The sequence below is a fragment of the Ursus americanus genome, chromosome 22 (assembly GCF_024610735.1).
Source record: "Ursus americanus isolate L20-20 chromosome 22, mUrsAme1.1.p, whole genome shotgun sequence".
NCBI lineage: Eukaryota > Metazoa > Chordata > Mammalia > Carnivora > Ursidae > Ursus > Ursus americanus.
In genome coordinates this window covers 6,352,655-6,422,907 of record NC_142148.1, presented here as the reverse complement: position 1 = coordinate 6,422,907, position 70,253 = coordinate 6,352,655, and the positions used below count along the sequence as shown (strand labels likewise).

The 70,253-nt window shown below is 45.3% G+C and overlaps 3 protein-coding genes and 1 long non-coding RNA gene across 9 annotated transcripts; 2 read left to right on the top strand and 2 right to left on the bottom strand.

The window, feature by feature from the left end:
• Nucleotides 1–19,813: 19,813 nt before the first annotated feature.
• Nucleotides 19,814–32,000, bottom strand: LOC148108015 (uncharacterized). The gene is made up of 3 exons (XR_015720885.1): nt 31,954–32,000; nt 31,211–31,352; nt 19,814–20,451 (listed from the first exon to the last, which is right to left on the bottom strand). It is a non-coding gene; the product is annotated as an uncharacterized LOC148108015 (long non-coding RNA).
• Nucleotides 26,931–36,330, top strand: MIMS2 (mitochondrial inner membrane scaffold 2). Its single transcript, XM_045808440.2, has 3 exons — nt 26,931–27,177; nt 33,363–33,538; nt 33,946–36,330. Exons 1-3 carry the CDS (start codon nt 26,992–26,994, stop codon nt 34,160–34,162), a joined length of 579 nt encoding a protein of 192 aa, XP_045664396.2. The 5' UTR covers nt 26,931–26,991; the 3' UTR covers nt 34,163–36,330.
• Nucleotides 36,331–38,362: 2,032 nt separating this feature from the next.
• On the bottom strand, nt 38,363–57,415 carry AURKA (aurora kinase A). Of its 3 annotated transcripts, none has more exons than XM_087853477.1 (9): nt 57,282–57,415; nt 53,331–53,377; nt 49,946–50,225; nt 48,402–48,456; nt 47,101–47,292; nt 46,095–46,233; nt 41,877–42,025; nt 39,100–39,274; nt 38,363–38,968 (listed from the first exon to the last, which is right to left on the bottom strand). In XM_087853477.1, the coding sequence occupies exons 2-9, from the start codon at nt 53,370–53,372 to the stop codon at nt 38,783–38,785; spliced, it is 1,218 nt and encodes a 405-aa protein (XP_087709603.1). In that variant the 5' UTR covers nt 53,373–53,377; nt 57,282–57,415; the 3' UTR covers nt 38,363–38,782. The 3 variants fall into 3 exon arrangements, with proteins under 3 accessions (XP_087709603.1, XP_045664395.2, XP_045664394.2); XM_045808439.2 differs by lacking the exon at nt 57,282–57,415 and adding an exon at nt 57,071–57,238; XM_045808438.2 differs by lacking the exon at nt 57,282–57,415 and adding an exon at nt 57,047–57,237.
• CSTF1 (cleavage stimulation factor subunit 1) lies at nt 57,295–67,260 on the top strand. Of its 4 annotated transcripts, none has more exons than XM_045808437.2 (6): nt 57,295–57,419; nt 60,147–60,347; nt 61,935–62,212; nt 62,357–62,554; nt 63,391–63,781; nt 66,446–67,260. In XM_045808437.2, the coding sequence occupies exons 2-6, from the start codon at nt 60,179–60,181 to the stop codon at nt 66,703–66,705; spliced, it is 1,296 nt and encodes a 431-aa protein (XP_045664393.1). In that variant the 5' UTR covers nt 57,295–57,419; nt 60,147–60,178; the 3' UTR covers nt 66,706–67,260. The 4 variants fall into 4 exon arrangements, with proteins under 4 accessions (XP_045664393.1, XP_045664391.1, XP_045664390.1 ...); XM_045808435.2 differs by having other exon boundaries at nt 57,319–57,459; XM_045808434.2 differs by lacking the exon at nt 57,295–57,419 and adding an exon at nt 57,550–57,634.
• Nucleotides 67,261–70,253: the final 2,993 nt, after the last annotated feature.

Here is a 70,253-nt window from a genome sequence, read left to right as displayed (position 1 = left end):
TTGCTTTTAACTTATCCTAAGGCAAAAGTCCTCACCATGCCCACTAGCTCCAGCAAGACTTACCCCTGCTAACCCCCCCTGGCTTACTCCTCTCCATTCTCCCCCTTATCTAAAACATTCTTATCTCATCAGCCTTCTTTCAGTACCTGGAACATGCCTATCTCTTCCCACCTCTGGGCCTTTGCAATTTCTGTTCTCTCTGCCAGGAAAGCTCTTCTCTTGTCTCTTGCCTTGGGTGGCTGCTTCTGCAGATCTAGCTGAAACACCATGTCTTCTTTCATTAAAAGGCTCCCAAGAAGCGTCCTCTAAGGGGCTCCTGGGTGGCACAGCGGTTAAGCGTCTGCCTTCGGCTCAGGGCGTGATCCTGGCATTATGGGATCGAGCCCCACATCAGGCTCCTCCGCTATGAGCCTGCTTCTTCCTCTCCTGCTCCCCCTGCTTGTGTTCCCTCTCTCGCTGGCTGTCTCTATCTCTGTCAAATAAATAAATAAAATCTTTAAAAAAAAAAAAAAAAAGCGTCCTCTAAATGCTCAATCCAAAGTAGGTCCCTCCATGTCATACCTTATCCTTGCACACATTTTCTTCCAACTTAGCATGAGAACTTATTCACCCTCCACCTTCAACACTAGAATGTATGCACCACTGGTGGCCGGGATCACATCTGCCTTGTGGTTTAATCCCCGCTTCCACAGCATCTAGCAGAGTGCCAGCCCCAAGAAGGCACTCGATAAGCATAAAGGGAAGAAAGACTACTTCTTACCTGAGCAGAGTACTTCTCTGCCATCCCTTTCCCCCCGTCATTAAGACCAGCAAGGCGCGGAGACTTCAGGATTGTGCTTTCTGAATCCCAGACACTCTCTACCCAAGTCTTGGTGATCAGTTATCAAGGTAGGACTATCTATTAGCCCCATTTTACAGATGAAAAAAGTGAAACAGAGAAATTGAGAGGCAAACAGCTTCTTAACAAGCAGAGCCAAGATTTGAATCCACCTCTGTCTGGCTCAAAAATCCACATTCCTCCCGCCAGTGTCCATAGCCTCCAGTCCTCAAGAGAAGGCTTCTAAACAAATCTTAACATTCTGCATACACACAGCATCCAGCCCATGCCCAACCGAGGAGGAGGAGGAGACAGTCAGAGAAATCTGGCTAAAAGGAATTTGCAGCAGGTAACAAAGCAATAGGTGGAGAATGCGTCCCCACTGGAGAAAGGGGCTCCCTGAAGACTGTGGGCTCCATGCAGGCAGGGGCCTGATCCCGTTCACTGCTGTGGCCTCAGAGCTAAGAACAGTGCCCAGAAGATGATGGACATTCCATAAATATTGTTGAAAGAATTCAAATGTTAATATAAAAATATCTGCAGTTCACAGGTATGTACACGGCAAGGGTCTCAACTTGGGTAGAATCCCAAACATATGGGTTTGCTGACCAAACTGGTTTGAGTTTATACTGGGGTTTCTCAATCTAGGCACCACTGATTTGGGACTGGATCATTCTTCGTGGTGGGGCCTGCCCTGTGCACTGTGGATGTTGCCAACATCCCTGGCCTCAACTCTTTAGATGCCAATATACCCCTGCAGGTTGTACCAACCACAAATGTGTCCAGGCAGTTTCCAAACGTCCACTTGGAGCACAAAACCACGTTCCTAACCCCGTGAGAACCACTGAGTTATGTGCAGCAGAGTTTCATCCTTATCGAGATGTGATCTAGTACAAAGCTGAGAAGCATGAAAAGTCTCAGAGATTTTTGCTGGAACAAAGACATAATCTGCCAGGACACTCTGCTTGTTTTCCTTTCCTGTATAAAATTGACAAACTCTGCTTCAGGAGAAATAGGGGGTAGGAGCCAGGAAGATGCTGCAGGGCACCTGGAGGCCCTGCTGGGGCCGGTGGGAGCCTCTTGGGGCCTGGGAACCTCGGCCACACACATTCCTAAAGCACTTGCCAAATTCAAGTTCCCACTGAACTTGAACCATTCGGATTTAATCTGAAATGGGGCTTCACTGTCTTCTCTCACCTTGAGGATAAAAACCATTTTCAGCCTCGACTGGAGTATTTAACACTCAAAATGAGAGATTCTAGAACACAAGGAGTCAGCCATACCACGAACCACAAAAAAGACAATGGGGAAGACACTTCCTCCATTAGAAACGCTGCTGAATTAAAATAAAAATAAAGACCAAGGTTTCTCTTACTTGAGGAGTGTGATATTCTCTAGTAACAAGTAGTACAGACAACATGCCTACATCAAAGAATTGTCGAAGTGCCACTGTGAAACCTCTTATATTTAGAATGTCATTCCCCCAACACAGTTTCTGACCTGAACTGTTAAACACACTTGTCTGGCAGAGCTGGTGGCGTCTTCCTAATGAACTGTAAGGAAGAGCAAAGGATCTGGTGAGGACACGGAGTCCAAAACAGCAACCCTCACCTGCCCTTTCTCCCCTCTTTCAAAGGTAAAGAGGAACAAACATGTTTTCATCCTAAATGTCAGGCCTTCTCCATCGGGGCTGCTGACTCCACTCCCCAGCAGGACATCGAAGAAAAACCAGTCACAAGAGAAAGTTCAAGCTGGAATTCGTGGGGCCCTTTGCTTAAAGGGCTTACAGACTAGGGACGCTGCAGGGGTCTGAGCGCTCTAGAGGCTAACTTTTAAAGGAGGTTTCTAATGCGTGGAGCATTTTCTTCTGATGAAATCATCAGGAAAATCTCAATCTCAGTAAAAAAGCATATACCAGAGTCAACTTTTTCAGAGAAATGGAAGGTCCAGACAACTACCCCAGCCAACACTCAGTGGAGCAGCTACCACAAAACCTCACCACATTCTGGAGAACAATCTGTGGTCCCCTGCCCCCGGCGGCGGGGGGGGGGGGGGGTGGTTAGGTTTTCTCTTTTGACATTTGGTTGCTCTGGGGACTTCCAACTGACTGTGCTTGCACCTGGAGCAGCTACTTAGTCTGCCCCCCCTTCCCCCCTGTACCCTGCTCAGTGGTCCCGGAGCTGATTCTGGGGACCGGCTGGCCCAAGTGCCCCTTGGCTTGGCCAGTGGGAGGCAACAGCTGGAGATCAGAGGGCAGGGCAGGAGGAAGAGAGCAGTCAGGACACTTCTTCCCTGAGATTAGTCAGCTCGGGAACTAACACAGGGAACTGTGGCTATATATTCACAGTGTTCTGAGTCTGTTTACATTTCTAACAGCCTGGCTGGGATTTGAGGTTGAGAAATGTGATCCCTGACATATATGTGCATTAAGTTCAAACCATCCCTGAAGAACATTCACATTTTTTTTTTTTAACCTGGAAGTGGAATCTAGTTTGTTGGTTGCCTTAGAGACAAAATGCACTGCTTTGTGCCATTTAAATGTTAAGAGGGCTTGGAAGTTTTTCTGCAAAAAGCCTATCCGCCCCCCCCCCCCAGTTCCCTGGGCCTCACAGTTTCACAGGTCAGGAAGTTCTCTTTCATTAGTAAGTTCTTTACAAAATGAAGGGGATGGATTTCATTTATATCAATTCCTTGTTGTGCTTTCTACCCAATTCCAAATTAAGTCCAGCCCAAGGTTTAATGGATCAGATGCACAAGGTCACTGTGACTTAATATTTCATATCGAGCCTGACCACGGTTGAGTTCCAGCTTTGTGCTACGCATGCTCCATTCACTGTCTCCAGTCCTCCCCAAACTCCCAAGGGAAGTAGCATTATTCTCAATGAAGAAACTGAGGCTTAGAAAGAAGTGAAGTCACTTAGGAGAGCTAGAACTTGAACCTAAGTCTTTATGGTCCAAAGCCTGAACTCTTTCCATTACAGCGTGCAGCCTCTTACATTTTACCTGACGTTTCAATTTGGTTTCAGTTTGGCAATGTCCCCATTTTGAGGTTGCTATCATTTTCCTATCCCTAATTGCTCAGAGTTGCAATGGACTATAAGCAAGCTTCCTGTCCCCGTCTTGGGGTCTGCACGAAAAATGCCATTCATCATTTGGTTAGCAAAGGAACCTCAGGTACCATGTGCGATGGTGGGAACAAAGTGGCCTGGGTCCTTCAGTTAAGACAATGCCAGGCAATTCTCCTCTAGCTAGGCACAACACATCTCTGTGTCTTAGAGTTTAGCTGTGCTGAGAGGAAGGCCATTCTCTTCAGAAAGAAGCTAAGAGGTCAAGGTAACTGAAGTTATTGCAGGAGTGCCCACTCCAACACCCGCTCCTTTGGGGAACTCATGAACAGGGACCTTGACAATTCAGAAAAATGAAGTGCACTGACAAACACAAGGATCAAAGAAGAAAAGGCAAGAAAGAGTACTTCTTCCTTTAAATGGATATAATTTATATACCATAAAATCCACCCTTTATAAAGTGTAAAATTCAAGTAGGTTTTAGAATATTCACCAAGTTGTGCAAGAACATCAGCACTATCTAATTTCAGAACATTCTCATCGTGCCGAAAGGAAACCCCATGCCCATTAGCAGTCACTCCTCACTGTCACCATCCCCCAGCTCCTGGCAACCAGTAATCTACTTTCTATCTCTGCAGAGTTGCACATTCTGGACATTTCTTAAAAATGGAATCGTACAATATTTGGCCTTTAGTGTCTGGCTACTTTCACCTACCAGAGTGTTTTCAAGATCCATCTAAGTTGTAACATGTGTTAGCAGTTAATTCCTTTTTCTGGTTGAATAATTGTATTTATAGCACATTTTTTTATCCAGTTATTAACTGATGAACATTTGGGACATTTCCATTTCTTTCTATTATGAATAATGCTATTAGGAGCATTCACGTACAAGTTATTGTGTGGACATATTTTTTTCAATTCTCTTGGGTATATAGCTAGGTGTGCAATCACTGGATCATATGAGAACGCTATGTTTAACTTTTTGAGGAATTGCCAAACCGTTTTCCACAGGGACTGTACCATTTTACACTCCCTCCCCAGATGCATGGAGGCTCCAATTTCTCTACATCCTTGCCAACTCTAGTTACTGCTCATCTTTCTCATTGCAGCTATCCTAGTAGATGTGACATGGTAACTGTCATTTTGATTTGCATTCCCCCAAAGACTAATGGTGTTAAGCATCTTTTTAGGTGCTTACTGGAGATTAGTACATCTTTTCTGGAGATCCATCTACTCAAATCTTTTCCTGTTTTCAAAATTAGGTTGTCTTCTTATTGTTAAGAGTACTTTACAGGGGTGACTGGGTGGCTCAGTCGGTTATGCATCTGACTTCAGCTGAGGTCATGATCCCAGTGTTCTGCGATCGCAGGATCAAGCCCCACACCCAGCTCCCTGCTCAGTGGGAAGTCTGCTCCTTCCTTTGCCCCTCACACCGCTCCTGCTCTCTCATGCACGTTCTCTCTCTCTCAAATAAATAAATACAATCTCTTTTTTAAAAGGGTACATATTCTGGATACAATCCTTTATCAGATATATGATTTGTAAATATTTTCTCCCATTTTGTGGGAGAAAATTTATTTTCTTTCTTATTTTCTTGATGGTGTTCTTTGCAACACAGATGTTTTTAATTTTGATAAAGTCAACTGAAGAACTATATAGAATATGCCTGAAAATTTTCTTCCTGATAGAGAATGAAGTTGGGTGGTCTCAGAGGCATTAAGTCGCCAGCACTCCTAAGCCACCTGGCACCCCCTGCTGGAGCTCTGGAGAATCACCCGAAGCTGCACAGCAGAGAGGAGCAGTGCTCGCCTTCCGTTCAGTGAACTGTCCGCCACCGCGGTGCTGAAATCGGCTGGTCCGAGATGTGCAGCCTCTGCCGAAAAGCATGTCCAGAGGAAGACCTCAGAGGCGTCTTGAAAGTGAGGAAAGGACTTACCAAGTGGACAAAAGAGAAAGAGCATTCCAGATGTAAACAGCATTTGCAAAAAGATAGAAGCAGAAGACAGAATGGTGCATTTAATTAGCTGAATCCAGAAGAAAGGTAGTGGTGGCTGGTATTAAAGTATTAGCAGGAGCACTAATGGGAAGAATGGAACACTTTAAGGATGGCTGGAGATACAGTCCACAAGACTTGAGAAAGGACTGGGTGTTAGGGATGAGGAGAAGGGAGGAATCAAAGCAACTCCGAAGTTTGACTTGAGGAACCAGGTAGTTGAAGGTGGCATTTGCAGAGATGGAGAAAAGTAGAGGAAGACTAGTTTAAAACTGTAACGTAAAACAGATCTGCACTAAAAATCAAGGATGAGAAGTGGGGTAGCAAAACATTGTGGTTAAATTTTAGAGACTTATGTTTTCTTGCTTGCTAACTAGCGTTGCTTTAGACCATTTTTGAATCTCCTCCCCCTGTAATGTGTAAAAATGCTTTCATTTGTTATGAATAGGCTAATTCTTTTTTTAAGATTTTGTTTATACTTAGCATGAGCAGGAGGAGAGGCAGAGGGAGAAAGAAAAGCAGACTCTCCCACTGAGCAGGGGGCCCAATGTGGAGCTCGATACCAGGACCCTGGGATCATGACCCAAGCCGAAGACAGATGCTTAATCAACTGAGCCAAACAGGCGCCCTTGAATAAATTCATTCTTATGGGGGGGGTGAATAGTGGTTAAGGTCATTGCCTCTAAGGCCAGATGACTTGGGTTCAAACCCAAATTCCAGCTCCTATGAATGCCGAGATCAGTTCCTCCTTGGGAAGAGAGAGATAATTATACTAACTTAGAGAGTTGTAACGAATCTTAATTGAGTAGATATTTTGCACATCTAGGGAACTGTTAATGAGTATGACGTTTCTTTTCAGGGTGATGACAATGCTTTGAAAGTAGATAGCAGTGATGGTTGAACAACCTTCTGAATATACTAAAACCACTGATTTGTACGCTCTAAAAGGGTGAATTTTATGGTATATGACTTGCGTGTCAAAAAAATATACTGAACAGCACTTAGAACTATGCCTAAGTGCTAAGGAAGTGTTCATCAAATAAAATAAATTGAGAAAACCGTTAAATTATTATTTTAGACTTAAAAATCTTTATTCTTCAATTCCTCCAGCCTCCCATCACAGGGGACTTTTTAGAACCCACTTCATTCCTACAGAGCCTTCATTCCTTCCTCCTATTCCTGTAATTTCTCCTAACCCCCCTCCCAGATGGCTCACTTCCAAGTCCAAATTTCCCTTTCTGTTACATAAAGAAATACCACCCCCCCCAAGACCCTTCGTCCCAATTCAGCACCACACTCATTTTTGTGTATCCAAGTCAAGAACCAAAATGCCTTCCATTTAACAAGATTCCATCCTAATTAAAAAGAAATTGTTGTTTGTTTTCCTTTTTCTTTACACAAGTTATTGTGATAGAAATGATGTACTATGTTTTTAAATTGAAAGAATTCAGAGGATAAAGTGGAAAGGAAAAACTGGATTTATCAGCCAGTGATTGAGGAAGCACAGACGGGTCTGCAACTGTTATCTTTTTCCTTCTCATCCACCTTTTTTTTTAAACAAATTTCAACATATTTTGGCCTCAGACCTTTGTATTTACTGTTCCCTCTGTGCAGAATGCTTTTCCAGCAGGTAGCCACATGGCTCACTCTCATACTCCACCCAGGTCACCAGTTCGTGGCATCTCAGGGCTCCCTGGCTGCCTCCCATGCTAGGTCACACTCTCTTCCCTGATACCCACACTCCCTTGTGCTTTCTTTCCCCTCCACAGCTTGTATTACAATCTTCCATCCTACATATGGTCATATTTACTTTTTTTTCTGTTGGTTTCTTGGGTTTTTTTTTTTAAATATTTTATTTATTCATTTGAGAGACAGAGGGCAGAGAAAGCACAAGCAGGGGGACAGGCAGAGGCAGAAGGAGAAGCAGACTCCCCGATGAGCAGGGAGCCGGACGCAGGGCTCGATCCCAGGACCTGGCAGACGCTTAACCATCTAGGCTACCAAGGCACCCTTGTTTTTTTTTTTTTTTAAAGATTTTATTGATTTATTTGAGATAGCACACAGGCAGTGGGAGGGGCAGACTCTCCTCTCCCTCTCACAAGAGAGAGAAGCAGGCACTCCGCTGAGCAGGGAGCCCAACTCGGAACTCAATCCCAGGATCCTGAGATCATGGCTTGAGGCAAAAGCAGACCCTTAAGGGACTGAGCCACCCAGGTGCCCAGCATTTACTTGTCTAGAGTCCCTCTTTCCATTAAGATGTCCGTGCCCTCAGAGCAGTATTTTGTCTTTCTTATTCACTGTGGTGTCCCGAGCACTGAGCACGGTGCCTGGCACATAGAAGACACCCAGTAAGTATTCAGTGGTTGGAAGAATGAATGAACAAATACATGGATGACACAAGAAGCCAACATTCCACATGTATTCCAGACAAGGGGTAATCTTTTGCACAGATAGTATCACTGTACAATGGGTGGTACTCGGGTTCATCTGTATCATTTCCCCGGGTACCATGGAGACCTCTAAGAAGCCACTGTTCTGAAATAAAATTACAGGGGAAGATCAACCAATTCAAAAGTATTCATGCTTCTGTATAATTCAATGAGAACAGAAAAAGCGGGGAGATATCAGTCCTATGGTCAACACCCTTTTATTCTTTTAAGTTTTAAAAACTTATATCTCTTGGGGCGCCTGGGTGACTCAGCCATTAAGCGTCTGCCTTCGGCTCAAGTCGTGATCCCAGGGTCCTGGGATCGAGCACAGCATCGGGCTCCCTGCTCAGCGGGAAGCCTGCTTCTCCCTCTCACACTCCCCTTGGTTGTGTCCCCTCTCTCACTGTCTCTGTCAAATAAATAAATAAAATCTTAAAAAAAAAACAAAAAACAAAAACCTCACATCTCCTCTGTGCTTGCCTTGCCACTCTCTCCATCAGGTTGAGCGCTGCCCAGAGGAAGAGGCTGAGGTGGTAGGGGGCTGAAAGACACGGCTGAGTGTCTGGGAGGGGGTGGTTGTAAGTGTTTCCCTGAGTTCTGTGGGAGGTGCTAGCAAATAACTGAACCCAAGGCAGGAGGGTCATGGAAACCCCAATTTATAGCCAGCTGGTCCGAAACACCGGTGACAACCTCTTACTTGTGCCAGGCATCTGAAGAGGGTCAGTCTTGTGGGACTGAGCCCTTAACCTGTGGGGTCCGACACTCACTCCAGGTTGACAGTGCCAGAGCTTAAATGAATTGTAGGACATCCAGCTGGTGTCCAGAGAACTGGTCCATGTGAGAAAAAATCTACACATCTGATCACAGAAGTGTTCTGTGTGAGTGGCAGAGAAGAAACACAAGCTTCTTGGTTTTTGTTTTTTTCTCTTTCACAACCAACCCCAGGATGGCTAAAGCAAAAGCTCTGGGCGTGGGGCCCAACAGTATGTGTTCTAACAACCCCAAGAGGCAACACTGGTGCAAGTTCAAGTTTGAGATCATTGCTCGCTTCCCCTGGGAAGTCCCTGCAGTGTCCCAACTCTCCTCCACACCTTCCCCCTTGGCAGAATCATTCCACCTGAGCCCACTGCACCACTTTCCAAGTAACAAACCCCGAAGCCCAGCTCTGTAGCTCTAAACAGTATGTTTATACCATTGTTTCCAGATTTAGACAACATATATTCCCTCCCCACCAGGAGGAGTTAGCTGGTAACTTCCCCTCTCCATCTCAACTTTTGGTATTTATATAGCTTGAGTTTTTAGTCCCTCTGTGACTCTTTAGAAAAAATTCAGATGATATGCTCAACACTCTATTTGTTGTTCCTTCAACTTTCCACAGGCTCTCCTGACACCCTGCCTTCGTATGATGCTCATTAGCTCCCATTCCCCTCTCTCTACTCCTTGTCCCTCCCATCCATTTCACAATGTCTTGTCAAAACACCCCTGCTTTTATGTTTCTCAACAGTTCTGACTTTCAGTTCCTTGTGTCCTCTGAACACAAAAGCTAAGTCTTTCATGCTTGGCCTGGGAATCAACTCTAAATGTTGAAAACCAAGAAGTAGTACTTTTAGTATTATGGGATTGAGTGTGTAAAGAACGTGGCACAGTGTTTAGCATGTAGTAAGCCCTCCATCAATAGTTATTATTGTTATGACACGGCAAATGCTGTTCATGTGGCAGCCAGCCTTCAAAGTGGTCTCCAGTGATCCTTACCTCCCAGTATTCACATTTTTGTGTAATCCCAAAATGTACCACAATGAATAGGGTTGACTTATTTGACCAACAGGATATTGCAGACATTACACTGTGTGATTACCAAAGCCAGGTTATAAAGAGCATTGCAATTTCTACCTTGTTCTTTTGGGATTATTTGGTCTGGGGGAAGCCAGCTGCCATGTTGTAAGGACACTCAAGGTGCTCTATGGAGAGGCTCAGGTGGGAAGTAACTGCCAACAGTCAGTACCAACTGGCCCGCCATATTGGGGAGCTACTTTTGGAAGTGGATCCTCCAGCCCCAATCAAACCTTCAGATGACAGTGGCTGTGGCCCACGTGTTGACAGCAACCTCATGAAAAGTCCTGAGTCAGAACTACCCAGTTAAGTCGGTTCTGAATTCCTGACCCACAGAAACTATCCATCATATAAACATTTATTATGGTTTTAAGCCACTAAGTATTGGAGTAACGTGTCATGCAGCAAGAGAAAATTATTGCAGTTTACCACAGAGTCAGCCATTCCACTGAAGAGCCATATTTCACAGGACATGGCTAGTTCCAAATGGCAGTATTCCAAGTCACATAAAGAGATGGGTTTCTCTCAACCAGACGTAGTCCTTTTAGCCTGAGTAAAGACATGGTTTTAATAACGCAAAATTTTCTCCTGATCGTTGTGGCAAAACCAAAGCCACCTCTCTGTACATTCTAGGCTATAGGTCAGCATCTCACAGAGACCTTCAAGCTTAGACATTTTAACCAAGGGGAAGGCTTTCCAGAGCTCACCTTTGTACCACACTGCCTGCTCCCTCCTCACCTCTTAATGCACTGCAAAAAATCAACTAAGTGGCTTCTTAAAACTGTAGGTTCCAGGTCTCCATCTGCAGGGATTCTGAATCAGTGACTTTAGTATGGACTCAGGAATCTGCTTTTTAAAGAAGCCATCCCCCAGGAGATCTCAAATGTTGGTGAGGATGCAGAGAAAAGAGAGCCCTCTATACCACTGGTGAGATGTAAACTAGTACAGCCATTATGGAAAAAACCATAGCAGTTCCCCCCCAAATTAAAAACTGGGCTACCATATGATCCAGGTATCCCACTCCTGGGTATATATGCAAAGGAATTGAAATCAATATCCCAAAGGGATACCTGTTCACTACAGCACTATTCACAACAGCCAAGATGTGGAAACAACCTAGTGTCCATAAATGGATGAATTGATAAAGAAGATGTGGCATTACACAATGGAATACCATTGAACCATGAGAAAGAAGGAAACCTGCCATTTGTGACATGAATGGACCTCGAAGGCATTATGCTAAGTGAGATAAGTCAGACAGAGAAAGACAAATACTGTATGACCTCATTTATATATGGAATCTAAAAAAACTGAACTTGCAAACACAGAAGTAGAATGGTGGTCACTAGGGGCCAGGGAGTAGGGGAATTGGGGAGATGTTGTTTAAAGGGACAAATTTACAACTAGCAGACACATAAGTTCTGGAGATCTAATGCACAACACAGGGATTACAGTCAACAATACTGCATTATAAACTTTAAAATTGTTGACAGACTAAATCTTTTTTTTTTTTTTTAAAGATTTTATTTATTTATTCGACAGAGGGAGACAGCCAGCGAGAGAGGGAACACAAGCAGGGGGAGTGGGAGAGGAAGAAGCAGGCTCATAGCGGAAGAGCCTGATGTGGGACTCGATCCCGTAACACCGGGATCACGCCCTGAGCCGAAGGCAGACGATTAACCGCTGTGCCACCCAGGCGCCCCTGACAGACTAAATCTTAACCATTCTCAACACATACGTGTACACAGACACAATGATAAATCTGGAACATGATAAAGGTGTTACCTAATGCTACTATAGTGACCATATTGCAATATTTCAGCCTATCAAACCAATGTACTGTACACCTTAAACTGACCCAATGTTATGTCAATTATATCACAGATATTTTTTTAAAAAGCCGTCTTCCTGCCCCCGCCCAGGTGATCCTGATGTTGGTTGTCCGCGTTCACACTCAGAGAAAAGATGCTCTACACGCAGTGTCTCCTCTCCCCCCACCGATTAGCTGAAGTGATCGCAGCTTGTGAAATGGGAGGAACACTGAAAGTATTCGAGCATAAACGAGCCAGGCCCTCTCCAAGTCTGAAGCAGAGGACGGCAAGCTGAGCTCCATTATGTAAAACAGGTACAATCACAATCCTTTCTCAGCCTCATAAAAGATGCACCAGTGAATAAGTCGGAGACGAATTCCCCTGAAAGACTCAGGGGCTACTCCTACCTCCCAGAGGCTTTTTCTTCTCTTCCTCAGTTTTGCAAATCTGAGCAAATGACATCTGGTTCATTATATCAGGTGGTTAGGACCAAGACTGTTTTTAATGGCTCTTTAAAGTCTCACGGACAATGCAGGAAAAACAACTTGGAAACCTTGAAAATCTTAAGGGTGAAACAAGAGTCTGGTTGCTTCCCGCTGCCTTGCTTGGCTCTGCTCAGGGACGCTGATTCAAAATACTCATTTCCTCCGCCTCGTCAATACCCTTGATTATTCACCACTGAAGTTATTAAAGCAGATTGATGGGCAGGCGCTGAAGCTCTGCTGGTGCCCAGGCTCACTGCAGTGGGTAACAAGATTAGGACTCTGTGCCTTCCTGAAGCTGAAAGATTTTATTTTCAAACAGAACCAAGAGATAATCTTGAACAAAGAAACCCACAGACAGAAAAGTTGAAACTCCTTATCCCAAGAGGAAACCCCACAGAGATGAGTGTCCTTTAGAAGTTGGCACAGTAATTGTTCTCCACACTAACATTCAATTAGTATTTATAAAATCACTAAGATTTACACGTGCAAGGTTACTGCAAACAGCAAGCCAAGGTTTGTTCCTATTCCATGGGCTTCATGGCAGTGTTTGCCAATGGGCAATTCCTGGGGCCCCACCTGGAATTCAGAAATATCTGGTTCAACCTCTAGAGGTGTGGGTTGATTTGTTTTCTTGCTTGTTGTTAATTTATTGCCAACATTTAAAAATCAGATTTTAAGGGCACCTGGGTGGCTCAGTCGGTGAAGCATCCGATTCTTGATTTCGGCTCAGGTCATGATTTTGGGGTCCTGAGATGAAGCCTCACATCAGACTCCACGCTCAGCATGGAATCTGCTTGAGATTTTCTCTCTCCCTCTCCCCCTGCACCTCCCCCCGTGCACACTCACGTGCTCTCTCTCAATCTTTTAAAAATTTTAAAATAAAAGGGGCACCTGGGTGGCTCAGTTGTTAAGCGTCTGCCTTCGTCTCAGGGCGTGATCCCGGCATTCTGGGATCGAGCCCCGCATCAGGCTCCTCTGCTGGGAGCCTGCTTCTTCCTCTCCCACTCCCCCTGCTTGTGTTCCCTCTCTCACTGGCTGTCTCTCTCTGTCAAATAAAATCTTTTTTTAAAAAAATTTTTTAAATAAAAAACATCAGGAGATTTTATATTCTTTAGATGCAGATAGCAGGTTTGGGTCAATTAGCATTTTCTGTGTAGCAGCCATTTGTTGCCTCATAATTCTGGGGTTCAGCAATCTGGATTGGGTTCAGCCAGACGGCTGTGAGGGTCTGGGCTTGTTCCTGTGTTTACAGTCCACTGGAGCTCAGATGGGGGCTGGCTGGTCTAGGATAGCCTCGGCTGGGATGACTCACTCTGTTCTACTTGGTCTCCTCCTCCAACAGGCTAGCCCAAGTTTGTTCATAAGGTGATCACGGGTTTTAGAAGCAACAATAGAGTGTGCAAGGCCCCTTGAGGCCTGGGCTAAAAACTCATATACCATCACTTCTGCTGCATTCCACTGGCCAAAGCAAGTCACAGGCCAGCCAGATTCAACGGGTGGAAATCTCACTTCACCTCCGAATGGGGGGGAGGGGAAGAATCTGTGGCCACCTTTGCAATTTACTACACAGCTTATCTTTTTTTTTTAAGATTTATTTATTTGAGAGAGAGACAGAGAGAGCACAAGCAGGGGGAGCAGCAGAGGTAGTGGGAGAAGCAGGCTCCCCGCTGAGCAGAGAGCCCAATGTGGGGCTTAATCCCAGGACCCCGGGGATCATGACTTGAAACAAAGGCAGATGCTTCACCAACTTAGCCACCCAGGCGTCCCAAGCACACAGCTTAAGAATTCAGTAGGCATACGTGGGCATACGATGCGCTAAAGCACAGAGCTGACCCCTTAGATGGGTATGGCAGTGCCCTTCTGCACAAGCCTTGCTCCTGATGACTCATTTACACATGGTCTGGCTCTGTGGATGTGGCAGGGTTTGCCATTCCTGATCTAGAATGACCTCCCATCCCACAGATCCCAAAGACCCATCCCCAGCCATGAACACAGCTGCTGTGATCACTTTCCACTTCTCAGAAAACATCTACCCTGTTTCCTCTCCCCCCTACCACCACCCCTGCACCAATAGAGATCCCATTTTTTGCTGGGAGAATCAATGAGGGGAGGGGGAATTGAAAAGTGGGAAAGAGGGTGATTACTCAACAGTTGAAAGACTTAGGGGGAAAACGCCTTGCAGTCAGACCACTTCAGTTCCCCTCCAGGCTCTACCACTCCACTCAGTCTGTCCCAGCCTCGGGTTCCCTGCTGGAAAACTATACCTGCTGTGTTCACACACTTCTCCTTGAAGATATTGTTAGTCGATCTATTCATGTTGCATAAGTGTGGACCCATGCTGTTGTAACAACAAATTCAGACACAAATCAAAAGTACAACGACAACCCAAAAAAGCACTGAGTGAGTGGTAAGGCTATTCCCATGTTCGGCTCTGAGTTTAAGGCAGGCTCCCTACAAAAGGTAATTCGCGACTCAGCTGCGGTAGCGATTCTCTGAATGGTCCTGGGAATCAACAGCAAAGGGGGCTGACTTGGGTAGCTGCACTTGGAAACCGTAACTCGCCCCAAACCTGTGTCCCTGCAGGCGCCTCACCCCTTGGCGCTCGGAGCCTCGGGAGGGCCTGCAGCGCCACCTGCTGGGAGAGGACGCCTAGAACAGGGTTATCGGTGCGCCCGGCCGCACTATTTAGGGTAAATCCGCGACGGTTCCGCCTCACCGAGAACCACCTGCACGCACCACCCGGCTGCAAGCCAGCGGGTCCCCTGACACCAGCTCTGGAGGCCGAGCTCTGCAACCCCAACCACCTCCGGGACTGAGACCACCTTCGTGCGCGAGTGCGCAGTCCTCAGCCCCCGACCATGCCCTAGATGCTGCGGGGAAGGGCTTCAATGAGCTGGCGTCCTGCGGGAAGAAAGGAAGCCCCCCACCCCATGTCAGGGAGGTCCATGAAGCCCCAGACATCCCTCCCCTAATCTCCCTAAGCCTCAACTGCCTTGCAGTTGCAAAATGGAAATAATGACAACCCCAGGGGTTGTTGTTGGGTGCAAATGTGACCATCCATAAGTACCCAGAGCCTGGGAACAGAGTGTGCAGGAAGTAGCAGTTATTAATGTCAGGCCTGAACCTCCTTTGCATAATAGTAATACAATAACAAGAAAGATAAGCAGTGGTCCTCTTGTCCAGCAGGAGTAAAATAGCAGCTACCGTGGGTTTATTACAAACCAAGCTCTATTCCAAGAGGTTTAACTGCGTTGAAACTCAAGCATTTCCATGAAGTCGGTAACATTTATTATCTTATTTTAAGATTTTATTAATTTAAGGGAGAGAGAGCATGAACAGAGGGGAGGGGCAGAGGGAGAGGGAGAAGCAGACTCCCCACTGAGGAGGGAGCCCGATGCAGGACTCGATTCCAGAACTCTGGGATCATGACCTGAGCTGAGAGTAAATGCTTAAACAACTGAGCCACCCAGGTGCCCCAACATTTATTATTTTAAGTCAGAGTTTAAGTAACTTGGCCAAGGTCAGCTAGCAAGCAACTAGCAGGGCTAAAATTCAAGTGCCAGTAGCCTGTGTCTGGAATAAAAAATTTTCTTCCTGCATAACTATTGGCAGGTCAAATTCCTCCCCACCTCCCACCTTTTTCTTTTAATCTATTCAAAAGGGGGAACTAGGGACACCTGGGTAGCTCTGTTGGTTAAGCGTCTGCCTTTGGCTCAGGTGATGATCCCAGAGTCCTGGGACTGAGCCCCACATCGGGCTCCCTGCTCGTGGGGAGCCTGCTACTCCTCTCCCTCTGCCTGCTACTTCCCCTGCTTGTGCTCTGTCAAATAAAATCTTTAAGGGGGGGGGAGAACTAAGCAAATCAAATGGCTTTGCCCCCCCCCCATATCCCTCCAGGATGCTTTTGCTGCCTGCTGAGTTCCTCATGGCTGGTGGCCCTAGGTATTCTTCCCCCATCTTACAGAGAGAAAATGATGACGATGTATTAGGCTAATGACTTCAAATCACTTGCTTGTCACTCCCAGAAGCCAGTCAGTGGTGGTGCCAGCTTAGAGCCCAGTGTTCTAGGCCACAATGACCCGGGTCAAAACTGAAGTAACAGTGCCGAAGCTTGGGGCCAACAGAGGAAGGCTGATGAGCAACACCTCCAAATTGCTGGGAGACAAAAGAGAAATTTGTGCGTGCATTCCCTGATCATAGTACCAACCTCACTATTTTTTTAAAGATTATTTATTTATTTGAGAGAAAGAGAGAGAGCATGAGAGAGCACCAGCAGGGGGAGGAGCAGAGAGAGAAGCAGACTCCCTGCGGAGGAGGGAGCCCAACGGGGGACTCCATCCCAGGACTCCCGGGTCATGACCTAAGCCTAACACGCCTAACCGACTGAGTCACCCAGGCGCCCCCCAATATCACTTTAAAACGTTCCTGCAGGTCCAAGTCTGACAACTGACCCAGCGTGGTTGCCCAGCCAAATGCAACTCGGTTGCCACTGATGTCTCGCAGACCCCGGAACAGAACCCTTACAAAGGGAGAATCTCGACTTACCCCACAGGCCGGCCCGTCCCCAGTCTTCCCCACTCAGCCGGGGGCCAGCCGCCCCTCCGGAGCTCTGGGGGAAGTCCTGCAGCCATCTGTGCTGGTTCCAACGCCGGGCTCCCCGTGACACCCGAAACTGGCCCGCACACAGAGCGCAGAGAGACCGGAGCCAGGGAGGCCTTCCCCTGGGCAGGTGGCAGTTTTAGGCAGCAAGGGAACCTAAGGAGGGGTAGCTCTCTGCCCCCACCACCAGAAGCTTAAAGTTCACACAGCGGCCTCAGCGTCCAGGTAGGCTCTGTACCACCAGGATCCCTCGAGGCCTTGACCTCGAAAATGGCTCCGTCCTCACATCAGTGGGCGGTGATAAACTCCACGGGCGGGGGTGGAGCCACCTGGCGGGTCCGCCGGGCGTCACGTGCCCTCGCAGCCAATCCCGGAGTCCTGTCTCCTTGCCCCACCCCACCCCCGGACTTCCCACGTGTCTCTCACGTCCTCCCACGTGGCGCGCGTGTCCACCGAGCCCAAGACACGTTCTCTTTCCCCCCCCCCCTCCCTCACCCGGAAGTCTGCAAAACCTCCCTGCCCGGCTCCCTGCTTCTCATCTTGCCTCCTCCAACACAGCAAGCACAAGGACCTGTTTATCACGCTCATCGGATTGTCTCACTCCTGGAATGAAAGCCTCCAACTTTTAACCACTGCGTCTAGAATAAAATTGACTGCTTTGGCCCCCGGAAACTTTTCCTGGCCCGGCCATGCCCCTCACTCCTTGTGCCCTGGCCACTCAGGCCTCCTCTGAATTGCCTGCCCCCCACGAGCCAAGCTGACCTCTTCGGAAATGCACCCCTGCCGCCCCTCTGCTTGGGAGCCTCTTCCCACTGAAAGCTCTCTGTTTCTTTGCATGCTTCAGGTGGCCAATGCTTCTTTCTTGAGGAGGCCTTTCTGATCACCTAATGCCCACCACAATTCAGGATGCTCTCCTCACTTGGCTATTTGTTCACTGTCCATTAGCCCCACCCATTGAAACTCTATAAGAGAGAGGACCACGTGAAGCCATCCGCCCATGTAACTGACACAATACTGAGCAGATCATAGATGCTTAACAAATATTTGAGGGAAGAGAGGAGCAGAAGGAGGTAGGGGCAAAGGAAGGGAATGAGAAGACACATATAACCCTATGGGAGAACAACCATTAACTATTAATATAATTTATGATAATAATGATAGCTAACACCAAAATAGGACTGCTGTAGGCCAGACTGTATTCTAAGCACTGTACACATGTTAGTACATTTACTCCTCACAATTACCCCATCATGTACCTGCTATTACTATCCCCATCTTGTAGATGCAGAAACAGGCATAGCTTAAATCATTTCCCAGTGTCATACAGTAAGAGCTTGAACCTGGGCTTCACACCAGACTTCTTTTTTTTTTTTTTAATGATTTTTTATTATATTATGTTAGTCACCATACAGTACATCCCCGGTTTCCGATGTAAGGCTCGATGATTCATTAGTTGCGTATAACACCCAGTGCACCATGCAATACGTGCCCTCCTTACTACCCATCACCGGTCTATCCCATTCCCCCACCCCCCTCCCCTCTGAAGTCCTCAGTTTGTTTCTCATAGTCCATAGTCTCTCATGTTTCATCCCCCCTTCTGATTACCCCCCTTTCTTTATCCCTTTCTTCCCCTACTGATCATCTTAGTTCTTATGTTCCATAGATGAGAGAAATCATATGATAGTTGTCTTTCTCTGCTTGACTTATTTCACTTAGCATTATCTCCTCCAGTGCCGTCCATGTTGTAGCAAATGTTGAGAACTCGTTCTTTCTGATAGCTGAGTAATATTCCATTGTATATATGGACCACAACTTCTTAATCCAGTCATCTGTTGAAGGGCATCTCGGCTCCTTCCATGATTTAGCTATTGTGGACATTGCTGCTATGAACATTGGGGTGCATATGGCCCTTCTCTTCACTACGTCTGTATCTTTGGGGTAAACACCCAGTAGTGCAATGGCTGGATCATAGGGTAGCTCAATTTTTAACTTTTTAAGGGACCTCCACACTGTTTTCCAGAGTGGCTGTACCAACTTGCATTCCCACCAACAATGTAGGAGGGATCCCCTTTCTCCACATCCTCTCCAACAATTGTTGTTTCTTGCCTTGTCTATTTTTGCCATTCTAACTGGCGTAAGGTGGTATCTCAGTGTGGTTTTGATTTGAATTTCCTTGATGGCTAAAGATTTTGAACATTTTTTCATGTGTCTGTTAGCCATTTGTATGTCTTCATTGGAAAAGTGTCTGTTCATATCTTCTGCCCATTTTTTGATTTGTTTATTTGTTTCTCGTGTATTGAGTTTGAGAAGTTCTTTGTAGATCTTGGATACCAGTCCTTGATCTGTAGTGTCATTTGCAAATATATTCTCCCATTCCGTGGGCTGCCTCTTAGTTTTTCTGACTGTTTCCTTGGCTGTGCAGAAACTTTTAATCTTGATGAAGTCCCATAAATTCATTTTATCTTTTGTTTCTCTTGCCTTTGGGGATGTATCATGAAAAAGGTTGCTTTGGCCGATGTCGTAGAGGTTGCTGCCTATGTTCTCCTCTAGAATTTTGATGGATTCCTGTCTCACATCGAGGTCTTTCATCCATTTGGAGTTTATTTTTGTGTATGGTGTGAGATAGTGGTCAAGTTTCATTCTTTTGCATGTAGCTGTCCAATTTTCCCAGCACCATTTATTGAAGAGACTGTCTTTTTCCCACCGGGTGTTTTTTCCTGCTTTATCAAATATTAGTTGCCCAAAGAGCTGAGGGTCCATTTCTGGGCTCTCTATTCTGTTCCATTGGTCTATGTGTCTGTTTTTGTGCCAGTACCATGCTGTCTTTGTGATCACAGCTTTGTAGTACAGCTCGAAATCCGGCATTGTGATGCCCCCAGCTTTGTTTTTCCTTTTCAGCAGTTCCTTGGAGATTCGGGGTCTTTTCTGGTTCCATACAAATTTAAGGACTATTTGTTCCAGTTCTTTGAAAAACGTTCTCGGTATTTTGATCGGGATAGCATTGAAAGTGTAGATTGCTCTGGGTAGCATGGACATTTTAACTATGTTCATTCTTCCGATCCATGAGCATGGAATATCTTTCCATCTTTTTATGTCTTCCTCAATGTCTTTTAAGAGTGATTTATAGTTTCTAGAATATAGGTCCTTTACGTCTCTGGTTAAGTTAATTCCAAGGTAACGTATGGTTTTTGGTGCTATTGTAAATGGGATGGATTCCCTAATTTCTCTTTCTTCGGCCTCGTTATTTGTCACACCAGACTTCTTACTCTCAGCCTCCACTAGGAAGACCCTAAATGTCCATCACATGGGGAAAGGGGTAAACCACTCTGCCAGGGCCACCACAGGGAATACAGTGCAGCCATTTCACGAAAGATGAGGCTTCTATTTACCCACACGGACAGATGTCCTTGATAGGACAGTGGCTGAAAAAGTAAAAGAAGGACACATTATAATCCCATTTTTGGAAAAAAAGAAGAAGAAGAAGAAGAAGTCAAATAAAAGAACAACTAGATACTATTATTCACATGTAGGAACCCACCTGGAAGGACTTAAAAGCGCTAACACTGGCTGAGGCAAGGAGGGCCTTCCCTGATTCTCTTGCTGCCAGCTCAGGGCACAAGGAACCCTTCTGTGACATCTACCCAACCAGCCTATCTGAAGCCACCCCCCCATCACTCCCCAATCCCTTACCTCATTTCCACATGGCATTTACTGCTGCCAGACCTCATAGAGTATACTTACTTGTTTAATGTCTGTCAATATAAGGGTAAAAACAAATTGAAAAAAATTCATTTTCCATGGGGCAAAAAGAGAAGAGACACCCCCCTCTTCTTAGAGTATTTCCTTTAGAAAACTTGAAAATCTTTTCTGCCCCTGTGAGATGCATGCAGACCTTTTTAAAGGTGAAATAAGCTCTTGCTAGTTTTACAACCCAGAAATGGGTTTCTTAAGCGTCTGAGAGCCATATCTTTGAAATGTAAACATGAAGAAAGAACTGAACTCCCAGTCTAGGTGAGTGTCTCACTTAAGTGGCTAGCTCCCTGTTATAATTACATGCTTGTCCTAGACACATGAGAAGTTTATCATTCCTTCAGATAAAGACAATTAGCAATCACAAATGGCCGTCCCAATTACCAGTGGATTTAAGATGAAATACGTGTGACAAATGGTGCTGTCAAGTTCCCTTACTTGAGAACTAGTTATCGTTTATCTTGAGGACATGGATGTAATGCACTGCATCTGTCAGCTGCAAAAAAGGGCGAGATATCTTTCTGTCTTTGAAATCTGTTTGGTGAATCACCTGTGATATGCATCAAATTCTGGCTTAATGTTTATTCAACAACAAAACTGCTTTCTTTCTCTTTTACTTTTGTGGAAAGGTTTTCTGGATTGGCAGGCGATTTTGTTTTGAATTCTATTTCCCCAACGTCTCTTCCCTAGTAGAGCATAAGCTCTGTGGGGTTTTTTTGTCTTCCACAGCACCTGGAATGGTCCTCAGCACTGAGTAGGTGTTCGAAACGTGTTTATTGAATGAACAAACAAATTAACCTGCCATCTTGTTTGAGTTTTATTTCTTGCAATGAGCAAGTATTATTTGTTATAATAAAAAAAATCAACTGAGCTTTTAAAATCACCACAATTGCCAATAGAACAGGTAGGTGCTGGTTTGCTTTATACATATTGATTTTATGTCCTGTGAGTCCTCACGCTTCACAGATGTGAGTTGTAGTCTTTAAATTGTGACTAGGAACTACTTCAGACATGCTCATTAGCAACCATTTCAGACATCATACAAAAAAAAAAAAAAAAAAAAAAAACAGAAAACCTCACACATCATAGTCCCAGTTAATCCAGATCCTTCCTATGCACTGAGAATGATCTGTTTTTATCTCCAAGACAGTCGAGAGGAGAGTCTTCAGTGCATCTCAACAACTCCATCCTCCAACTCCGAAAGCTACCACTTTTCTCAAGGGGGCGATTTATAAGCAGCGTCTCTTCCTGAGCAGCTCCACTGAACTGGACATTCAAGTCCCATGCCTTGTGCCCTCCACCCCAAGGCCTTTATTTACATCTAGCTCACACCATTCGCCCTCTTCTCCAAATGAGTGAATGAATGAATGAATGAATAGAAACAATAACGGTCCCCATGTGTACTGTGACTAACTTTCTGTACTATAACTAACTGTATGCTCCAGGCCCTGTGCCAAGTACCCTATGTGCATGATTTCCCTTAATCTTCACAGCAACCCTGTGAGATGGGTACAGGGCCCCACCTGTATTATTGTTCCCATTTCACAGATGAAGAACTGAGGTTCACAGATGCTGAGTGACTTGCTTAGTCTCACAGTTAATACACAGTAAAGCGGGGGGACACCCCAGGTCATCTGACCCCAAAGACCCTGCCCTTGGCTCCAAACCACAAAATGTCATTAGTTCCAAAGCACTGGATCAATCTTCTACCTTATTTGTGGAAAAAGGAAGAGAAAACCCAACCAGACAGGAACCTGGGGCAGGAGGATCAGAATCCCCTTAACAACTCGCATTATCTGAGCTCCTGCCACAGGCCAGGCCTTAGGGTAAGCACTTGAATGATGGGATCCCATTCAATCTTCACACCAGCACCAAGGTGCTTACTATTACTGTCCACGTTTCAGAGATAAGGACTGCAAGGCATTGAGATGTGAAGTGACTTGCCAAGGTGCCACAGTTACTAAGTGGCTGACTCAGAATCAAATCCAGGTCTGTCTGCCCCCACAGCCCATGTTCTTAGCCATGATTCTTCTTCAAAGAGATGGAGAAAAGCAGAGAAGGTGACCCAAAGTCAGTCCAAGTGCAAACAGGGAGGGAGTTCCCACGGGGTGAGCCAGAAGGAGAAAGTGAGAGGCCATAGCTACGACTGGTGACATTTCTCCACACCTGCGTAAGGGCGGGGGACCCATGTCCTAGAAATGGAAGAGCTTGAGGGCTTTTTCTGTGTTAGTCATTCTTAATGACTAGAGCCCTGACCTGTACTTCTTCTCTAGTCCCCTTTGTGCCTAGCACAGCACCAAACACCATGTGGGCCCTGACTGCCCAGTTGCTGAACAAATGAGTGAATGTCCACCTCCCTTTACAAGAGACTATATAGCTCAAGTTTTCGTGGTTTTCAACTCAAAAGTGGTCTACAAGGGGTATCTGGGTGGCTCAGTCAGTTAAGCATCTGACTCTTGATCTCAGCTGGGTTTTGATCTCAGGGTCATGAGTTCAAGCCCACACCGGGCATGGAGCCTACTTAAAAAAAAAAAAGTGGTCTGCAGAGTCATATTTTCCCCTCTGCCCTCCTCCTTCTTTCATTATACCAAGCAAGGCCACTTGTGTCGAGAAGGAGGGAAGGGGGCTGGGGAGTGAAGCCGCTGGGGCACTAATACCACATCTGTTGTGCTCACATAGCGTTAATTTTTATCTTTTCAGGAAGCCATGGAGGCCCACGTTGTTATTCCCACATTACAGAAGAAGAAACCTGAGGTTCAAGAAGGTTGTATACCTTCCTCTGGGCCACATGGCTAACGGTCATGAATTCCAGAACTCACCTCTGACCTGTTTGCCTCTGAAGACCCTGCCTCACAGAGGGAGAGGAATCAGTAGGCACTGCGTGATGGCAGCAAATCCCACACATGTCGTCGGCACCAGTAAGTACATGTTGACTAAGCCAGTAAATAAATGAATGAAATTGTTTCAAGGAGAGGGTAACTAACAGGATCTATTGCTACAAGACATTACAAATAATTGAGTATTGGAAAAAGGGCTGGGAGACTTGGCCATTAAGTCCACGTTATTAAAAAAAAAAAAACAAAAACAAAAAAGGAATTCACCTATGTGTATCCACTATAATCTATATTAGTCGGCTTAGGCTCCCATGACAAAATACTACAGACTGGGGGACTGGGGACTTAAACCCCAGAAGTTTATGTCTCACAGTTCTGGAGGCTGGAAGTCCCAGATCAGGGTGCTGGCAGGGATGGGGTCTGGTGAAAGCCCCCTTCCCGGCTTGCTGACCCACTTCTCTCTGTGGCCTCACGTAGCAGGCAGAGAGTGAGTTCGGGGTCTCTTTCACTTCTTATAGGGGCACTAATCCCATCATGAAAGCCCATGCTATAACCTAACCTAACTCTATTTACCTCCCAAAGTCCTCATCTCCAAATACTATCATAGTAAAGGTTAGCACTTCAACACAGGAATTTGGGGGTGTGGTCTGGAGGGGGGCACAAATATTCAGGCCATAACATCCATTACTAGGAGACTGGATTACATAAATCATGGTGCATCAACACTATAGAATGCTCTGTGGCCTTTAAATAATATTCCACTATTGTGATTTCAACAGGAAAGACATCAGTGACATATGAAGTGGAAAAGTCACATTATAATACAATTATACAGCATGACCCCATTCTTCTCAATACCAGGGACAATCGGTACTTTGGCAAGACCTGGATCCTGGGGCCAACCCCTGACCAGAGTCCAGGTGGAGCACTGAGATTTAACAGCCTCACCCAAACTACGACAGGAAGAGAGGGGCACTCTTCAGTGCAAAGAGGGAGCTGAGTAGACAAAAAAAGGAAGAACTATCAGCCACGTTTTCATTTCTTGAGTCGTTATTCCATGCCAGGGCCAGCTCTTTAAGCCCTGAAATGTGTTATCACATTTAACCTTCCCAGTGCCCTTTGAGATGGGTGCTGTTACTCCCACTTCCTCCAAGGGAAGAAGCAGAGACTTTGTTGGAGTCACTTAGCAAAGGTTCAGGGAAAGCCAGATTCTAAGCCAGGCCTGGACTCACCAAAGCCATGAGGCTAACCACCAAATCCTAAAACAGCAAAGTCTTCCTTTCACTGTATCACTCACCGCCAGCATAGCAGCTGGCACATAGAGTTGTCAGAATAATAAATGCTGATTGGAAATGAAAAGAGAGGATGCAAGAAGTGATGGATGGGCGGGAGTGGTTGGGTTTGCCTGGGGAGAAGGGACAGAGACAGAAGGGAGGACTCCAAACAGGCCAAAAACATATGGAACAGTCACTGCATCATCTAACAAAGAAAGAGAATGGGAATAAAAGTGCTCTTGTCCACAGGAAGACTTAGGTATGGTCAGAGAATATGCCTTGGGAGAAAACACAACAATCACTCCCAAACACTGCCCACTGTCCATTTTAACACAGTCGTCCTGCCTGGGCTCAGGAATCTAGCCCCCATATTCCTATAAAAACAAGCCATGTGAGTAATCGCAGGCCCCCTGACCCCAGAGCAGATTAATAATGTGTTCCCTTGAAAACTGGGAAAAAGGGTTCCTCTGATGGAAGGGAGGAAATGTCTTCCTTCAGCACCTCACCCTCTTCCTCCTCAACACTTCACGCGCGCGCACACACACACACACACTCGAGTGTGCCGCTTCCCACTTGCACACAAGCATTCCTGTGTTATACACTCTCTGCCCCCCCACACACACAGCCCTGTGGCACCATCTGTGAGCTATCACCCCACCTCCCAGCAGCCACCTACTCTAGCTCTCTGCCATCAGAACCTCAACTGCATTAGGAAGACAATGTGCTGCTCCTAAACCAACTCTACTCCCCTTTGCCAGAGCCTCAAATTCCAGACTCCCTTGCAGCTAAGAGTGATCATGTGACACATTTCTAGCCAATGAGACTAGAAAGGGCTTCTCCTGGTGGGCGGCGGGGGGGGGGGGGGTCCAGAAAGGGTTTTTATTTGCTGCCCTACTGAATTTGGGCACATTGATCCCATCTCTTTCCAGAACCTTCCTGGCAGAAAGGCTAAAGTTTCCCAGATTCCTCTGCAGCTGGGCTTCTGAATATGAATTTGTTTCTGCCAATTGGATGCACTTGCACAATATTTTGAAGGCACAAACAGGGCAGAAGCATCTTCCTGCGGTTTGGGCTTTTTGCTGCTGGTAAGCAAGTTTGCAGAGATTGGGGGTTTTCTGCAGCAGAATTCAGGCATTCAGTCGCCAGGCCATGGGTGTGGACAGGCAGGTGTGGCAGAGACAGCAGCCTGACTGCCTTTCCAAGGCAGTGGCAGCTTTTCCTGAACCCTGGATCACAGCTGTGGCAGTGCATTCTAGAGCTCATTCATTCCACTGGCCAGCTCCTGATGCCTGCCTTCCCAGTTGTGGCTGGCCAGTGTTGCTGTGTCCAGGCAGTCTTTCCTGGGGGCCGAGCCTAGTGCCCGCTCCTCTAGCTTTTCCAGTGATTTTCCAAGCACTAATTCCCTGTGCTAAATTATTTTCTGCCTAAAATAGCAAAGATCTGGAAACATTTAGAATCCTCTAGTTTCAACCAAAAAATGCTGAAGATGTCGGGCATGAAAAGTGTATGAAGAGGCCTCAGGAAAGGCACAGTTTCTTTGAACCTCAATGTCTTCTGTAGAATGGAGACCAGAGATGATTATTATCATCAGTTAATAGTTACTGAGTACTGTGGCAGATTGTATCTCTCAAAGACGGTCCCAACAGTATTTCCCATCCCATAAACCTTCCACAGGTGACCTCGCCACTTTCCATCACGTCGGAGGAGTCTCACCCCCTCACTCTCGAATCTGGGCTGCCCTCTGACAGAATACAACAGAACTGACACCGCCTAAATTCCAAGGATAGGAAAAAGGCACAAAATCTCCAGCCCCGCGAACTCCGCGGAGCGATCGGGGTTCGGCTCCGCCCATTCTGCGGGAGGCTCGAGCTCCGAACTAGCGGGGGACGGGGCGGGGCCTGGAGGGATCGCGCGGCTCCGGCCCCGCCCACTCCGCGTGCCGTTCCAAAGGGGCGGGGCAGGTGGGCAGGGCCGGGAGGGGTGGGGAACTTGCGGCTCCGGCCCCGCCCACGCAGCTCCGGGCTCGGGCTCCGGCGGGCCCCGCCCACCGGCGCTCGCTCCCCCTCTGGTCTGCTGCGCCCGCGGCAGCGCTTCCCCGCGCGCCATGGCCGGACTGCTGGCGCTGCTGGGCCCGGCGGGCAGGGTGGGCGCCCGGGTCCGGCCTCGCGCCTCCTGGCTCCTAGGCGCCGCCGCCTCCTGCGCGCCGCGCCCCCTGTTGCTGCCGCCGCTCCGGCCCGGACCCGACGCCCCGCTGCTGCGTGCGGTCCGTGGGGACAGCCGCGGCCACCAGGTAAGCCTCCCCTCCCCCCCCCCGGCCCCCGGGTGCCTGGATCCCGGTGCACCTCCGCCGAAGGAAAGCTTTACTCGCCCAGCTGTCCGAGACCGAGCCCCCCCCACCCCGCCCAGCGTCCCCAAGGCCCCAATCCCTACAAGCCAAGGAAGCGATCCTCCCAGTTGACAGCCGGAGAAACTGAGGCTCAAGGAGGTCCGGTGATCTGCCCAAGGTCACACGATCTCCGGCAGAGCCCCAGGTTCCCAAAGCGTCGCCCGGCACAGTGGCGGTAGCCGAGAAAATTCTATGTAGCTGGGGCCTGGACTTGATATCAGCGTCCTCACATGGCTGTCAGAGTTGTTTCCCCTTCAAGTGGCGCTGGAGCTTCCTCCGCACTGGGCCTGGGCCGAGGAGGACGGCCCCGGGGGTGCTGCTGTCTCAAACACCTCCCATCACTTGCTGCTACTCCCTTTTTATCTAACCAAAAGAGCAGGCCTCCCTGCCAGGCTTCAGGCGAGACGCGCAAGAAATAGTGTTGTTCTGTCCTGTTTTCATTTCAGTTGCCTTCTACCTATGGTAAGTGAAACTGATTTCCCATCAGAAAGGTAATACGGACTTTCTTTTTTAAAAAAAGATAATTTTTTTTTTTAGTTTTTTTATTTCTTTTTAAGTTCATTTCCTTAAAAACAGTAAGTAGTGCAGTCTGGAGACACAGGGCTGACGAGTTGGGACACGCAGAACCTGGCCTCCTGCAGTCCCTTTGCCTAAGTATGGGATCCCTGCCCCTCCACTCACCAGCCCTGTGACCTCATCCCACGTACCCTGAAGGCTCTGAGCCTGTTTGCTGACCTTTCAAAGAGCTAAAGATAGCAGCTTCCCAACAAGAGTTTGGGGGACAATTCCATGAGCTGAAGCAGGCCTGAGCGCAGTGCCAGTGGAGCTTCCTGAATGAATATTCCATAGGGATTTGACTCACACCTTTACCATGCCTCCTGCCTGCTGCTCCCCCATGCAACAGGCAGCAGATCTTGTCTCTAAATCCTGAGCCCTCTACACACATCTGGCTGCCTCCTACTGATTCTTCATGAATCAGCCCACTTGTCCCTTCCTCCAGGAAGCCTTCTCTGACCACTAGTGATGCCTTGGGTACCTCCACTGGCCCCCCTCAGTCCTGTGGATATGGACCCTCTCTGCACTCATTATGTGGAATGGTCTCCTGCCTTGTTTGTCTGTCCCATCAGCCACATCAGTTTTGTCCCCAGCCCTGGCAGGTGTGTGTGTGTGTGTGTGAAAGAGAGAGAGAGAGAGAAAGCATGCTCAAATATGTGTATGTTTGTGCATGATATGGGTATACAGTAGTAACGAGTGCAGTCTCAGACTCGCCATATTCCTGTCTCTATTCAGTAGTTCTATGGCCTTGATCAAATTCCCCCACTTCTCTCTTTCTCAGTTTCCTCGTCTGTAAAATGGGATGTTACTAATTCACATTTCTTGGAGCATGAGTGTGAAACCGGGCATCGGGTACATTCTAAATTAATGTTAGCTATTGGTGTTACTATCACAGTAAATGTATAAATCACAAGGCCCCATGAGCTGTGCTTGTTTCTCCTGCTACCTGGTAGATGGGAAGGATCCAGGTGGGATTAGAACCTAACAGGATGTTAGGACAAAAGGTACTCATCACTCAAAGTATCATCTCCCTGAGAAAATACATCGCTGGTGGGGCCTGGGAGCCGGTGCAGGGGTTTCCCCTATCAGCTGTTCCTGGCTACCCACAGGCACCTTGTTTTGGGCCATTGGGAGGAGGGAGTGCAGCTAGGGTCTCCAAACATGCCAGGATTTTAATCCAGTATGTGAGTGACCTACCCATGTCTGCCTTTAGTGGGGCCTCCACTCAAACTGGGAGGAAGGAGCTAAAGCCACAGAGAATCCTGCCTTTTTCACTTAACCTGATTCATGTCATGTCACCTGGCAGAGCAGCCCAGCCTGCCTACACTTACGCTATGGCAGGGAAATCTTAGGCAAATGATTTGCTCTCTTTGAGCCCCAGTGTCTTTTGTCAGTTCTTGCTCCCCTGCTGCCTCTTCAGGGAGCCCCTCCTTGATGACCTTGTTTAAACTGGCAGCCTGCCTCCCCACAGTCCTCCCCTCCTTGGTGTTTCTCCATAGCACTTGTCCTATCTAGCAGCCCTGATACTTTCCTTTTCTGTTTATTGTCCCTACGCTCCCTATTAGACAATAGGCTCCCTGAGGGTAGAGTTTTGTCTTTTTCATTCATGGCTCTACCCCCACCTCCATACTTAGAGCAGTGCCTGCATAGAGCAGTTATCCGTGAATAAGTGAGGAGCACAGCATAGTTGTGAAGAGCAAAAGCCTTGGAACCAGAAGGTTTAGATCCCAGCTCTGTGTGACCCTCTGAAAATTACTAAACCCCTCTGGGCTTCCAGGATCCTCTTCTGTTCAGTGAGGATGACAGTAGTGCCTATCTCACAAGGCTGTTGTGAGGATGATCTGAATTAATATTTTCAAAGTACTCAGAACAGTGCCTGGTACAAAAAAAAACCAAAAACACAATGTAGTGTTGTGTTTAGTATTATTACTTATCGATGAATGAAAACAGGTGTCACTCCAAATAATGTGAGCAACTCGTGAGCAACATCTTTGCCTTATTCTTCAAACCTTCCTGCACCTTTTATACTTTAATAACTGTTTAGCTTGGGGGTGGGGAGAGGCAATCACACACACACACAAAAGCACTTTGGCGAAGTACAGACACTAGGGGATATACCATGTTACATGCACCCAGGGCAATGCCTAACATAACATATCACAGGTACTTAGGGTGATATTTCACAAAGAGATGAATGTCTGAAAAGTTTCCATTCCTTGCAAGCCACCCCCTCCAAAATTTCTTTATTTTAGCTTCTTCAGTCTCCTCCAGGGTTAGGAAGAAAACCGAATGGTTCACAGTGCTTAAAGATACCTCCTTTTACCACAATAAAAGGAAGAAAATTGTCCCAAGATTCTAACTCTAGAAAGTTAACAACGAACCCTGCTGCTGGCTAACAGGAAATTGTCCATTGTGTCTGAATATTTTATCCCTCCCGTTGTTTTGCAGTAGATGTGGGTTATTCTGTAGCTGGAAGTCTGGCTGCCTCTTTATTTTTCTTTTTTGGCCAAAAGGCCTTTTGCCAAAATAGAGGTTGTAAAGAAAAGAGCCCTCAACAGAGACAGCTCCACTGGGCTCTGGTGAATGGACAGATGGGGCATAATTAAGTTCGGTCGGGCCAAGTGTCAAGGGTGGGGAATGAAAGGGGCTTTCTCCCTCCCCAGCCTCAGAACGTTGTTTGGCACTTGGACTGTAGATTGTAGATTCCTGTCCTATCAGTGCCTGACATCTGGCAGCTCTCCCATCTGCAGTGCTTCTTCGGCAGCCAAAAGGCGGGTGGGGCCTTGTTTATCAGAAAGAACCTGAGCCCTGAGCCGCCATTCTGGGCGGTGGGAGGCTGAGCCAGGCAAGCTTGGAGGAAAAGGGGAAGTCACACGTGCTGGCCAACCCAAAGGAGACTCACTGGTTTTCCTTCTCCCCACCAAAGCCTTGAAGTCCAGGAAAAGCATTCTAGAACTTTAGGAGGGTTCACTGCAGAAGCCGTATGGCCTCCCAGTGGCCAGTGCAGTGACCCGTCCAGGCCAGCCAGCTCATCACTCCCCCTGAACCTCAGTCTCCCGCCTGTCAAAGTGGGAGCCACAATGCATGGGTTAGCATGAGGGTTTTTATGAAATGACACCTTTAAAGCGCTAAGCCCAGCACCTGGCTCAGTAGAGGGGGACCTAGCCTGAGGTCATGGGTGGTTTCCCTAAAGCCTTTCAAAAGTAGTTATGGGATACTGCCTATCAGAATGCGTCCTCTGAGGGGCTCCTGGCGGGCTCGGTCGGTGGAGCAAGACACTTGATCCCGAGGTTGTGAATTCAAGTCCCACGTCGGGTGAAGGGATTAAAGATAAAAAATCCTGAATCAAAAAAAAAAAAAAAAAAAAAGGAGGGGGCTGTACCTGGGTGGCGCAGTTGGTCAAGCGTCTGACTCTTGGCTTTGGCTCAGGTCATGATCTCAGGGTCGATCCACACTCCGTGGGGAGTCTGAGATTCTCTCTGTCTCTTCCTCTGCCCCTCCCCTTCCATGTGTGCACACTTGCTCTAAAAAATAATGCACTCTCTGAGACCCATGACCCAGTAGTGGATCTCAGCAGCCCCTCCCCTTCCGTTAAGTCTGTTTTCGTAACTCCGAAAGTGGCCTTAACATTTGATTCCCGGGAACGTAAGCAGCGTCTAATGAAATGAGATGAATTCCAAGAGCAAAGCTCATGGGTAGGAGTCCCCAGTCGGCTGCCCAGCAAGTGCATCTGAGGGCGAGGGAGGCCCCCCTGGAGAACATGCTGAGGATGGGAAAGAGCCTGGCAAGGTGAGGCAGGATTGGTAAGCAGGGGCTTACCCGGCAACCCTGGGCAACTGATAACTAATCCCAGTGCCCAGGCCTCAGCCCAGAACACAAAATCAGACGCTGGACATAGGTACAAATGGACCGGCAGCCCTGAGCCACCTGGGAGCTCATGAAAAAAGCTCCCCCACCCACCCCACCCCACAGGCTCGGTCAGAGCTCAAGCCCGCAGGGCAGGGGCTCCTGAAACCGGGCATGGCTGGGAGGTCCCCTGCAGCCCCGGGGAGCCTTGCTAGGTTTGGAGGTGCTGCTCTGGGCCCCTGTGTTGTTTCATTTTCATTCGGGGAGTCCTGCGCCTACCTCCTGGGGACTCTGAGCTGTCATACTCCTCCCTCTTGCCTTTGAAGTGTGGCTCGGGTGCAGCTCGCTCTAAAAATACGAAGAAAAAGTCATCATGCTGCAAGGCAGAAACAGGAGCTAGCTGACCCAGATACTGCCTCCCAGGAGCAGCTGTGAGACAGGGCATTAGGATTCAAGAAATCTTTTCATAAAAAAGGCACTTTCCATATTGACAAGGAGCTTTTTTTTTTTTTAAGATATCAAGCATTGTTGGGTTTTTTTGGGTTTTTTTGTTTTTTCTCTCCCAAACACTCCAGGCCTTGTAGGTGCTCAGTACATGTTAAGAGATGCCAAAGTGTGGTTTGCTTCTGTGCAAATCCCAGCTGGTGCATCGATGGCCCAGGAATCGGCTCTCCCTGTGTCTGCTCAGATCTCCAGGGTAAACCTTGATTCTGGTAGTAAATACACCATAGCTTCTACTCCATTTTATTTTGCACCTACCATCCTTGTTTAGTAGAGTCTAGGATGGTTGTCATGTGCTCAGGCTGTGGACCCAGGTGACCTGGGTTCTAGTTTTGGTGACTTTGGGCCAATTCTTTGGCCCCTTGAGGCCTGTGTTGCTCCTCTGGAAAGTGGGAATAAAACGGTATGTACCTAGAAGGTGGTCGTGAGGATGAAAGCTGACAGCAGGTGGAGAGAAACATCTGAGCGCTGCCTGGCTGGGAGACAGTGCTCAATGAAGCCCCATCAGTGTCCCCCAGTGTGTGAGCCCCAAGGTTACTGTTGATGCTCTAACAGCTTACCAGAAACCCAGTGGCTTAAAACAACACACATTTATTACCTTACAGGTCTGGAGGCCTGAAGTCCAAAACTCGTCTCATGGGGCTAAAGTCAAGACATGGGCAGGGCTGGTTCCTTCTGGAAGTTCTGAGAAAGAATCCATTTCCCGACTTTTCCAGCATCTAGAGGCCACTTGCACTCATTGGCCCGTGGCCCCTTCCTCAGCTCTCTGATTCTGCTTCTGTGCACACGTCGTCCCTGACCCCCCTGCCTCCCCCTCTTCACTTATAAGGACCCTTTTGATTACATTGGTCCCACTCGGAAAATCCATGATGCTCTGGCCCATCTCAAGATCCTTAATCACATTTGCAAAATCCTTTTGCCACATAAGGTAACATAGTCACCGGCACTGGGGATTAGGACCTGGATATCTTGGGCGCCATCATTCTGCTGATCGTCCCGATACCCAGCCTTTCAGTGCGCTCAGTGTTGAAGTGGGCATTAGCCTCAGCTGACTGAGGAGGAAGAGAGTAACTGGTCCGTCACTGGGCAGGAAGGAGAGTAGAACATGGCGCGATATGAACGCTGCCGATGGCCACTAACACCCTGGCTGCTGCCCCAGAACGTCTCCCCTTCTTGTTTGTGCACAGGACCCCAGCAAAATCACTGCGACACCAGCCCCGCCTGTCAGCAGCACAGAGGAGAAAAAGCAAAGCAAGTCACAGCAGCTGAGAAAGATTTTTCAAGAGTATGGTGCCGTTGGCGTGTCGCTGCACATCGGAATCTCACTCATCTCCTTGGGCATATTTTACGTGGTGGTTTCAAGGTAAGACCTCTGGCAGGAACAAATCTTTGTTTTTTACTGTCATTTATTTTTCCTATGAAGCTGTGTTCATCTAGCCGCTTTCCTCACGTTTTTTAAATACTTTAAATCCGAAGAGTCAAATTGATTGGGGCGCCTGGGTGGCTCAGTCGTTAAGCGTCTGCCTTTCGCTCAGGGCATGACCTCAGGGTCCTGGGATCGAGCCCCACATCGGGCTCTCCCTGCTCTGCTGGGAGCCTGCTTCTTCCTCTCCCACTCCCCCTGCTTGTGTTCCCTCTCTCGCTGGCTGTCTCTCTCTCTGTCAAATAAATAAATAACATCTTAAAAAAAAAAAAAAAGCCAAATCGATTGCCTAATTTAACCCCTTGAAATAATTTTTTTTTTTTTTTTTTTTTGGTCTCTTTCTGCAGTGGTGTGGACATGTCTGCAATCCTGCTTAAACTCGGATTTAAAGAGTCGCTGGTGCAGTCCAAAATGGCAGCGGGCACAAGCACCTTTGTGGTGGCCTACGCCATCCACAAGCTCTTTGCCCCCGTGCGAATCAGCATCACCTTAGTTTCTGTGCCCTTCATTGTCAGATATTTTCGCAAAGTGGGATTTTTTAAACCTCCAGCTGCAAAGCCTTGATGAACTCTTCAAACCTATTTCTTTTAAATAGAAATTTTAGGTTAGTTTTAGGATAGAGCTTTTCCGTGAGGGGTGGGTAGGGTGGGAACAGAAAGCTAATTGCTATGTTCTCATGAATAAGTTTTACCTTTGGCAGCAAAATTCAGGTTTTTTAATGATTGTAATTAATTTGCTTTACAAATATTACAAATGCTATTGATGGTAGGGCTTGTATACATAATCTTAAATGTCAGCAAAACATCACAAATTGAGTTGTCACCTCGAACAAAACTGTTAGCCTACAAAATGTTCCTTCTGGAAGATCATTGGTGAGGTTCTAGTCTGCAGAAGCCCCAGGGGTTACTCTTCACTCAAATTCTTAAAGGGCAACGATTCATTAAGCTGGTTTTTAAAATTCCCCTTCCTCCAATATCTGTTGTCAGGCTGCCTGCGGTTTAATATGCAATATTCTGCAAAACAGCTGCCAGTGTTACAATTAATGAAGCAGAATTTAAGACTCAACAATATGTAATCAGGATCTAAATTAGCAGCAACGCTTTGATGTTCATTACACTTGTTTTAGGAAGGAAAAATAACCAAGTATTTCTAGTGTGTTTCATTGACCCTAAAACACCTTCAAATCTGGACATGATGGTCCCTACCTCAGGTGGCTTTTCTCAAATTTCATGGAAGTAGGTCAGGGTCATTTATCTCTGTTTAGGCAAAATGGAAATTTTATCCAGTAGTAGTAGCATCACGTGGCTCCTGACGGCCTTATCCACAGGTGAATTTGGATACTGTACACATGGAAAGCTAAGACAATCTTCGCTTAACCCTCTGTCAAACTTCAGGCATTCCAGAACTACTGTCACAATGTTTACGTTGTGTTGCTACTTATATTTTTTAACTGAGTTAAAATTGTTATGTAGAAAAAGATTTTGTAACAATCTCTAAGAAGGAAAATTAGTGTGCTTGCTGTAAATGGGAGGCAACTGTGAAATACTGTGAACTAATACAAAATAATACAAGCCGAGGGAGAGGGGCGGGCAGGTGTAATTACTTTCTGTTGAGCCAGTTTTACCTGATAAAGCATGTTTGATGTGAGCCCCCCCCCATTGCTGTGAGGGACGTTATTAGTTAAGAACAGAAACTCAAGCACACAGATTCAAATTGAGACTTTTGTCCCTGGAACACTTAGGAGCAGACAGACTGGAGGGAATTCCTTTCTGTGGGATTCACGTAATGCTACCCTCCGGGCCATATTCACACAGCATGGTCCACACTGGAACCTGGATTCAATCCGTTCTGCCCTGCCACCTTGATCGAGGGAGATACAATTTTGGTGGGGGGAGTTAATTACAGATGTGACAATCAGAAAACTAAAGGAACTATAAATTGACCCTCCTGGTTTTACCAGCTGGCTGCTGACCGTTCCCTGGTTAAGCCTTAGTAACCTATGTCCGTTATTTCAGTTAATTTACAAGAAGCTTTGTGGGACAAATTCTCCACTTGTAAGATCATTAAAGTGGATTCTCCCCCCCCCCCCTTTTAAAGCAATTAGCCAATTGCCAAAAGGCTTTACCGATTTCAAGTTGGAACTGCCTTTCTGGGATCTAATTCCAAGGACATCGACACAGCTGAGCAAGATGCCTGCTAAGAGTGCTAGGCAGTCCCTCCCTGTGGTCTGGTCTCTGTTCACACAGCTGGCTTCACACTCTAACCACCTTCTCGACCAGTCTCCCTACCACTCAGATCCCTAGTAATGCCTATGCAAAACAAAAAACAAACAAAACTGACAGTGAGTCCTACAGGTTTAAGGGCTGAAATCTTAAAACTTTGATTCCACGTTTGGAGGAATGGAAGTGGACAGGGCAAGCAATAAAACCAATCACCAAACCAAATAGCCATGGCCTTCTCTTCTAAGCCCCACCTCCACTCCACTCCTGCGGCCAGTGGCCCCAACAGAACCAAGAACCTGGAGAAGACGAGATCAAAGGATCAGGGAATATATGATGTCACCAGCAAGATGTACAGATTGCTTGTATTTACATTGTTTTTATGGATCTAGGGGAAAAAACATGATCTATTTTAAAAAATGTAAGCCATTGTTCACCCCTAATTTTGTATCTAACAAAACGAGCCGCTTAAATTCTCTGAAACAAATAAACATCTTTGTAGCGTATGAAGAACTTTGGATTTCTCTTCCAGTTAAGCCATAGCTGTTGCTGATGAGGAGGCAGCCCTGTGTGTGACTGGTTTGTTAATATTGTGCTACTACAATGAGCTGTTTTCTTTGCTCGTGTGGGATTGTGTTTGGGGAAGTGACAGAAGTTTAGCTGGGGTCACTGGTGAAGTTGGTCACATCATATTAACTCTCACTTGGGTGGATGGTGCATGAAATACTCCTTTGGGAATGTGAAAGTTGGTTTAGCTCAAGACTGAAAAGAAAAGCTCCTTTATCCCAAGGGGCCTAGCTGGGTGGACACCTGCAGCTTTATTCAGTTGTGTCCTGAAACCTCTGTCACCGTGTCACCAAAGCTGACTGGGAAGTCTCTCCATGTTGGCCACTTCCCTGTAGTTAGTTATTTCTAGTACCTAGTTCTTTGCGTCGAACGAAGGTCGGCCACGAAAGCATAGTTCCCTATTAGTTTTCAGGAACTTCAACACTTCCAAGGTCAAGTTCACCCTCTTTGGTCGAGGAAATGCTGGCAGCTAGAAACAAATATGTAACTTTATACGTTAAGAGCACATAGTACATGAGACCAGATGCACTGTATGGTGACTAACATAATAAAAAGAAAAAGGAAAAAAAAGAAAAGAGATACACCTGCGCCTCTCACGGCACCTGCTCGTTTTCAGGCCAATAGTGAACAGGTAGTGAACAGAATTACCCATGCAGCCTAGATGTATTTGTGTCCCTACGTTTAAAGTTTACATACATGCCATAACTCCAAAATAGTATTAAAAATAACCTGCCAAGTGTCCCTTGGGAGCCAGATAACAAGGGGAGCAAAGGAAGCCTCTACCAGCTGTACTGAAGGGGCAACAGGCTTGAACACAAGTTGTACCCAAATCCCCACAGGGCTGGAAATGAGGGATTCCAGTTAAGCAAACGTTCCTTCAGAGGATTAAGAGCCACGCTTGGAAAAATCAGTTTGCAATGACCTAGTTCACCCATGTAGAGCTCTTTGCATCTTACTGAAAACATGGTCAGAGCCCAGTGGGCAGGTATGGACATAGATGACCATTCCTTCATCCCTTTGTCCTGACCACCACTGCTCTAGTGAACGCCCAAAGGTCCCAGGCCAGGCCAGGTGTACCCACTTCTGTGAACTATTGCTGACTGAACAGCTGATTCCCCAGGATGAGGACTCACCAAGGATTCCAGCTCCATGAGCAGGGCTGCTGTCCTGTACTGAATGTCCAGAGCCTACAACAGGAACTCATGCTAACTGGGCACACAGGACAGTGTGCAGCATAGACAGGGCACTGGCCCCCTCCACCACCCAGTCACACAGCCGCGTGCCTGCCCCCTGTGATGCCATGTTTCCTGTTGCTCCCTCCCTGGGCTACGGGGACCTCTTGCCATTCCCGCCTCCATCCTTTCAATCCTCCCTGTCCATCAAACCTGGTTCAGATGCCACTCCCTCTGGACACCTCTCCCACCTAATTACTCATCACAACTTGCCCATTCCCTGACTTGTCCCCCTCCCCCCACTCCGGTCAGTGGCAACCCTACTAAGTCGTGTCCCCAGTCATCATGGGGTGAATATGTTCACAGACCAGGCCAGCTCCAGACCCACAGCCCTGACAGCACCATGGAGGGGCCTTCCCCCGCCCCCCCCACAGTGGACCCTCGCGCAGCCCAGCATTTCTCAACGGGTAGAATGAACCGGGAAATGCATTATCATTTCAAGGTTAGACACAGGAGAACTTTAAGTATGATCATTTTATAGGTGACTTACTGTGCTTTACAAAAACTAAAACCTCAAAACCATGAAATAATAAGCCCTTTAACATTTAGGAACAGAGACAGGTCTCATAATAACCCCTTTAACATTTAGAAACATCTAGCCAGCCCCAAGATGAAGGTAGCGCACATGTTTCTATTTCAGTCTCAGGGGAGAGCCTCGGACTCGCCAACCAGCCTGCACCGCTTACGCCCGGCAGAGGTGCTGGATAAGCGAGCGCAGTCCTAAAGGGAGGCCGTGGAAACAGATAGAAGTCTATACAAAAATCTTTATTTTAACATTTAAAAGAAAGAATCACATGTTCATCCTGACAGCTTTCCCAGGCTTGGCCACCCAATAAGTTACACACACACGAAGGTACTTGGAAGATTATTGCACGCCTCGGTCACTGATGGAGTCCCGGTGAAGTGGCCACTCTCCCCGCAGTCAGACCCCGGGCTGGTCCTCCCTCCACAAGGAGGCCTCATGCGAACCAGGCTGCGGGGAGGCTCCGGGACTGAGGAACTAGTGACCCTGCCACGATTCCTGCAGCTCCCTTCACTCCGGAGCAGTGCTCACTGATGTGGACTCTTAAGTGGGGAGGCTGAGGCAGCGCCCTCGGGCCCGCGCAGGCCTGTTCCTGACACCAAACGGCAGCGCTGCCTCTCAGATTTCTCCCCCTGCACCATTCTCAAGATTGTTTGCTAGCTGGTTCTTTGCCTTTTTGGCTACTTGATGGCTTTGATGAATTTGCTGTGATCCAGGGGTGTTCAAGTACTTCTTTGAGAGTCGGCCTTTGGCTGGGATTATGTTTCAACAGTCTTGAAATGAGGTCCCTGGCTCCCTCCGGCACGAAGTCAGGGAATGTGAATTCAACCTGGAGTACAATAAGTTGACAGTCATAAAACGCGGCTTAGAGAGAACAGTACAAACACTCAGCTCACAGCCAACGTTAAGGCTGGTAAGAATCCTACAAGCAGCAATGGATCGTTTCTCACTAGGTCTTACCCGCGATATTCTTTTGTAGGTCTCTTGATATGTGCTTGCCTCAAAAGGAGGCTTCCCAACTAGAAATTCATAGCAAAGAACCCCAAGGCTCCAGAGATCCACCTTCTCGTCATGCATTCGGCCTTCAATCATCTCTGGGGGCAAGTAATCCAGGGTGCCGCACAGGGTGGTTCTCCTAAAAACAGAGGCAGGCTCGGGTTGATGTGCTCCTGTCTGTATTATCACAGGAGCGGCTACACGTCATTAACAATGACACTAACGTTGCTTGAGCGCTCTTCCTAGGCCAGATCCTGTGCTGTGAAGCAGGTACTATTTAAATCCCCGGTTTTAGGGGCTCCTGGGTGGCTCAGTCGGTTGAGTGTCCGACTCTTGATTTCGACGACTCAGATCATGATCTCAGGGTCATGAGATTGAGCCCTGCGTCAGGCTCTGCTAAGGAGGGAGTCTGCTTGAGATTCCTTCTCTCCCTCTGCTCTTCCCCCCACCCCTTACTCGCAGTGTTCTCTAAAATAAATACATGAATCTTTGGGGAAAAAAAAAAAAAGAAATCCCCTGTTTTAGATAGAAAACAGATTGAGAGAGCTGTGCAACATCACACAGTTAGCAACCAAGCCACACCCCAAAGTTGTCCAACTTCAGAACCTTCTTAAATGATCTAAAATATAAGAAACTCAAAGAATCACTACCATATAAAAGCAGCCATGAAAGTTCTCTGTAAATACAATTTGCAGTTCCTTATTTGTTTTTATATTACAGATAGGCTAAGAAGCATAACAGCCAGGTGACATGAATGACAAGTAACTAAAAACCACCCCACTGTGAAAGCATTAGCTTTGGCGTTACAGATATTTCTGCCTCTGATACACCGCTGGAATGAAAGAGACTTACATTTGGGGGTGACCTGTGAAGTATTCTTGCCAAAAACACTGTTTAGGCCCTTCGACCTACTTCTAGTTCTCAGCAATTACAGAGGATGAAGGACCAAGTGACACCATTTTAGGTTAGAAAAATCCATTTTAAATTGTGGGAGAACTGGTCTAAATTTAGAACAAAGAAACACAATCAAATACAATGCATGGATGGACCTTGGTTGGATTCTTAGAAGAATAGCTCTAAAATTTTGTGGACAACTGGGGAAATTGGAACACGGACTAAATAGATACTAACAAGGCTATTAATTTTCTTAGGAGTGATAATGGTTGTGATGATAACAATGCCCTTATTCTTAGGAGATACATACTCAAGTCCTCAGAGAAAGAAGCCTGAGGTCTGCAACTTGTTTTTGAAGATTCACCAAAAAAAACCCAAAAACAAAAACAAAAACCAGTATGGCAAGTGTGTGGCCATACATATGGCAAAATGTTACCACCTCTGAATGCAGGCACTAGACAGGTGAGCAGTCAACCACCAATTCAGCATTTCCAGATGTCTGAGTTTTTAACAACGAAGGCTGGTTAAAATAAGCGGAGGGTGGCAAACATCGGACTAAGAGCAAACACCACATGAGTTTCCAGTGCTTTCTAACAGTTATTCTTTGCCACCGACTCTTCTATGGGGTCCTGCTGAGGCCGGTCGCCAGGCCCAGCACGCACACAAGAGTGCACTCAACCCAGCGGTGACCTGCGGCCCGGGATGAAGGAGCTACCTCTCCAGACCTCTATCCCCGCAGCACCACCAAGATGGTGGAAATGGCCCGAGTCAGAAGGTTCTTGAACACCACCACACCTGGGAGCTCTTATGGTTGTTCATGTTGGGAGGTGGGGCGAGGTGAGCATTAACATGTACGCAGCTTGTCCTTTCTGAAAAGGACATTGATCTTCCTATCACATGACACCATTGGACAGGTTAAGGTCCAGGTGAGCCCGGCAACTGCACAAAGCCTACAAATCCTCACTGTTGTTTGACTCTCTAGATGCCAACAGCTCCCACTAGTGACAACCAGCTTTTTATTTAAAAAAGGGGGGGGGGGACTACACAAGAGTCAATGCATTGCTGCAAACAATCAGAAGTGATCTAGCAAAAATAAAGCTCCCTGCCCCTACCATGTCACCTATTTTAGGCTACACAATTTAACTGTCTTTAAGTATTATAGCTGTAATTTTTTAAGTCCTACCCCAAAGTTGACACACTTATCATTAGAGGTTTTTAATGTTCTATCCTCACAACATGAGGCTTCAAAAGCTTAATTAAACCCAAATTAAAACAGTATTTTAGTTCTTATTTGCAAAGTTAAGATTTAAATTTTTTCACCAAATTTCTGTGTGTTAAGAGGGGACAAGAAAGGATTCTGCTGTTGACCAAAGCAGAACACAGAGAATCTTAACCACCACCCTGAAAGTTCTATCCAAACCAATTTGTTTTTTTCAATTCCCCCAAAGAACTGTGTTCTCAGCTCTAGATCTGTGTGTGTGCTGCCCTCTGAAACTGGTCTCCTGTCCAGGAAGCAGCAGCGTCTCCCCCTCCCCACTGCTGCAGGCATCACCCCCCCACACACACATCCTGCACTCATATACTTGTCACATATGTCCCCTTCATTAGCCTCTAAGGACATTAAGCATCTTTAACCCAAGCCTAGGACATATTAAATAGCCTCAAAACAGTTGCAGAATAAAATGTTCTCACCGACACTTCTATTGGGCCTAAGTTACTCCAAAGTATGTACATCAGTTACCTGCCCTAATTCCACACATCTATGCTTAAATATTTTTCTACTTAGTTCCTGAAAGCCCCCAAGCCTTTTGCTAAACTAAGTAAGTTCCAGCTCTAAAGTTACATACCTGGAGGATGGGGCATGTACCGACCACCCAAAATCTGCAATCTTAAGCTCTCCAGCCGATCCAAGGAGTAGGTTCTCTGGCTTAATGTCTCTATGAATGACTCTCTTTGAGTGACAGTAAGACAGGGCATCTGCCAACTCTGTGATATACTATTTAAAAAATAAAAAAGTATGGAAAGTCTGTATCTTACATTTTATGTAACACAATTTTAGACATCTCTTCTGAAAGGAAACCCAACATAGATTTTAACAGGTTTTGTAGATTTTGAGGCAAAAAGCTAGAAACAATTGATGATTCTTAAAAAAAAAAAAAAAAATTGAACTGAATTCGTGTTTACCATAAAATACAAGTTATCCCATACTAAGTTATTTATTTGCTAACACAGCAGATAGGATATTGAAGGACGGGGAAAAACTGACTAGCTAGAACTCATCACCACATGGCAATTTATGGCCTAGTAGCGATGGAGTATGATAAAAACTGAGAAACCGGCACAAATTAGGGAGTCAGACATGTAAAAAAATTAAAAAAAAAAAATTTTTTTTAAACTTGCAAGTACAGTCAATTCCCATTTTTAAAACCAAGATCAGGGCCACCTGGTGGCTCAGTCCATTAAGCATCTGCTTTCAGCTCAGGTCATGACCCCAGGGTCCTAGGATGGAGCCCTGGGTAGGGCTCCCTGCTCAGCAGGGAGTCTGCTCCTCCCTCTCCCCCTCAACAACCCGGCTCATGCTTGCATATGCGCGCACGCGCGCTCTCTCTCTCTCTCTCTCTCTCTCTCTCTCTCTCTCTCGAATAAAATCTTAAAAACAAAACAAACAAGCAACCCACTAAAAGCAAGTGTATTTGCATGTTAAATAGTGTAGTAAATTTGGGGGTATACTAATTCATTTGTCCGCTTAAAAAACACACAGCGAGTCAGTTCTTTTATTAACTTTGTTTTCCTCTTAACCAAAGAAAGATCTAGCAAGTCCAGAATCTGCTTTAGCATACAGTCAAGAATCATTATAGTTCATTTAAATTCCTGAAAAAACTGAGGAGACTTCTTGTTTCTCAACACTTCTTTGAATATTTTGGACATTATAAGGCTTCAACATCTTGATAAATCACTGAGTTTCTTAAATTGGAAATATATTAAAATTTTAATAAAAAAAAAAGATATGGATTGTTATTAGTGTATTGAAAGAATATACTGAGCTCTGGCTGAAGTTTAAGGTTTCCCAAAGCAACCAGTAGATAGGACTGAAAATTATTTTACACTAAAAGGCCTACTAACCAAATAGTTGTAGAAACCAAATGTTATTGTCAGAAAGAACATTTGTTTTTTTTAGCCAAAAGCCAGAGAGACCAAAATTTAGACAATAAATCGAAAGTGAAGGCAAAGAAAGCCGCTCTAGACCAAACTGAGTTGATAATACTTCAAGATCATACATAGACTTCTAGAGGGCAAGGGGCCTTCTCTGCCTAGATCAAGAAGCTAGCAGTTAGGAGTGCCTGGGTGGCTCAGTTGGTTAAGCATCTGCCTTCAGCTCAGGTTCTGATCTTGGGGTCCTGGGATGGAGCCCCACATCAGGGTTCCTGCTCAGCAGGGAGCCTGCTGCTCCCTCTCCTTCTGCCATTCCCCCTGCTTGAGCTCTCTTGCTTGCATGCTCTCAAATAAGTAAATAGAATCTTAAAAAAAAAATCTAAAAAACAAAACCAAAAAGCTAGTAGTTAAAGCAGAGCTCTTCAGCACTACTTCCTTCACATCTCTCATATCAGACTGTGAATATGTGTAACGGTCCCTAATATTTCTCTACAGTTAGTTTTATTTGAATGAATCAAAAAAGGGAAACAAGAGTGTATATATATTCTCTCTAACTACTAGGGAATCTAGAAAGAACCAAGCTTTTCTTTCCAATAACTATGTGCTCATAACACAAACTCCATCTGGATTAAAGAAAATGGAGTAATAGTATAAGTATTAATTGCCGATTAAATAAGACAACTAATTAGGTTAGCTAATATTTAAAAAGAAAAACAAATCTGTTTCTACTTATCCAAAAAGCAAACGCTTAAGTTTAAAATGTCTTATTGTTGAGACAAGACCAAAGGGTCATTCACCAATAGTGCTGTAATCTCAAAAGCACAACCACCTGAAAGTAATGCCATTTAAATCAATACCAAAAAGCAACTGAGTGCCCTTACTACCCAGAAACAGAAAGCAACCACCAATCATCTGCCAATTCAACAAAAAACCACCCAAAGACCCTTTACTTCTTCAAACAAGTGATTTCATTCAAATAAAGCTGCGCAGCCCATAGGGAAAAAAAAAACAAAAACCCAAAACAAAAACCTGATTATGTTGGACTTTAAGATTAGATCCAGGTAAGACAATGAAAAGACAAGCCACAGGCAGGGAGAGAACCTTTATAAAACACATGTGATAAAGGACTTGTCTCCAATATATACAAGAACACTTAAAACTCAAGATGACCAAAAACCCAACTGAAAATGGGCAAAAAATCTGACAGACAAGTCAAAGATGACATACACATGGCAAACAAGCACATGAAAAGATGCTCATCTTTTGTCCCTAGAGAATTGCAAATTAAAACAATGAGGCACCATGTACACCTATGAGAATGACTAAAATCCAAAAAACTGACAATACCAATCGCTAGTGAGGAGGAGAAGCAAGAACACGTTCATTGGGGGAAACACAAAGACGGTCCATCCCCTTTGGAAGACAGTTTAACAGTTTTTGACAAAGCTACACATGACCTTACCACACAAGCTAGTTTTCAAATCTGTTGACAACTTATGTCCCACAAAAACATGCATGCAGATGTTGTAGTGCAGCCTTATTCATAATCACCAGTAACTGGAAGCCACCAAGATGCCCTTCAACAGATGGAGGGATAAACTGAACTACAGCCATGCTGCAGAATATTATTCAGCAATAAAAAAATGAGCTACCGTGCTCGCACCCTGAAAGGATACAGATGACCCTTAAATGCATATAGTTGTTCCCCCCCAGGGGTAACTGGGTAATCATTCTGATACCACTACACACGTACAAACTGAAACTGAATAATTAAATGGTCGATGGATGGTAGGATCCAGGTTTTTCAAGGCTGGAATGAGAGGCTACAGATAAATAAGGGGAAGAGAGTAGAATGATCCATGTGGGACTGAACTCGTGTTTTGCTTAATGTAGATACAAATGGATAAAAATAGAGATACATGTATATACACAGATTAGTATATACACATATGTCCCTGTTCTGTCCGCTGAGAGCCTAGACATAAGGACACTCCAGTAGCAATGAGCATAGCTAGCACCCAGATCTTGGTTTTCCAAGGCTCCTTGGAACCAGGGCTGCTTGGAGACATGGCAGGTTCTAGGACTGGGATACGAAGTGCAGCATGTCCTAGGGCCAGATGTAAGGACGTGCTAAAACACACACCACACACCCACAATGATGGGGGTTGGTTAAAAAAAAAAAAAGAAAAACACCTAAAACAGGGACCATATGAAAGGGATCCCAAAGGCCAAAGCTGGAACAATTTGAGCAGCAAAATAAAGCAGTATGAGATTATACCTCGAATTATAAAATATCCACGAGTCCACATGAATAAATGACTGAGTAATGAGAACAGACAAATCTCTGATGCAGAAGAATTCCAAATGATGTACGCAGATCGAGGTGGAGGTGGGACATAACCCCCGCTCCTTCAGTGTGGGCCGTGCAGAGCGACACACTTTAGAAGAGCACAGTATGGAAAGAGAGAAAGTAACTTCCCAGGGGAGAAACCTAAGGAGTGTGACCTCAGGCACGTCACCAAGGCCAACACCCCCAGTGATAAGCCAGGGTTTCAGTAGGGACCACACTAATGGACAATGAACAGGAGAAAAGAAGTCTGCACTATCTTCACATTCTTGAAATCCAAAACTATTCTAAAATAAAATTCTTTCTAAAAAGAGGGCAACTATTCACATATACATTTCCACAGAAAACAGCTGTGGAAACACACCAGCCACAGTATTCCGCCTGGTACCTGAGTTTACCGGTACATTTGCTACAACTAAGGTATTCGGATTCTTTCATTCAAATACCTGATCCCATTAAGCACTCTCCTAAGACAGAACCCGCTACAGTATAATGAAAGGCACACTGCTGTGTAGGACAGGAACGCAGGAAACAGAATTAGCCGGGACAGTAAATGAAAACTTACAGTAGCAGTTCTCTGCTCATCAAACTTTGACAGTTTCTGAAGTTCCCTGTAGACAGCTCCGAGAGGCGCATATTCTAGAATTAGGTAAACTCTGGTGGCATCATGGAAATAACCATAGAGTCTGAGAATATTCGGATGCCTGCAACACAGGATGAATACTCTAATACCTGGTTTTGGAAAAGATACAAAAGTATGTACTAACTACTAATCCAACCCCCAGGTAAAACTAGTGAAAATTGGTTCTGGTCACAGAATGCCCCACCACACCCCTCGAGAATCTGAAACTACAGACCTACTCGGAAAAAATACAGACATCTGCAGTCAGTTGACAAACATTACAAGGTTATTAATGGACCTCAGATTTAGTTAAGACTATTTCCTTCCTTCAGGCCATCTTATTCTTAGGGGGTAAAATTCAGCTAAATGTTAATTCTCTGCACATTAGAGAGAGAGAGAGACACGGCACTCCCACAGCAGTTTGATCCCCAAACACTAGGAAACACAACTTCAAAGCCGTGTTCAGCGGAAGAGGTGGGCTGCTGAGGACTTTGGGCAGCTGTGAACACAGCCCAGGACAGCAGCCCTTCAGCTCCCATCAGCTGTTGTCAAGGAAGGATACAGGCCTGATGCGGACAGGTTTGTAAGTATTAACAACTGATTTCAAGTCTGAAAAAAATACTGAACGCAAAAAAAAAGACCCACTGGCCAAAGTCAACCTGCACAGGCTGCCAGTTGCAACCTCCGCTTAGAGCTCAGAAGTATCAGTCCCCTTCATCATGGACACACATACACACACACACACACACTTGGCTCACGTACATAATTCATTAACAAAGCATAAACCTCCAAGTGATTTTTTAGGACCACAGCCCTTGTCTAGATAAATCCTCGGAAAATGACGAACTAAATCACTCTTTGCAGTCATGTGGCGCAGGCCTTCTGCCGTTTAACTCTTAGTAACTAAGTTCTGCACCACATTCTTTTGAACATCAATCTGGAAACTTACCTAAGGTGGGATTGTATTTCTACTTCTCTTCTCAGCTGATGCTCAACTCCTGCTTTCTCCAGTTGAGCTTTAAATAATACTTTAAGAGCCAGGATAAACTTGCTTTGTTTTTCTCTCGCCAAGTAAACATTACCAAACTTTCCTTTACCCAGTGGACGACCAATTTCAAAATCTTCCAAAGCCCATTGCCTTCTAGGAAAAAATTTGAACATTTTAAAATGTGAAGAAAACAAATCTTTTCTAACGATTTATTAATGAGTTGTAGATATACCTATAATTTTATATTTGAAGTTGTTTTCAATATGTACCTCGGCAAGAACCAAGCCAATGAGCACTCTATGTGAGTCTCCAAAGTCATTGAACTCCCCACTCCCCACCTGCCAGTGGCTGTATGAGTCAGTGACAAGGAACAATCTGGACTTTTAGAGATGAAGCACCAATGCAAAGTGTCCCAAGGCTACTACTACACTCTGAATTACAGACCTATTACCACCACCACTGAAGACCACGGGAAAGGTTAGGTAAGTAACTGGAGAAGTCTTCAGAACTCTCTGTGGGCCTCTTGTAGACTAACCATAGCCTCCTCCTCCATCCCAGAGATGCTAACTCTCTGGGGTGGAGAATCACTCTGATAAAGCAAGTGGGATGGATCCTACAGGTGGGGCAAGAACCACTGGATTTAGATTCTCAGAAAGCTGCTACTATAGGCAGCGAAAGTAAAAAAACAAACAAACAAAAAACCCCATGGGCTCATTCCTGGCTCCTCCTACTACATTCTAGACATTACATTCTACATTCTAGAGTCTAGACAGTTCAGAAATCGAGAGCAGACTTCTGCAAAATATCTGGGGAAGATATTATAAAGAATAATTCAATTAATACTGTCAAAATATTCATAGAGTCATATATACATGTGTCTATAGTTTTGCAACATGACTGCCTTTTGCTTAACAAACTTGCACTTTTGTATAAGAATAGAAATAAATATAGAAACATACCTAAACTATAATATATGTAGTGGTTACTTCTGAGGGTAGAGAGGAACTTACCTACACATTTCTGTAACAGATTCATACAAGTTTTTCTCTAAATTTGGAAAGCAATAAGAAAAGCTTGAGTCCCCAGTAAACATTAAAATCCACCCCCCCCTTTTTTTGAAAGGCTAGAATTCAGAAGCATTTATATTTTGAGTGAAAATATAGAGACCTTTTTATTTTTTAATGCGTTCCCATAATTAAACTTGCAATGGCATATTCTAATAGAATGATAGCACAGGACTTTGTAAATAAGATAAAGCTTACTTTTTTGATTCTTCATTTTTCTGTTTCGTTGCCAGTTCCTTTTCAGAATTATTTCCTATATAGAAGAAGTTAAAAATCTGCTTTTAGAATAACTATAATTATTTTAGAATAACTGTAAGTAATTAAAAACCTATAAACAGAAATGAAACAAAGAATGGTCACCGATATAATAACTGTATGTCCACAATGGTAGATCTGGGCTGTTTTTAGTTTTCTTTATAGAAAAAAAGATTATCACACCCTAACCTGACTCTTACCAGGTGAAGGCTTTACAGATTTCTAGAGTAAAGATGAGCAGATATATACACCTAAGCCCTCTGATAATTTAAAGCCTCAAGACTATGCAGATTCTCCCAGAAGCTTCAGTTTCCAAATGAAGAGCTTCTAAGGCAGAACTGCCAGTCTCTCCCATGATAAGCTCCCACTCTTCACCTTTTCCCCCACTAGGTGGGCTAGTCCACTGTCCATATGTGGATACACATGTACAAGATACCAATGACGTGCAACAAAACGTAAACCAACCACCTTCCTTCCACTAGATTAGTTGCCAAGAGGAAATCTAAAAATAGAAGCCACTGAGTCAGCAAAATGTACAATAAACCAATTCACAACAGGGTGCTAAAGTCATTAGCCAGAGGCTATATAGGCCATTTCCACTTCACACTCCAGCAGCAGCACGGTATGCTAACTGGTTTCTCCCTCCATGCTTCACTATCTCCATTCATGCCATCACTACGACCACCATCCCTATGTCCAGTTGACTGCCCAGTTCTATCCAGTCTGCATCCTCAGTGAGCGCTCAAATTGGTCTGCACTTCTCCATCCTGGCTGTGTCTGAGGGTAAGCGAATGCTTCGGAGTCTTCACTTCCTCCTCTGTAAAACAGAGTTAATAAGACTCCCCTCACAGTGGTCCCGAGGACTGAATGAGACAACATGGATGAAGGAAGCACTTCTCCTGAGCGTGAGCACGCAAAGCTGGTAAATAAGAACTATTAACATCCACCCTGCTCCACCCGGTTCAGGCCGCTGCCATCTTTGCCCTAACCCCCAACAGCCTGCCTCCTGTCAGCCACCCCGGAGTGCAGCCTTACTACCCTCCACTTCACTCCACCCATCCAGAGGAAGCTTCTTTCTAAAAAGCCAGCCCCTCCTCTGCTCAAAAACTTTTCAGCAAGTTCCCGATTCACAGGGGATGAAGCCCCACTACATGACATAGCCACAGTGCCCACCATGACCTTATCCAGCTGGCCTCAGTCCACCCAAGTCCATCCACTTCCCTGACTGCCCTCCATACTCCCAGCCTTGGAACTTCTCAGCTCCTCAAGCATACCAGGAGGGTAGGAATCCGCTCTCCATCCTGGGCACAGGGCTGGCCCACAGGAGACACTGCTACTTCAACCTGACATATTTTTTCCCCATCCGCAGTAAAATGAAGTAAATGTGAGGGCTCCACACAATAAATGCAAGTCTATCCACTTGCCCCCCCCACTTTTAAGCAACTAGGAATAGTAACTACCAGTAGAAGTTCAAAAAGCTGGTTTACCAGGGGCTGATGATGATGGCTGCTCGGTCTTTTGGGTATTATTCAGTGGCCTAGAGACAGGACGAGGGACACTGGTGGCCTGCAATTGCTTCTGCTTCAGGTTCTGAACTGGTTTATGGCTGGAGACGAGCTTTTGTGCTTGTGGAGGAATTCGCTGGGAGGAATTTGAAGGACACAAGACCCGCTGGGCCTGGCCACTATTTGCAGATAACGGATTCTGAGAAGGAATTTGCTGAGTCACCGGAACACGTTTTGGACCATCACCAAGTGCAATCGTAGTCTAGGTTGGGAGGGAAAAATAAATTTCATGTCTTCGTGAACAAAAGCTGAGTATTTTGAGAATTTCACAAAGTCTGTTTTCTAGTATAACAAAATACTGAAGGTCATTGATAATCCATGGAAGGGAAAGGCTATTTTCATCAGCACTCCCAGAGGATATGGTTAGTATATAGCGGGAAGGAGTACCTGAAGGATGCCGCCCACCCACCCCGACACCCCACCCCGAAAATCATGCTCCCATAAGTAAACGTTCATTAACTAAACTGCCATCTGAAGAGGGAGACATCAAACACTTTCCAAGAATTCTCAATGATTTGGAAATTATCACTTGGCAAGAAGCTACAATACAGAAACTTTATACCAAAATCCCAATACCATTGAAATTTCTTCGGCAATACTGTACATTTAGAAAAAAAGACAAAGAAACACGTCAAAATATTCAACAGTGGTTATCTTCAAATCAAGACGTTTCAGAAGAGGGGCGCCTGGGTGGCACAGCGGTTAAGCGTCTGCCTTCGGCTCAGGGCGTGATCCCGGCGTTCTGGGATCGAGCCCCACATCAGGCTCCTCTGCTGTGAGCCTGCTTCTTCCTCTCCCACTCCCCCTGCTTGTGTTCCCTCTTCGCTGGCTGTCTCTATCTCTGTCGAATAAATAAATAAAATCTTTAAAAAAAAAAAAGATGTTTCAGAAGACAGTCTGAGGGGTGCCTGGGTGGCTCCGTCGATTAAGCATCTACCTTCGGCTCAGGTCATGATCCCAGGGTCCTGGGATTGAGCCCTGCATCGGGCTCCCTACTCAGCAAGGAGCCTGCTTCTCCCTCTCCCACTCCCTCTGCCTGCTGCTCTCCCTACTTGTGCTCGCTTTCTCTCTCTCTCTCTCTCTCTCTGTTAAATAAACAAAATCTTAAAAAAAAAAAGTCTGGGGGCGCCTGGGTGGCACAGCGGTTAAGCGTCTGCCTTCGGCTCAGGGCGTGATCCCGGCGTTGTGGGATCGAGCCCCACATCAGGCTCCTCCGCTATGAGCCTGCTTCTTCCTCTCCCACTCCCCCTGCTTGTGTTCCCTCTCTCGCTGGCTGTCTCTATCTCTGTCAAATAAATAAAATCTTTAAAAAAAAAAAAAAGTCTGAATTTTTGCCTTCACCAGACTTTTTCCACAAAATACTTACTATTATTTACTAATGTTTCATTGTCCAAGCACTTACAAAATGGGTCTGAGCCAAAAGAACATGGCAAAGAGGTAACAAACAGGTTCTTCAAAGACCTATGCCAAAATACATTATTTACATGCCTATAAGTAAGGGATCACAAGTTTAAAAAATAGTTAATCCTAAGACCTTGAATAAATCAAACTAAAATGGAGTGGAAGACTTCCTCCAACTTCAATGGAGGAAATTTCCTCATAAACAAGGGAACAATGCTGGCAAGGGAAGCCTCAGAGTACCTCATAAGAGACAGTTTCCAACTTCCAAGTAAAAAGTCAACTACTTCTGAAATTAGCAACGTCCACAACACAGTAGGCATTGCAGGCAATGACGAACATTTTCAACAGAGCAGTTTTTTAAAATGATCTTTATCAAGTGTGCCTGGGTGGCTCAGTCAGTTAAGAGTCTGCCTTCGGCTCAGGTCATGATCCCAGGGTTCTGGGATCTCCCGTGTTGGGTTCCCTGCTCCGCGGAGAGCCTGCTTCTCCCTCTCTCCGTCCCCCTGCTGGTGCACACATGCTTGCTTGCTCGCTCATTCTCTCTCAAATAAATATTTAAAAATTCTTAAAAAAAAAAAAAATAAAATGATATTTATCATAGGAATTGAGAATCAAATACAAGGACTCGAGTTAGCCTTTTTCTAATTGGTTATTTTGGACTTTCAGCCAGTATATTTAAAAAGGGGGGTAACTATCCATTTATTTGAAAATAAAAACTCCTCACCCTGTCAGAACAGCTAAAATCAAAAACACAAGAAACAAGTGTTGGCGAGGACGTGGGGAAAAAGAAACCCTCGTGCACTGCTGGTGGGAATGCAAACTGGGGCAGCCACTGTGGAAAACAGAATGGAGGTTCCTCAAAAAGTTAAAAATAGGGGCACCTGGGTGGCTCAGTAGGTAGGACGTCCAACTCTTGGTTTCAGCTCCAGTCGTAATCTCGGGAGGTCCTGATATCAAGACCCAGGTCAGGCTCAGCACTGAGTGTGGAACCTGCTTAAGAGTCTCTCTCTCCCTCTTCCTCTCCCACCCTCCCCCACACCCTGCTCATGCGTGCTCTAAAAAACAACACATAGACATAAAAAACAAAAAAAAAACTTAAAGAAAAAAGAAAGGAAAAACTTCTAAAAACAAGAACCCCCCCCCACACACACACACACAAATCAAGAAGCAAGATTTGTATTTTTATGCTGACTTCCTAGAAGGAATAAAATCTGGGGATTACTTATATTAAAGGATCTTTATATAAAGACTCATTCACCCAGCTGCTCCACAAATATTCATTAAATTCTAAGAGCCAGGGGTCTTTCCCAGGTGAAGCCTTCCTGGATTCCAACCTAGCCCAATCTGAATTGAGCACCCCTCGGCAGAATTACATATTCACGTATTTTATGAAGGCGTGGTACTGGCTCACATAACTCCCCAAAGGGGCTAAGCTCTTCAATATCAAAGACCATGTGCTTTTCAACACCGTAATCCCTGCCTCTGACACAGAACCTGGCCCAAAGCGAGCTCCCAGGAAATGTTTGCTACAATGCAGCTTGACAGTCCTTTGAGCTTACCATTCCCTGAATCGTGACCAGAACAAATTATGGCAAAGCAATTTCATTTCTGGCAAGCAAGTAAGCACAAGCAAGTATTAGGCACCTGTTGTGTACAGTATTATCCTGCACACAGTGAAGGAATACAGATACTTAAACAGCTAGCTAGAAGACAAACCATAACAAGATAAAAGCTACAGTGACAATCAACAAAATGTTATTTAATGCCAAGAAAAGTGACTGACATCCAGGAATGTAGTAGAGAGTTCTAAAGTTACAATCCAAAGTAAAAGTAAAAAGAGCTCCAGATAGAAAACCAATCTCCATTGGATTTTATAAATGTGATCGAGATTACATATTCAATTTACCTTAAGAGGCCCTGCAATGCAGTTTTCTTTAGATCTGTCCATGATGCCTGAAAAGAAAAAGAACCACCTTTAATTTATACAAAACCTCGCGCTTCCACGTGCTGTTATGATAGATCAGGGTACAGCTCCTGATGAAAAAGCCTCCACAACACAGAATTTCACTTTTTCTTTGTCCAAATGAAGCTGGCATGAGAGCCTTGTTTTCTCAGGTGACATAAGGGACAGGTGTGGGGCCTCCGCCCCGCACTGCACCCCCCCCCCAGCCCCCAACTTCACTCCCTGAGACCTCCTACTCTGCCAGCTCATCTCTGAAGGACAACTTCATCAGTGCAGGAGCCTGCTTCCAACCCTGCTGCCTCGTAAAAGCAGGTCCTCTCCTCGCCATAATGGACTCCGGCTATGACAGCACCTCTCCCCTTACCCTTCAACAACAAAGCTCCGGAACAGTCATTCACTCACCGCATCCACCATGTCTCTCAGCCTCTAGCCCTCCCCCATCAGGATTTCGTCCCCACCAAGGGGCCAGCTCATGACTGACCTCTACTGTTACCAAACTGGTGTCCCCAGCAGCATTTGACAGGGTGGCTCTTGTCCCACTCCCAGCCTCTGCTAGCTTGCGGGGTGGTCCCCCACTGTCACCAGCTCTCCTACTGCAACCTCCCTTGCTCAATCTGCCTCACTTGTGCCAAGCTGAATGAGTCCGACTCCACTTCTCCATCCATACCCTTCCTAGGGGCCCTCATCCAGCACCAGGACTCTAAACCATCTCTGAGATGATGTGGGTTTACAGCTACTACTCTAACTTCTCCTCTGACGGCCAGACTCCTACCTACCTACCTACCTGCTCAGTATCCCCCAGAAAGTTCTGCCAAGCACCTCAATCCCAACACATCCAGACAGAACCTCTTCTCTCCTCCCGGCTTTTCTTCCTCTCTGCTCTCAGGAAGAGCCTGAGAACAGGCCCAGAAACACTCTTTCTTTTGCAGCTATCCTCATTCCCTATAGGAACCCATCCAGTCTCTGGGCTCTCAACACCAGTCACAGGCTCAGGACCTCCAAACTCCCATCTCCAGCCCAGACCTCTCCCTTGAACTCCTACCAGTATAGAACATCTCCACCTGTACTCAGAGGCCCCTCAATTTTAAAATGTCTCAAACTGAATTCCTGCTCCCTCCCTACCCCCATCTCCCCAACCCTGTTCTCACAGATGTCTCCATCTCAGTTACTGGCAAACCCTACAGTCTGCCAGTTGCTCGGTTCAACTGATCTTCTATACGGTTCTCCCTCAAACCCCACATCTAACCCATCAGCATATCTCATAGGCTCTACTTCAAAATCACTGCTCAGGACCTTTAATACCACCACCTGATCAAACCAATGCTCTCTCCCTTCCATTCTTTGCAACAGGCTCCCAATGGTCACTCTGCTTCCACCCTTGCCGCATTATGGTCCATTTGCAACACTATGAAGTCAGCTATGTTGGACCTTGGTTCAGAAGCCCCTCATGGTCCCTCAACTCAAATTCAAAATCCTACTTGCAAAGACAGTCCTACAGTCTCAGAGTGTGGACCCTGACCACCTTTCTGGCCTTATCTCCTCTTGTCTATTGCACCAGCCATACAGGGCTTCTTTCTTTCCTCAAAGCAGTCCCCTGCCACAGGGCCTTTGTACTTCCTGTTCTCTCTACCCATTTGGTTCTTCCCTCATACAGAAGTGTGGCTTGCTCCTTCATTAAAATTCTCTGCTCAGACCTTTCCTTTCTGACCATCTTGCTTTTATTTTTCTTCATAGCCCTTACTTAACATCTTACATAACATTACTCGTACTTGTTTACTTCTGCCTTCCCAGACAATATCCAGCTACTGTTCAGGATCCCCAAGGGAAGTAAGCTCCATGAGAGTGAGGGCTTAGGCCCATTTTGTTTATGTTGCCTCCCCGGAACATGTCTGGTACATAGTTCATACACCAGTGTTTGCGGAATGAGTTAATCCATTAAGAAAGCAAATCAATAATGCAAATAGTTTATAATACTTACTAAGCCCATACTGTGAGTCAGGCACAGCAACCTATCAAGTAAGTAGAACATAAACTCCAAGAAAACAGAACCTCTCTGTATTTTCCCTACCCAGGAGCTCTCTGAATCTAGAATCTCTAGAATCCAATCAGAAAGTGTTCCCCATCCCCACACTTTCACATCCATTTCAAATTTAAATAACTCCACCTTGAAGATGGAACCACAGCTAAAGAGGAAGAAGACCTTATATTAAACTGCAGGTTAGGAGAAATGACAGGAAGGAAAAAGGAGTTATAAGCTCGTGTTATGCAAACAATTTCACATACACTCTAAAGCTTTCTTCACTTTCCCTAATAATTACAAGTAGCAGGCTAATGAGAGCACACAGGCTAAAGGATATTTATTCGATAGTCTTCAAAAGAAGCTAGATATTTGCCCCAATTGAATATACTTTTCCTCCTCAGGGAGATGAATAATGATAAACAGAATGGAGTAAGATTCTGATCCAGAAATTCTGGAGAGAGCCCCAGGAAAACTTTCTCAAGTGATTCCAGTCCATAGCCATGTTCAGGAGTCACATGACCTGATGACCTTCACAAGATCCCTGCAATTCAAACCACACATCCTGCTATTCTAAACGGGAAAACTGTTAAGATTGTATAGCGCTGTGCATTTAGACTTTTTCTTCATCAAACCTGCTAGTGTCTGCACAGACTTAGAGGAGAGTGGGAATGAGTATGTGGCTGAAAAGCATTTAATTCAAAGAACAAGAAAGGTTAAGGAGAGAGGAGGAACCGTTAAAAGTCAAGGGCAGTAGCTCCGTCTACATCTGGAGGGCATTTGTTAGAAATGGAGACTTTCAGGGCCAACCACAGACCTAACAATTCAGATCCTGCATTTTAACATCCCCAGACATCTAATATGCGCTGGTCTAGATCCACTGGTTCTCCATGAAACATCAGAATCACCTGGGAAACTTGACAAACTACAGACACCTGAGTTCTCTATGCCCAAGCGCTTCTGATTCATAAGGTGGGTCTACATTTTCCACAAGGACCCTCAGAAATCCCGATAAACGCAGTCCAAGATCTGCGGTTTCAGAAGCACTGGCCAAAGAAATCCTTTTTGAGGAAGTTTTCATTTATTCACCCACTCATTCACCCAGGATAAGGGTCCTTCCTGGCTATTCTATCCACAGTAGCACCCGCTAAACCACACTACTGTTCTCTTGCAGGTTCTCTAGCCAGTTGGTTGTCTGGCGCCCCACCCCCGCTAGAACATAAACTCCCAGAGAGCAAAAACCCTCCTATTTTTTCCTAGCTAGGTGCTCACCGAATACGAAAACCCCATCAGAAAGCACCCCCACCCCCAATGCCGCTCAACAACCCCATGCACTGTAGGTGTTTGGTAAACACCAAGCGGCATCTTACAGGGCGCCCCAGTACCCGGGAGCAGAGGGGAGGGCGCTGGGAAAGCACGGGTGGGACAAAGGACGGGACCGGGGGAGGGAATGCAGGTGGGGAGAGGAAGAGGAGGACTAAGGAGGACCGAGGACGGCCAAGGTGGGGACGGGGCACCGAGGGAGACCTCGCTTCGACTCTTCCCCGCCGGCACCGCAGCCCCACCGCCCTCTTCCTTCCCACCCGTCCCGCCGCCGGCTAAAAAGCCACCCAGACCCGCCACCCTCGCCCATCCGTCTTACAGAGCTATCCCAGGGTCTACGAACCCGCCGGCTCCCGCCTCCGACCCAAAGCCGCCGAGTCCTCCCGAGAGCTCAGCCGTTAAGATTCAAAGTCTTCATTTTAAATAGGAGTTAAACCCTCTAATCTGAATGCTGATTGGCCTGGACTAGAGAGGCACTGCCTTTTGATTGGTTCACAGCCAACCCGACGGCTTGAGTCACGTCCAAGGCGGTGACAGCGCGCAGGCGTACTTGCCCGGTAAGGCCCCGGAAGTGTTGGAGCCAACCGCCCGCCAGACTTTGGCCGTTCTAGAGCCCGCGGTGTTCTCCAGGATCAGACATTTGTCGGAGAGACAGCATTTTCTTGGCGTCCATCAACGTTGTCGCGCAAGAGGTAAAGTCGGAGGAGATTAACGAACCACTCGAACGCGCCAGTAAGTAAGATGGCGAGAAGGGCAGGAGAGAGTGGGGCCGATCGATAGCGCAGTGCTCGGCGCTTCGCCCTTTGCGCGTGCGCAGTGAACGTGCGCTCAGAGCGATCGATCGGGCAGAATTCGCGCCTCCATTTTTCTGGGAGAAAGCGGGAGATCGAGAGAGCCGGACTAGCGGGTACTGGGGGCCTGGGATGCATGGAGAGCGGCTGGTGCGGTCCGCTGGGGTCTTTTCGGGACAACAGGAAAGATGAGCGAAGCGGGAAGGCCCGATAGTGAGTGGGGTGGCATGCGTCCTGAGTTGCCAGGCTGGGCCTGCAAGCCCTCTTCTCTTCCTCGAAGGCCTCGCTCCCACCCTCACTCCGTCCGTAGTTCGCTTCTATGGCGGGATGTTAGCTGAGCTTCGTGAGGGGGTGTGTGTGTTTTCGCCCTGATCTCCCTTCCAGTTCCGGGTGTAGACAGTTCCTAGGCCTTGTTCTTCCCGTCCTGGGGCCTCGGCGTCCTCGCCTGCAAATTGGGGGTGGTAATTAAGTACTTACTAGCCCAGCGAGCAAATGTTCTGTGAGACTTGAGAAGCGGGCCGCGTACTTTCTCTTCTTTCCTAATCTTTTGTACCCCGCGATGCTCCTGGCATGAGTGCAGAGACAGGAGAGAATAGTGGTTAAGTTCTGGGCTCTGCTGTGGGCAGTCCTGGCGGCCACTTGACGAGTTACTCAGCCACATTTTCTTTTCAGCTTCCTAAGTTATTTCTGCCGGTTTCATCATCTCTGTTGTGTCCTAGTGTTATCTACACAAGCATAGATTTATATACAGTTGCTTCTACGTGTGCTTAAATATTTTGAATGATTTCATTCAGTGAGCTAATGCTTGTAAAGTGCTTAGCACGGTGTCTGGCAAGTGCTTAATAAATGTTGGCTGCTGTTATTAACACCCATCAGTGCAGCACGGTAAGGACTGGAGCTCTAAGGTCAGATAGCCGGGGTAAGGATCCAGGCTGTGTCATTGATAAGCTCTTTGATCCTGGGTAAGTTAACCTCTCTGCACCTCGGGTTCCCTATCTCTAAACTAGGATTAGATGAGTATTAAATGAGGTAATGCATATAAACTGCTTACACACTGGTGTTATATACTACACTTAGTCTAATAAATTTTAGCTAGTTTATCATTAATTTTTTTTTAAGATTTTTATTTATTTATCTGAGGGTGAGCATGAGCAGGGTGAGGGGCTGAGGGAGAAGCAGGCTCCCCCATGAGCAGGGAGCCCTCTGGGAGGCTGGATCCCAGGACCGCAGGATCATGACCTGAGCTGAAGGCAGACACCTAACCGACTGAGCCATGCAGGCACCAGGCGCCCCTATCATTAAATTTTTAAGGAACACTACAGGTAGTCATCAGGAACGACACAGTCTAGAGTTAAACCATCTGTTTGCTAATCCTGGTTTCTCTAGGCACTGGTCATGGGACCTTGGACAAGTTATTTTCCCTTCTCCTCTGTAAACAAGATTACAGGGCCTCCCTTACGGGATGGTGTTGGGGACTAAGTAAGAAAAAACATGCTGAACATTCAGTAACTGTTAGCTATTCTTATGATCAGTAGTTTCAGTTATTCTCCAGAGGAGAATTAGTTAGAAAACATGGTTCCACACTCCTTACTGTAAGACACCCCCCTTCCAGAATCTTTCCCTGTAAAGTACAGCAATCCAGGCAGTACTGATGTTACTGCTCACTCCTCTCCTTTCTGGTATTCCTCTCTCCCCTGTGCTCTGACTTCCAATTTCTTGTCTCCCTGTGACTTCTGTTCTTTATTACTGGCCCCAGGCTCCTGTGGTCTTCTGGTAGGTGTCCAGACATACATATACATACAAACACTGATTTTTAGAAGTCAAATTTATCTGCTCATGTCCACCAGTTGGACTTATTTTTTTTTTGCATAGATCAGAAACCATCATCTGCAGTTTTCATTTTACTTTCTAAGAGAGAACTTAAGCACTTGTGAACCAATCTAAGGGCACAATCCTTTAGATTTTTACCCTTTTTTTTCCTTCATTTTTTTATAGTTGTTTTGGCCATATCCTATTTGCCAGTATTTTATTAAGCAAGTCATCTTTGAATCTTTCCAAAGCACTCAACTTGATTAGTTTTCATAGCGTAGTGGCTTTTGTGCCCTTGTGTTTTTATTTACTATCTAATTAAATTGTGTAATTTAACAAATTTAGTTACAGTGTGTTTCAAGAATGAACTTAACTGACGTCAGTAAGCATACAGCTCAGCTGGTGGAAACAGTGTCTAGACATTCAACAATAGCAGCTGTCTTAACTATTGCAAAAACCAGTCAGTGTCTTAGAAGAAGTGGAAGATTCTGGGACAGCAATATAGAAAAAAAGTGGCAGGCAGGTAGTTTGACAGAGAAGAAAAATGGATGAAAAGTTCTGTAAATGTTCACTAACGTGATTTGAATGATTTCTGTGTGCCACTCAGCTCAGTGCTCTGCACATACCGTCTTATTTAACCTTTGCTAACTTGCTTAGCAGCTGAGGAACATGATCTCAGAGGAAGGAGGTTGATGACCAAAGATGATGGAACTAGTGGCCCTGGGATTTACGCCCCGCAAGTCTGGCCAGATGACTGTGTTGTTTCTGTGACTGACTAGTGCCTCTGCCCTTCACCATCCCTGTTTTCTCATCTTGCAGCTGGCAAGGAAATTGTCTTCCTCTTCTCCAAGATGTACAGAACCAAAGTGGGCTTGAAGGACCGCCAGCAGCTCTACAAGCTGATCATTAGCCAGCTGCTCTACGACGGCTACATCAGCATTGCTAATGGCCTCATTAATGAAATCAAGCCTCAGTCTGTTTGTGCACCCTCGGAGCAGCTCCTGCATCTCATCAAACTAGGTAGCTTTGAATGCAGATTCATTGATTCCGGGACAAGGTTCCAGATGTTTTTGAAATCAGAATTTTTCAAGATTATTTTTGTGTAGTTTTGATGCCTAGTATGTGTCACACACATGCTAGACACTGAAAGAGTAAGCAAACCCCAGATTATGAAGATTTCGAGCTGGTTCTAGCCTCAGGCTCTGTATAAGAATTATCTGAAGCGTTCTTTCATTGTGCTGTTGACCAGATTTCAGTTCAAATGGTATTTCAGAGTCCTCTTCACCTTTTCTAAAATAACCCACTGTCTTCCCCAAACCTCAGGTACTCTAAAACAGCAGTCCTATTTCCTTCATAACAGAATCACTATCTGAAATTTTCTTCATTGTTTCAGGTTGTTTCCCACACAGTCCGTACCTCCCCAGAAAAGACAGCAAGCTCAATAAAGATCAGGATCTTGTCTTGTTCAACAATATATCCTGGGTTTTCCCTGGGTTGTAGAAAGCACTCAGTAAAATATAGAATTACCAACATGTTTATACCCTTTGACGTAGCAATGCCAATTTTGAGAATTTCTGTTCAAATTTGAGGAAATAAAACGAATACAACTGAAATACCCAACAATAAGGAATTAGTTGTGAGTGTTCTTGTGTCCACCACATTGAGTCCAACAACATGATGTAGATAAACGTTACACTGGCCAGATGTTTATTCTGTTTGAGTCAATGAACAAGTTACAAAATATCATGTAGTGTGGTTCTATTTTTGTTTTAAGAATTGTAACAACTGTGCATGGGGAAAGGTCCAGAAGAATTCATTCCACCATGTTAACAGTAATTATTCCTGGGTCATCTAATAGAAGGTCATTTTTATTTTTGTGTTCATCTGTATTCCTAACTTTTCTTATACTAATAAACATACTGTTTATGTGATATGTGAAGTTATGTTTAAATTTAAAATGCATTTTCTTGAGAAACTTCTGTTTATTAAATATCAGCATTCTTTCAAGTATGTGTCACTCGTGTTAGTGCTAACAATGTATCTGACTTAATAGCCTCAAAGGCGCTACTAACAGATCTCAGCACTAAAATATTAAAATCCAGAATGGGGGAAAAATAGACAGCTTAACTATAGAACTGCTTTTTTTGTTTTTTTTTTACATTTCTGTAGTTGTGATTAAAGTAGAAAATTTTGGAGGCAAAAATCAGGGGAGCTGATGCAACCTATTGGAGCCTAACCTTCCATATTGCCTATAGTGTCGTCGCTGTGCGTGCACCCAGGTCAATAGACATAATTTTGTGAAGTGCTAAGTGTCATGCAGCTCCAAGAAAGAGTGAATTGACATTGGATCCAGAATTTGGTCTTGTCTTTTTCAAATAATATTTTTTCATGCACTTAATTTTTTTTTTTTAAGATTTTATTTATTTGAGATAGAGCATGAGCAGGGGGAGGGGCAGAGGGAGAGGGGAAAGCAGGCTTACAGCTGAGCACAGAGCCCAACAGGGCTCGATCCCAGGACCCAAGGACCATGACCCAAGCTGAAGACAGACACTTAACCGACTGAGCCACCCAGGCACCCCTCATGCACTTAATTTTTATTCCTTTCAGGAATGGAAAATGATGATACTGCAGTTCAGTATGCAATTGGTCGTTCAGATACAGTTGCCCCAGGCACAGGAATTGACCTGGAATTTGATGCAGACGTCCAGACTATGTCCCCAGAGGCTTCAGAGTATGAAACATGCTATGTCACATCCCATAAAGGACCATGCCGTGTAGCTACCTACAGTAGAGATGGGCAATTAATAGCTACTGGATCTGCTGATGCTTCCATAAAGATACTTGACACAGAAAGAATGTTGGCCAAAAGTGCCATGCCAATAGAGGTAAAAAATCCCAGAAACGTATGTACTGTTTGCCTGTTGTTCATTGGGAGAGTGAGGGACCAGTTTAGACTGGACTTAGCATAGTTGGGTACTTTGAGTCAGATAGCTTTTAGATTTTGAGCTTCTGTTTTCTTATTGGTCTAGGTCATGATGAATGAGACTGCACAACAGAACATGGAAAACCACCCAGTGATTCGAACGCTTTATGACCACGTGGATGAAGTCACATGTCTCGCTTTCCACCCAACAGAACAGATCCTTGCCTCTGGTTCAAGGGATTATACTCTTAAATTATTTGATTATTCCAAACCATCTGCAAAAAGAGCCTTCAAATACATTCAGGTTAGGAATGTTTGGAAAGGAGCTTTACGTTTTTTCTTAAAAATAAAGAGCTATTATTGTATGACTGTTCTCTTTTTTAAAGTAGTCTCAGTGATCCTATGAAACAGGAGGACACGACAAGGACACATGCCGCAGGTGGCTCGGGAATCTGATTTGCATGGACACGTGGTCCACATGCTGCCCTGTGCCCACCTTCTCTGGCCGGTCAGGACTGCTGGTCACAGTTTATGCAACAAGGGTTCAGAATCTGTATCACTTTTTTAAGGTTGCAGAACCCTGTTTAAAGACAAACCAACTTCGCTGAAAGTATAACTTAATGGGAATCAAAAAATTACTCAGTTGAAACTATCAGATGTTTCCTGGAAAAGTGACATTTGGTACCGTATTTTGAATTTCCAGTTCAGAAATACTAATGTTTGGGTAGTGGCTTCCACCTTTTAGTAATTTAACTTAGTTTTTTACTCAATATTTGGAAACCTAGGACAAATTGAAGAAGCTATTCATGTGTATAAGTTGTGTTAATCCTTCTTCGTTCATGTGTGAATGTATGCTAGCCTGATAATATTCCATTCTGAGTTCACCCGATGTTCATTTGCAAATAATGAAGCTTGCTTCTGCAGTTTTTGGAATAAATAATCTTACCAGTAAATAGTTTTTGAAATCTCTGTTCAAATGATACTTTCTTATATTCTAGAAAGTTCATTGTTCCTTATACCTGTGTAACGTCTGACCATTGTTTTATATGTTCTCTCCATCAACCAGCTATTTTCCACATCTCCTCTGGATTTAATTGTTCACTAGTTGGTCACTTAATGTTAATGTCTCTGTCCTAACAGGAAGCTGAAATGTTACGCTCCATCTCTTTTCATCCCTCTGGAGACTTTATACTTGTTGGGACTCAGCATCCTACTCTGCGGCTTTATGACATCAATACATTTCAGTGTTTTGTCTCTTGCAATCCTCAAGACCAACACACTGATGCTATATGCTCCGTGAATTACAATCCTAGTGCCAATATGTATGTAACTGGTAGCAAGGACGGCTGCATCAAGTTATGGGATGGTGTTTCAAATCGATGCATCACAACTTTTGAGAAAGCCCACGATGGTGCTGAAGTTTGTTCTGCCATTTTCTCCAAAAATTCTAAATACATTCTCTCCAGTGGAAAAGACTCTGTAGCTAAACTTTGGGAAATATCAACAGGACGAACACTGGTCAGATACACAGGTATGCAAAAAATTGCTATTACTTAACATTTCTATAGCATGTTATGGTTTCCAGAACACTTAAATCTTCACAAGAGCCACACTGTAAATGTATGCATTGAGCAAGGCAGATGTGATCCCTCTTTTAGATAAGAAACCAAGACTTAGAGGTTAAGTAGTTTAGCCAAGGCTACAGTTTGTAAGAAGCAGAGCTGGAAATAGAACCATAGTTTCATAACCTTGTTCTCCATACGTTACGGCTTACACGAGATCTGATGCCGTGCAAGTGACATTTGAGACTCTGGTGGTCCATTTGTATGCCAATGGTCTGCCCTTTTCCCCTCAAACATAAGAGCACTCCAGAGAAAAGCCTAAGTTAGTGGATCTCAGTAAATATATGCATTAGGGAAAGAAGGCTGAGAGGGAAGATCTTGGCCTATTCCTAAGAGAGTGCAGGTAGCCCTAATAGTAACTTGGCACTGAATCTTGGTAAAATACTGTGTCTCATTCCCTGTTCCTCAGAGCTGCAAAGACTCTTGTTTGGTAGAAAACCTCCAGTAAACTTCACCTAGTTTCCTCTGTTGTGAGATGGTGTCATACACTAAAATCACCAGGACCAGAACTTTGTAAGAAAACAGCCATTGTAAGGGCTCGGCGGTGGTGGTTATTCGACTTTTAGAAAAGAAATCTGAACCACTAGGGTGCAGCACAGCCCCGTCAGATTTAGCTCCTGGTGACCAGAGCTGGCTTCTGACATAAACACAACTAGCAAGTCTTGGGAAGAGTCATTTTTATCATAATTCTTGGTGACTTTGTTGAAACACTTTTGTATGGAGCTATTTTGAAGAATTTCTTTAATTGTTACTGTTCAAGGACTGTGTTCTTGTTGCAAAAAGAAGATACGAAAGTGATCAAAGTAAAAGTGGGAAAGCCGCCTGCATCTCACAAGTAACGACCACGGTCTGTCTGAGTGTGGAAGACAGGGTGCACACTAGATTCTCACAGGATTTATCCTGTTTGGTCTTGTGAATATGGGGATGTTTCATGCTTATATGTGGCTTATTGGTTTGTTGTAATAGAGATTTGGGATTTGATTTTAAAATGAGATTATACGGAATTTATATGCAAATTCCCTCGTTTTCTAATTCACAGGTTAAGACTCCATGTCAGCATGCTTAGATCTGTGTTTCCAGCTTCAGTGTTTAGTTAGAATTCAAAGGATTCTTAAAATAAAGACAAGGAAAGACTATCAAGCCTTAGAAATGTCAATGTTAAAAATTAATTCAAAACAGTAAAAATTAAAATGCTGAACTAGGGAAATAATATGCATAGCATGTAAAGTGGACCCATATCAGGGGTCAGTGAGCTGAAGGGGAGCTAGGTGACCGGCGGTACCGTAAACCTAAGAAACGAAAAGGGAAGTATCTTTCTGTACTCATCAGATGGTGGGAATTTAAAAGATTGATACTATCTTGTATTGATCAACATTTTAGGAAATTACATATTTTATTGTACATAGTGTCAGCTGGGGAATATTTCTAAAGGGCAGGCTGGTGTCCCGTATCAAAATGTTCAGCATTGGACCCACTATGTGCACTCTTAGAAATTCAGACTCAAATGACTCTCGGCAAGTACGCACATGCACGCACGGAAGGATGTCCGTCCTGACGTTATCTAGAGAAGGGCAAAGGGAGAGGCAACAGAAATATCCCCCAGAAAGCATTGAGTAAGTGGTTGTTGCGCATCCTTTCCACGGTATGCAGCCTTGAAAACTAAATACTCACCCTGCCAAGCTGTGTGTGTTACACCTCATGCTGATCCTTGCAGCCGTCTTGAGGGTAGGTGCTGGAATTATCCTCCACAGAACAGAAGAGAAATTGAAGGTGTAACGGGGCTGTGTAATTTGTCCATGTGCACGTCGTTAAACTATGTTCCATCTTTATAGATGGCTACTACAGACTGTTGAGTAAGAGCACATGATGTATGCTCTGCTTTAGGAATGATGGACAACATATAGAGATATTGAGAAAGGATATTCATCAAAACACTAACTCTGGATACAACGCTATCAGGCAGTTTTTATTTTTTTATGCTTTATTCAGTATTTTAAACATAAAATCTGTATTTTCATGGTCCTGAAAAAGCCTAAAGCTTCCTTTTGGAGAGCAGATGTTCATATCCCAGTAATTCTGTTCTAGGGATTTAATCCTGAGGAAATAACATGTTCTGTAGAAAGAATTTGTCACAGTGTTATTTGTGATCAGATACAAACTAAATGCCTAGCAGAGAAGGAATTATTAACTACTAATAGTGCTTCCTAACAGCGGTGTATTTTGCAGCCAATAAAAAACATCGAAGAATGAATATACCCAACAAAAAGTTGATTTAAACTGTGACAGAAAAGATATAATATAGCACCAATTTTGTATTTTTTTTAAGATGCTTTTATGCCTAGAGTACCTCAGAGCGTTCACAGTTGCCCGAAGTGGTGAGCGGGTGGTGATTTTCTTCTGCAGACTTTCTTGGAGTGTCCCAAATTGCACAATAAATGTGTATTCCTTCCATTTTAAAATGCTGTTTTGCCATCGACAGGATAATTAACCAAAGTACAGCAGTCTGAGGATGGAAAATGTAAAAGTGGACAGCTAGCCCTGGCACTCAGACCCTTAACCTCTCGTCTCTGCAGGTGCCGGCTTGAGCGGGCGGCAGGTGCACCGGACACAGGCCGTGTTCAACCACACCGAGGACTACGTGCTGCTGCCGGACGAGAGGACCATCAGTCTGTGCTGCTGGGACTCTCGCACAGCCGAGCGCCGGAACCTGCTCTCCCTCGGCCACAACAACATCGTGCGCTGCATAGTGCATTCGCCCACCAACCCCGGCTTCATGACGTGCAGCGATGACTTCCGAGCACGGTTTTGGTACCGGAGATCAACCACAGACTAGCCCGCCTCCATGATACAGGGTTCTTTTCTCGAGGACTGTGCCCCTCTTGCCCCCGCATCCTGACACCAGCTCTGGTAGTAAGTCACTGCACCATCTGGCAGTTGTGCTGCCACCTCTCCATCCTTCTTGGATTTGTACAAAAGAATCTTTTTTTACCTTGATGTAGAATCATGGTGGGAAAAGTTGGAAACGCAGATCTGTGCGGTGGTTCTGCATTCACTGATTATTACAGTGTGATTTTCATCGGTTTTGTAAATACAGGACTTGCCATTTCTCTTGAATCTCTTGATCATTTGAAGAAGGATAGAGTATTAAAGTGCTTTCTAGATCTCAAGTGGATCTGTCCTGAGGAATTTTCATTTGGTAGTTTTGTCAACTCTTGTGCCTGTTCTCCACCCTGTTTGTCTCTGTCTCCTTGCAGAATACATTTTGACAGATAAGAAGGCATACAGCTCTGAGAATCAAGAGTGTTGTGCCATATTAAAACCATTTTAGAGAATCCATCGATTCTATCCTAAAATGACATCATTCTGAAAATAAAGCTCGAAACTCTAACTTTAGTGTTACACCTTTTTCACTTCAATAAAATTAGCGGCGGGTTTTTCCTGAAGATTTGTAGGAGACGGTATGTTTCATCATACCTCCCACATTCTCCTTTCATTGCTGCAATGCTTATCTTCAGTAAATACTTCTGATAAGATTATTACTGGTTGACGGAAAACCTAATTGAAGATCCATCCAATCTAATCAAAATTAGGTGACCCCGCTGCCGCTCTCCCGCGTTGCTTGTTTCACAGACAATTAATATCCATTGACTTTGTTCTTGTGTAATTTTAAATCTCATTTTTCAGTTCTCTTCAGTATGAATCATCCCTGCTCATCGTGGATGCACACGGCAACTATGTTCTTGAAAGATTTTCGCAATTAACCAACTGATAGGGGTTTTCTTTTTCTTGAAACTTTTTAGAAAGTGATACTATTTCTCTGGATTCACCTCAAGCTAGGTCAGGGAACCCTAACCTCCGATCTGAAAGATAGACTTTGGTTTATATTTATCCCCAAATACAAATACCTCATGATCTGGGTAGGAGTACCTAAAAGTAGAATCTAGGGTCATTCAATAAAAATACTAGATAGATTAAAGTTAAAGTAAGTGTTTTTTGTTATAGGAACTTTGAAATCTGAGGGTTACTGCATAAAAATTCTGCATTAGTCGTCCTCCTTAAGGATCATATCACCTCTTCGATCTATGAAACTATTTTAGGCATTCTTAACGTGTTAAATCAGAGTTTTAGTTCAGATTTCCAAAGAGCTGTATTTTATGGTCTCTAGTGAGTTTGGATTTATTTTTATTTTGTGTCCTGATTCTCCAGCTTTTGAACTTGGCCATCTGTGGGTGCTGCTTTTGTAAGATTAGAAGAAACCTACTGAATAGGAACAAGAGTAACCGGTTCCATAAAAAATTAGCAACCCAAACTCCTCGCTTCTTTTTCTGCTGCTTCTTTTGCTTTCAGCCCTATGAAGCCACAGCAGAGATTGAACATTTCTGCGTCCTTCTGCTCCAGCACATGCACTAGAGTGACCCCATTGCATTCCTGATGTCAGGTCTGCTGGGTCTTTTTAACTGTTCATGAATTTAAATAATGATGCCTACTCTTTCCAGTTCCTGGAATAATCTCAGCAGTGGAGCTGTAGTTTCAGGACTCCTACCTATAAGATCAAGATACTTTTGTGTGTTTCCAAAACAGACTTTTTTTTTTTTCTTTTAAAAATCACATTAAGGGGCACCTGGGTGGCTCAGTTGGTGAAGCACTCAGGTTATGGGCTCAGGTTATGATCCCGGGGTCCTGGTATCGAGTCCCATGGCTCCCTGCTTGGGGGAGCCTGCCTCTATCCTCTCCTCCCACTCCTCCTCTCTCTCGCTATCTCTGTCGCTATCTCTGTCTCAAATAAAACCTTTAAAAAAAAAAATCACATATTTTGAACTGGTATAAATGCCAGGAATATTCCATGGACTTGACATCAGCATGTCATTAACTGTACCACGTGACACCCTGGCTTTCAAACAGTGAATAATAAGTCAGGATAAGAACTTATAACTTCTATGTTATTTTTTAAAGATATGTGATTTCTAAAATAAACTTTTTGTATATAATGATAATTTAAAGCTAGTTTTTGTTTTGTTTTGTTTTGTTTTGTTTTGTTGTTTTTGGACCTTGCTTTGAATGTTTTCATATTTAAACATGTCTTCTCAAACAGCAATTACGACTTTGGTACTTTTCATACTGTTTCTTTAGTGTTTTGTTCTAGAAGTCAGATTTTTATAGCCGAATCTCCTTTAGCTATGTGCCTTTCCTAAAACTAAAGTATAATTCCATTTCTTTTGATGATTAGAGAAACCAACCTTTTACCTTAGACTGTGGTTTCCCTTTGGAAGGGCAATGTTGTGGGGTGGGGGAGGCGTCTCAGCTCTGTTACTAACTTGTTACGTAGTAAAGCAAGCCACTTCTCTTCAGTGCCACAGCTTCCTTTAATGTGATTAAAAAGCTTAATCAAAGTCATCCCCAACATGTACTCAATCAGTGACGCGCTTTTTTTAACGCAGCATGCTAGAAACAGCTTTGGGGGAGGGGGAGACTTCTGTTTCTGAAAATACGGGGGACCAGATGCTCTGAGAGCCCTTTCAGTACACACCTGGATAGAATTTATTTTTATTTCTAATCTCTAAATAGCTGAGCTAGCAAGAAATTCTCCGGGAATTCCTGAGAGACACAAACAACCAGAAAGCAGGAATCCAGACAATCAGGAGCTATGGGGTGGCCAGTTGCACGGAGGACATTTGTCAGTCCCCTGGAGCCTAATGGTTTCTGAGCTCTGACTTCACATGGTGGGAGCTTTGGTCCAGACCTAGAAAGAAAGCCCAGAACCCAGAAGGTGCCCCATTCCCAGAAGGGGTAAACTTGACAAAAACCCTGCCTCCAGGAAAGAGGAGAGCCGCCTGACGTGGTGCTGGCTCGGGTTTGTGGGAAGGGTCTTCTCTGACACTCCCACCTACAAGCTATTCGTCCGTGTAAGCTGGGAACAAACAACTCGCACTACTTGTGTGGCGTGGAGAAAAGTGAGCTGAGAGTCTAAAGCAACTCCCAAGAACGCCTGACAGAAGCCGGTGCGGGTGAAGGAAGAACACGTCTTTCCCCCAGCCCAGTTCTCCCAGAGCCAGCTCTGAGAGTCATGGGTTCACGGTCAAGTATGTAAGGAAACCGCCCCCATGATGAGAAGCACTAGAGACTAGACACCAGAGTCAGACTTGAAGACTTGGAATTAATCAGATGTACGATGTGTGAGTGCATCGAGCATGACAAGCTGAAACAGGACCGAGGACCAAGAGACTTAAAAAAGGGACCAAGGGGATTTGAACAACAGCAGAAACCCTTTAGAAAATAGTTGACAGGGGCGCCTGGGTGGCGCAGGCGTTAAGCGTCTGCCTTCGGCTCAGGGCGTGATCCCGGCGTTCTGGGATCGAGCCCCACGTCAGGCTCTTCCGCTGG

What these genes read in the sequence shown, in the direction of transcription:
- MIMS2 (XM_045808440.2), top strand. Translation starts at nt 26,992, where the DNA reads ATGGCCGGACTGCTGGCGCTGCTGGGCCCGGCGGGCAGGGTGGGCGCC. An exon ending in GGGACAGCCGCGGCCACCAG is followed by an intron (nt 27,178 to 33,362) that starts GTAAGCCTCCCC and finishes GTTTGTGCACAG; the next exon opens with GACCCCAGCAAAATCACTGC. An exon ending in TTTTACGTGGTGGTTTCAAG is followed by an intron (nt 33,539 to 33,945) that starts GTAAGACCTCTG and finishes CTCTTTCTGCAG; the next exon opens with TGGTGTGGACATGTCTGCAA.
- AURKA (XM_087853477.1), bottom strand. Translation starts at nt 53,372, where the DNA reads ATGGACAGATCTAAAGAAAACTGCATTGCAGGGCCTCTTAAG. An exon ending in GCCATCATCATCAGCCCCTG is followed by an intron (nt 48,457 to 49,945) that starts GTAAACCAGCTT and finishes TCTTCTATATAG; the next exon opens with GAAATAATTCTGAAAAGGAA. An exon ending in GAAATACAATCCCACCTTAG is followed by an intron (nt 46,234 to 47,100) that starts GTAAGTTTCCAG and finishes CCTGTGTTGCAG; the next exon opens with GCATCCGAATATTCTCAGAC.
- CSTF1 (XM_045808433.2), top strand. Translation starts at nt 57,707, where the DNA reads ATGAGCGAAGCGGGAAGGCCCGATA. An exon ending in CCTGCATCTCATCAAACTAG is followed by an intron (nt 60,348 to 61,934) that starts GTAGCTTTGAAT and finishes TATTCCTTTCAG; the next exon opens with GAATGGAAAATGATGATACT. An exon ending in GAGCCTTCAAATACATTCAG is followed by an intron (nt 62,555 to 63,390) that starts GTTAGGAATGTT and finishes CTGTCCTAACAG; the next exon opens with GAAGCTGAAATGTTACGCTC.